Below are 72,089 nucleotides of genomic sequence, written 5' to 3' on the forward strand. Positions count from 1 at the left end.
TGGGTCGCCCACTCCATCATAGGGTATCAGCCTAGTCTCAGTGCAGGGTCAGTTTTCCCCCTTCTACCCTAGTTCTGTGTTGCAGTTTTGTAACAACTACATTCTCAGCAACAACTGTGGCCTTGGCCAGCACCAGTCGCAAGTCTGCAGTTTCCAGGGATGGCAAGGGTTGCCTAGCCTGCATCTTTTTTAAATTGAAAAGGATGAACCAATTCACAATATCTGCCAAATTTGCAAAAAACGACTCAGTAGAGCTAAAAAATGCAATTAATTGACTACTACATGCATGAGTCGGCACAAGCACGATCAGCATGCCTTAGTCTGGGAAGTTCACCCACTAAAATGCTGACTAGTGGACCTCACCAACCACTGTCCATCCCATTAACTACATCTGCTGCTTCTTCCTCTTCCATCACCGTGTCAAGTGTTCTCACACAGGGCTCCAGTCCCACAAACACCACTTGTTTACCCCTTGAGTGAGAGCCCGTCATCTGTTAGGGAAGTTGAGATGCCTGCTGTTTTTGTTTTCACAACTATAACACATCTTCCTCAATCCACCAAAACATCTAGTAACATAGTAACATAGTAACATAGTTAGTAAGGCCGAAAAAAGACATTTGTCCATCCAGTTCAGCCTATATTCCATCATAATAAATACCCAGATCTACGTCCTTCTACAGAACCTAATAATTGTATGATACAATATTGTTCTGCTCCAGGAAGACATCCAGGCCTCTCTTGAACCCCTCGACTGAGTTCGCCATCACCACCTCCTCAGGCAAGCAATTCCAGATTCTCACTGCCCTAACAGTAAAGAATCCTCTTCTATGTTGGTGGAACAACCTTCTCTCCTCCAGACGCAAAGAATGCCCCCTTGTGCCCGTCACCTTCCTTGGTATAAACAGATCCTCAGCGAGATATTTGTATTGTCCCCTTATATACTTATACATGGTTATTAGATCGCCCCTCAGTCGTCTTTTTTCTAGACTAAATAATCCTAATTTCGCTAATCTATCTGGGTATTGTAGTTCTCCCATCCCCTTTATTAATTTTGTTGCCCTCCTTTGTACTCTCTCTAGTTCCATTATATCCTTCCTGAGCACCGGTGCCCAAAACTGGACACAGTACTCCATGTGCGGTCTAACTAGGGATTTGTACAGAGGCAGTATAATGCTCTCATCATGTGTATCCAGACCTCTTTTAATGCACCCCATGATCCTGTTTGCCTTGGCAGCTGCTGCCTGGCACTGGCTGCTCCAGGTAAGTTTATCATTAACTAGGATCCCCAAGTCCTTCTCCCTGTCAGATTTACCCAGTGGTTTCCCATTCAGTGTGTAATGGTGATATTGATTCCTTCTTCCCATGTGTATAACCTTACATTTATCATTGTTAAACCTCATCTGCCACCTTTCAGCCCAAGTTTCCAACTTATCCAGATCCATCTGTAGCAGAATACTATCTTCTCTTGTATTAACTGCTTTACATAGTTTTGTATCATCTGCAAATATCGATATTTTACTGTGTAAACCTTCTACCAGATCATTAATGAATATGTTGAAGAGAACAGGTCCCAATACTGACCCCTGCGGTACCCCACTGGTCACAGCGACCCAGTTAGAGACTATACCATTTATAACCACCCTCTGCTTTCTATCACTTAGCCAGTTACTAACCCATTTACACACATTTTCCCCCAGACCAAGCATTCTCATTTTGTGTACCAACCTCTTGTGCGGCACGGTATCAAACGCTTTGGAAAAATCGAGATATACCACGTCCAATGACTCACCGTGGTCCAGCCTATAGCTTACCTCTTCATAAAAACTGATTAGATTGGTTTGACAGGAGCGATTTCTCATAAACCCATGCTGATATGGAGTTAAACAGTTATTCTCATTGAGATAATCCAGAATAACATCCCTCAGAAACCCTTCAAATATTTTACCAACAATAGAGGTTAGACTTACTGGCCTATAATTTCCAGGTTCACTTTTAGAGCCCTTTTTGAATATTGGCACCACATTTGCTATGCGCCAATCCTGCGGAACAGACCCTGTCTCTATAGAGTCACTAAAAATAAGAAATAATGGTTTATCTATTACATTACTTAGTTCTCTTAGTACTCGTGGGTGTATGCCATCCGGACCCGGAGATTTATCTATTTTAATCTTATTTAGCCGGTTTCGCACCTCTTCTTGGGTTAGATTGGTGACCCTTAATATAGGGTTTTCATTGTTTCTTGGGATTTCACCTAGCATTTCATTTTCCACCGTGAATACCGTGGAGAAGAAGGTGTTTAATATGTTAGCTTTTTCCTCGTCATCTACAACCATTCTTTCCTCACTATTTTTTAAGGGGCCTACATTTTCAGTTTTTATTCTTTTACTATTGATATAGTTGAAGAACAGTTTGGGATTAGTTTTACTCTCCTTAGCAATGTGCTTCTCTGTTTCCTTTTTGGCAGCTTTAATTAGTTTTTTAGATAAAGTATTTTTCTCCCTATAGTTTTTTAGAGCTTCAGCGGTGCCATCCTGCTTTAGTAGTGCAAATGCTTTCTTTTTACTGTTAATTGCCTGTCTTACTTCTTTGTTTAGCCACATTGGGTTTTTCATATTTCTAGTCCTTTTATTCCCACAAGGTATAAACCGCTTACACTGCCTATTTAGGATGTTCTTAAACATTTCCCATTTATTATCTGTATTCTTATTTCTGAGGATATTGTCCCAGTCTACCAGATTAAGGGCATCTCTAAGCTGTTCAAACTTTGCCTTCCTAAAGTTCAGTGTTTTTGTGACTCCCTGACAAGTCCCCCTAGTGAAAGACAGGTGAAACTGTACAATATTGTGGTCGCTATTTGCCCAACCACCTGCAGATTTGTTATTCTGTCAGGTCTATTAGATAGTATTAGGTCTAAAAGTGCTCCTCCTCTGGTTGGATTCTGCACCAATTGTGAAAGATAATTTTTCTTGGTTATTAGCAGAAACCTGTTGCCTTTATGGGTTTCACAGGTTTCTGTTTCCCAGTTAATATCCGGGTAGTTAAAGTCCCCCATAACCAGGACCTCATTATGGGTTGCAGCTTCATCTATCTGCTTTAGAAGTAGACTTTCCATGGTTTCTTTTATATTTGGGGGTTTGTAACAGACCCCAATGAGAATTTTGTTACAATTTTTCCCTCCATGAATTTCGACCCATATGGACTCGACATCTTCATTTCCTTCGCTAATATCCTCCCTTAAAGTGGACTTTAGACAAGACTTTACATAGAGACAAACCCCTCCTCCTCTCCGATTTTTACGATCCTTTCTAAACAGACTGTAACCCTGTAAGTTAACTGCCCAGTCATAGCTTTCATCTAACCATGTCTCGGTTATTCCCACTATGTCAAAGTTACCTGTAGATATTTCTGCTTCTAGTTCTTCCATCTTGTTTGTCAGGCTTCTGGCGTTTGCGAGCATGCAGTTTAGAGGATTTTGTTTTGTTCCAATCTCCTCGCTGTGGATTGTTTTAGAAATGTTCTTACCTCCCTTCTGAGTATGTTTTCCTGGGTCTTCTTTGTTCAAGTCTAATGTTTTTCTTCCCGTCCCCTCTTCTTCTAGTTTAACGCCCTCCTGATGAGTGTAGCGAGTCTTCTGGCGAATGTGTGTTTCCCAGGTTTGTTGAGGTGTAGTCCGTCTCTGGCGAGGAGTCCATCGTACAAGTAATTCACACCGTGGTCCAGGAATCCGAATCCTTGTTGTCTGCACCATCGTCTTAGCCAGTTGTTTGCATCAAGGATCCTGTTCCATCTCCTGGTGCCATGCCCGTCTACTGGAAGGATAGAAGAAAAAACTACCTGTGCATCCAGTTCCTTTACTTTCTTCCCCAACTCTTCAAAGTCCTTGCAGATTGTCGGTAGGTCCTTCCTTGCCGTGTCATTGGTGCCAACATGTATCAGAAGAAATGGGTGGACGTCCTTGGAGCTGAAGAGCTTTGGTATCCTATCGGTCACATCCTTGATCATCGCACCTGGAAGGCAGCATACTTCTCTTGCGGTTATGTCCGGTCTGCAGATGGTTGCTTCTGTGCCTCTCAGTAGTGAGTCTCCCACCACCACCACTCTTCGTTGCTTCTTGGCTGTACTTTTTGCTGTCACTTGTTGCTGTGTGCCCTTTTCTTTTTTGCTTGCTGGTATTGCTTCATCCTTAGGTGTGCCATCTTCATCCTCTACAAAGATTTGATATCGGTTCTTCAGTTGTGTGGTTGGTGATTTCTCCATGGTCTTCTTGCTTCTTTTGGTCACATGCTTCCACTCATCTGCTTTTGGAGGTTCTCTGAAACTTTTTTCACCTTCTGTGACCAGTAGAGATGCTTCTGTTCTGTCTAGAAAGTCTTCATTCTCTTTGATGAGTTTCAAAGTTGCTATTCTTTCTTCCAGACCCCGCACCTTTTCTTCTAAAAGGGCCACTAGTCTACACTTCTGACAGGTGAAATTTGATTCTTCTTCTGGTCGATCTGTGAACATGTAGCACATGCTGCAGCTCACCATGTAGGTTGTCACATCTGCCATGTTGCTCCTAGATCCTGCTGACTTGCTGTGTGTTTTCCTTCTTGTGTAATCTACTCAGCCAAGCTCTCTTGCAATAATGTCCTACAGGCAAAAATTCGCGCGCCGTAAGGCACGCGGTTTGGTGATGCTTTCCAAGCAGCTGGTCCCGGCTGTACCCAACGATCTTCTAGCTTAGGGAGACTCCTTGCTTTTCCCAGAAGGCTCCTGGAATATGCAAATTAGCCTCCTCTAGCTTGAATCCCTGGTTTCATCTCTGCCTGCACTTCACTCACAGTCCAACAGTTTTTCCTGTTCACCCTACTCCACCCTCTCTCAGCACAGAAGGCTGTCCTCGTTCACATCAAATAATATTTCCTCCTAAACATGCCAAGGCAAAGAGCTTCAACTCCACCATCTCCAATCTGTTGGCCAAAGAAATGCTGCAATTCTTCCTGGTGGATACAGACTGTTTCCGAAAGTTGATGGCCATCACAGTCCCCCAGTATCAGTTGCCTAATCGCAATTATTGCTCTAAGAAATCTGTGCTTGTACTACACCAGCATGTCACAGACAACATCACCTGTCTCTTGAAACAATCTCTGTCTGCCAGGGTGCATTTCACCACTGACACCTAGATGAGCAATCATGGGCAGGGGCATTATATTTCGCTGACTGGGCACTAGGTGACTGTAGTGGCTGTGGGGGAGGTGGTCAAGGGGCAGGTTTGTCCCATATAAGATAATACCACCACCTTTCAGCCTTAATATATAGCATTCTAATATGCTGTATATATGCCACCAATCTGGCCTGTAGGGCAAGAAAAAGACTTTCTATAATACTCACCTGTAGGGTGCTTGGGTCCAATGGGCATCACTGTCTTCGTCTAGTGCCCCCCTTGTTCTGGTGATGTCATTCTCCTTCTGTGATTCATGTGAATGATGTGCCCTTGATCAGCCACACAGTGTCCCTTGCATCACGCTCCTGTGCAGGCGTACTTCTCTGCCTTGCTCTTTGACTGCGGAGCATACGCACTGCAGTGCTTTGCGCTGCCCTCAATAGTTCATAGAAAAGTACGCCTGTGCAAGAATGCAATGCCAGAGACATTGTGTGGATGATATAGGACTCATAATCCACACAAAGCAAGAAGAGAGGATGCACCGGGCCAAGACAACAACGCCCTTTGGACCATATGAGAATGCTGTATATCAGATCTGAAAGGTGGTGGTCTTATGGGACAAACCCGGTGACAGGTTCCTTTTAAGCTGTTTATATTCAAATTTAAACACATTTTTTCTAGATGAGAACTAGTCATTTAGAGTCATGGTGTTTCAATTATAATGCAGACTCTAAACCACACTACATTACAACTTTCCAAAAAAGACCTCAATGTGACTCGCTATGTACATTCGCAAACTTTCATTTGTATAGGTTCAGCGTGATTTACTCAATTAATGCAGGACAAGTAAGAAAGTTGTGTTTGTAGTTGGCTGTTATCCATGAGTTCAGTTTATTATGCAGCAGTTTGTATAGTCATATTAATAATGTCACCATTATGCATCACTTCACAGTCACCTATGTCTACATGCATAATGGCTATTTCAGCAACATTAGTAGTGATTCACCACTGAATCACAGCTCATCAGCAACAACCGTTCTGGGATTAGTCAATTGAGCAATATTCTGTGCTGATTTGTTTTTTAATTGAAAGTGACATCATTCTGTGACACCTGTAAGCATTTAATCTGCTCATTTGCACAATCAATGAAGTTGATAAATGATGATCACATTTTCTCACAGCTAAATTATTTTACAACTTTTCCATGAGTAATGCTAAATGTATTGGAAGATTACATGGAAAGATTCGTAATATTTGGGAAGACAATTCTCATATTAATTAGTGGGAAAGGTTAAAAAATCAATAGAAAGAAGGAATTTAAACACTAAACTAAATATCCAAAGCTCTTGAAAGTCACAACTGATTGAAATCCTTTAAAATGAAGTAATTTGAGAAACTAAAAGTTTCCTTTACAATCAACAACAGTTTACCGTAAATTCAAGCTTAGGACTGAAGATTGTCTTGTAGCAGAACTACAGCATAAACTAAATAAACCATAATTAACTTCTATCATTTAAGTATCGGGACAAGAGTAGGGCAAATTAAAGTCAAACTGAATTCTACATAGTACGGATTTTTTGTAGTTTGTTCTACTTTAGCTAGTTGCCATTTTGCAAACTGAAGAGGGCTGGCAAAATGTAAAAAAATAAAATTGGCTCATCGCTCACTTCTCTGGGTGTCCCCACTGCTTGGAGTCTAGTTCTCGGTGCCTCTTCATAATGCTGGTGGGTGCTGACACCCTGGGACTCTTCATGCTATGATAGGACTTCATGCTGTGACCGGGCCTGGGATGTTCCTGAGCATATATGTCGCAAGCTGTTATGTGCAACGCTAGGCTGGGACCTCTGATAACCACCAGGACATTAATGTGCATGTGCCTCACAAGGTTGCGATGTTGTAACATCTGGACATGCATTGTAACCTAAAGATGCCCATATATGGGTCATCCCAAACCAGGTTGCAGCTGGAAGTCATGGCCTAGGGTAAAGAGGCCTCAGGGTTTCAGGGTCTGGTGGCAGTAAAAAGAAGCACAGAGGATCAGACAGCAGACATCAGGAGGTGGCTGGGCAGGGGGGAGAGGTGAGCAATGAGATATTAGTTATCTTTTTATTTCTACATCTTACAATTATTATGCTTTCAGGTCTGGAGAGACTCTGGAGCATAATAAGGCATTTTCAATTAGATAAGAATACATTTATTGCTAATTGAATTTCCTGGTAAAATCCATGTAATATCTAGTGCTTAGAAAGTTTTAAAATTAGGTAAATACAATGTAAAATGAACAATGCAAGACAGAATACACTGTGTCATTCAGGGCCCGGAAAAAGAGTAGGCAGTAAAGATGGGAGGACCGGCTGGTTGTTCTGGTCCGGCTGAACAGTTAAAAAAAAGTTTGCTTTTATGTGCCAGAACAGTACCCAGACCAGAACTAGGAGCCCATTCACTTGAATGGGGGTCCCGAACATCCAGTGTTAAAAGCGCAGCAAACACTGCTTCTCATAGGCAGTTCCCACGCTGTCAAATGCCCAAAGCAGTGATCGGAGGTATAACGTTTACCTCTGGTCACTGGCATCAGCTGATGGGACTACTGCTCCCATCAGATGATGCTTGCTGCTGCTAATAACAGTGAGAGCAGGAGCGACTAATGGGAGTATTCATCAGCTGGTGCCTGCTTTCTAATTAAATAGTAAACAAAAAAAACGGCGTGGGCTCCTCTGTATTTTTGATAGCCAGCCACGCAAAACTGACAGCTTGGGGCTGCAATCCTCAGCTGTCAGCTTTAGCAAGGTTCGTTATCAAGAATAGAGTGGTTCCCACATGTTTTTTTTTCTTTTCCAGTGATTTTTCATTTTAATTAAATTTTTTTAACACAAATCATATATGCAAGGTGGTGTTATTACCAAGTAAAACACAGAAAGAGATGCGTAACAGACAAACAAAATCATATAACGTTGTATAACATTTTGTAACATTGTATATGAAACAATGTCAATTGAGAAGTGTAAAGTCGAGGTATAAGATATGCATTAAACAAGATTTGAGGTACAAATAACTAATGGTTAAAGGTTAAGGATAGATATTGTCCCAGTGAGACCATTATTTTGTAAATTTAACTAGCTGGTTATTCGCCAAAGCAAAAGATAACTCATATGACCTATGAAGAGAAATCTTTTCTATTACATTTGAAAGAGAAGGGGGAGTGTGATTTTTTCCAAGTAAAAGCTATACTATTTTTGACCACAAGTGATATGTGTATAATCATATTTATTTTGTCCGGACTGAGACCCTCAAGGCCGAAACAGAGCAATCCCATTTGGGGGGGTAAAGGCCTGATATTTTATGGATAAGGGCAGATATCTGTGACCAAAGAGATTTGAATTTCAGGCAATGCCAAAACATGTGTAGGAGGTCACCCTTAAGGCCACAGTTCCTCCAGCATGTTGATCCTGGTTAAAATGTGCCAACCTTGTGGGGCCAAATAATGTTGCACACCCCACTTTTCAGTTTTTGAATTTCCATAAAAATTTAAAATAACCAATAAATTTTGTTCAACTTCACAATTGTGTTCCACTTGTTGATTCTTCACCAAAAATTTACATTTGGCATCTTTGTGTTTGAAGCATAATATGTGGGAAAAGGTTGAAAAGCTACAGGGGGCCGAATACTTTCGCAAGTCACTGTATACTCACCTAACACCCATTCCAATGAATCCCTTGTCTCCTGCAATAAAACAAAAAATAAAAAACAACAATATCCCTCAACTGTCCGACATTCTGTCCCACACCGTAATCCATGTCTGGCAATTAATAGTTTTTAACCTGGACAGTGCGAATATGCGACTGTCCAGGGTGAGAACCATTGATGAATGAGCTGCTGCGAGCGCAGCATCATTTAGCAGTGGTGACCTCATTGAAGTTACTGCAGGTCACTGAGGCTGTGTTCCCCCTAAATGGTTGTTATTAGTGGCAGCAGGCATTGGCTGATGGGAACAGTAGTCCCATCAGCTGACACCAGTGACCAGAACACAGCTGCAGGCTCACTCTGTCATTTGACAGTGTGGGACCGCAGTTCTCTAACCTGCAGTAATGGTTTTGCTGCCAATAAGAAGCAGTGTTTGCCGCACTGTCATGCACATGACAGCGCAACAAAAACATGCAATGTTCGGGGGGCCAGAACCCGAACAGTATCGCGGACTTCCTGGTGAAATCCATGTTTGGTGTCTGTGTCCAAACAGTAGGTGTTCTGTACGGATGCTGAACTTTACTGTTCGGCTTCACCCATTTCTAGTGGGCAGGGTAGGCACCCGTCTCAGGTTCTAGCTCTTGCCTACCCAAGGGAGGAGCACTTTAGAAAAAATTGCTGAATGTTAGGGGCCACCTGGCATTTCCCTCTTTCTGCCTATGCCCCTGTTGTCACTTCCTCCCTCCACTCAATTGTATTCACATCAATAGGACAACAGAGGAGCTGTAATCAGCCACCTGCTTCTCCGCAAACTCCAGCAGAATGCAGACCACTTCCGGCCTGCACCATTTTGGAGGCAGCGCATGCAGTGTACGTCAGATGGTGTGATGCAGTGGTGTCATTGCACTATCCAGCACCCACTGCTGTACAAGATAGAAGTGGAGTTGGTGGATGGGGAGCACAGATAACGAGAGTATGAGTATAAGAATTTTGTTTTTCTTTAAGTTATGTCATTTGGTCAGGAAATGAGTGGCTGTGTGGGGGCCATGAGATTAGATGCCCTGCAGGGGGCCAAGAAATAAGGGGCCATGCGGGGGCCATAAAATGTGAGGCTGTATGGGGTGGCCATGAAATGAGAGGCTGTGTGGGGGGGGGGGTCAGGAGACATGGAGCTGTTCAGGGAGGTCATGAAATAAGGGGATACTGTATGTGTGGGGCCATGAAATGAGGAGCTGTACAGTGGGCAAGATAATGAGGAGTTGTGTGGCGGGCAATTTAATGATGGGCTGTACAAGGGGCCAACAAATGATGGGCTCTGTAGGGGAGCCATTTAATAAGGGTCTGTACAGGGGGCCATGAAATGAGGGGCTGTGTGGGAGGACAATTTAATAAGGGCCTGTGTGAGAGGCCATGAAATTAGGGGCTGTGTGGAAGCGCCATGAAATAAAGGGCTTTGTGGGGGGCCATAAAATAAGAGACTGTATGAGGGGCTTTGGCATGAGAGGCTGTGCGGGAGCCATGAAATGAGAGTCTGTGCAGGAGGCAATGAAATGAGGAGCTCTGTGGGGGCAATGAAATGAGGAGTTGTGTTGGTGGGCCATATATTGAGGGGCTGTATGAGGTGGCCATGAAATGAGAGGATGTGCAAAGGACCATAAGGTGAGGGGCTGTGCAGGGTGACATTATTCATTGCATCCCACAAAGCCCCTCATTTCCTGAGCTCCCACACATCCTATCATTTCATGGTCCCATGCACAGTCCCTCATTTCAAGTACTATGCACAATCTCTCATTTCATGGTGCCCGACAAAAGCCCTTCATTTCATGGCCCTTTCACGCAGCCCCTCATTTCATTACCTCTCGCACAGCCCCTTTTTATGTTGCTCCCCAGACAGCCCATCATTTCATGGCTCCCTGTACAGCTCCTCATTAAATGGCTCCCCCACACAGCCCTTGATTTCTTGGCCCCCTGCACAGTTCCTCATTTCATTTCCCTCCATAGAGCCCCTCATTTCATGGTCTCCCACACAGCTCCTCATTTCATGGTTCAATGCACAGTCCCTCATTTCATGTACTATGCACAGCACCTCACTTCATGGCCCCCCACAAAGCCCTTCATTTCATGACCCTTCCACACAGCCCCTCATTTCATGGCTCCCTTGTACAGCCCCTCATTTTACAGCTCACTTATATAGCTGTTCATTTCATGGCTCCGTGCACAGCCTCTCATCTCATGGTCCTTCGCACAGACTCTCATTTCATGGCCTCCACATACAACCCCTCATTTCATGGCCCCTCTGCACAGCCCCTCATTCCATTGCCCCTCAAAGAGCATCTCATATCATGGCCTCCCACACATCTTTTCATTTCATAGTCCCATGCACAGTCCCTCTTTTCATGTACTATGCATAGTCTCTCATTTCATGAAGCCCAGCACAGCCCCTAATTTCATAGCCCTTTCACACAGCCACTCATTTTATGGCCTCTCACACAGCCCCTTATATTGCCCCACACAGTCCATCATTTCATGGCCTCCAGTACAGCCCCTCATTAAGTGGCTCCCCAACACATGGAATGAGGGGCTGTGCATGGGAGTCATGAAATGAATGACTGTAGTGGGCCATTTAATGAGGGGCTGTGTGGGTGGCCATGAAAAAAAGGGCTTTGCAGGGGGCCATGAAATGAGGGACTGTGTGTGGGGCCTTCAAATGAGGAGCTGTGTGGGAGCCATGAAATGAAGTGCTGTGCATAGTACATGAAATGAGGGGCTCTGCATGAGACCATGAAATGATATGATGTGCAGGAGGCCATAAAATGAGGGGTCATGCAGGGGCCAATGAAATGAGGGGGTGTGTGAGAGGCCATGAAAAAGGGGCTATGTGGGGGTGAAATGATGGTCTGTACAGACGATCCTGAGATGAGGGGCTGTGCAGGGGGGCATGAAATGAGTGGCTGCCCGTGAGCCATGAAATGAAGGGCTGTGAAAAAGGCTACAAAATAAGGGGCTGTGCTGGGTGCAATGAAATGAAGGGCTGTGTAAAGGGCCATGATATGAGAAGCTGTGCAGGGGGGCTTGAAACGAGCGGCTGTGAGGGGGCTATAAAATGATGGGCTATGCAGGGGGATCATAAAATGAGGGGCTGTGAATTGGGCCATGATATGAGGGGCTGAGCGTGAGCTATGAAATGAGGGGCTTTGTGGTGTTATAATGAAAATAGGGGCTGTTCATGGGGGCTATGAAATAAGGGGCTGTATGGATGGGCTATGAAATGATAGAATGTGGGGGCAATGATGCAAGGATATCTGTGGAGGGGCTGTAAAATAAGCAGATATGCATGAGGCCAAGAAATGAGGGCCTGTGTGGGGGCCATATAATGATGGACTGTGCAAGAGGCCATAAAATTAGGTGCTGGGGGTTGGCCTTTAAATGAAGGATTGTTCAAGGGTCTTGAATTGAGGGGCTGTGCGGAAGCCATGAAATGAGGTACTGTACATAGTACATGAAAAAGGGGCTGTGCATGGAACCATGAATTGAGGGGCTGTGCAGGGGGCAATGAAATGAGGAGCTGTGTGGACGCAATGAAATGAGTAGCTGTGCTAAGGAACATGAAATGATGGGCTGTGCAGGGGAGTTATGAAATAAGTGGCTGCACGAGAGCCATGAGAGAGAGTTATGGGAGAGTTATGAAGGTAGGCATGAAATGAATAGCTTGCATGGGACTGAGATGAGGTGTTGTGAATTCTGTGGCTGAGTTCACTTCTGTGGTCACAAGTGGTATTGCAGTCTCTGGGCTTCCTCCCTCAGGTGTTTTGGTGAGCTCGTTGGCTGCCTTGCTATTTAGCTCCACCTGAGTCTGTCTTCCTTGCTCCTTGTCAATGTTCCAGTGTTGGATCTGAGCTACTGCATCTTTCCTTGGGCCTGCTGCTCTGCTAGATAAGTGCTTCTAGTTTGTTTTCTGTTTTTTCTGTCCAGCTTGCTATTAACTTTTGCTGGAAGCTCTGAGAAGCAAAGGGGTGCACCGCCGTGCTGTTAGTTCGGCACGGTGGGTCTTTTTGCCCCTTTGCGTGGTTTTCGTTTTAGGGTTTTTTGTAGACTGCATAGTTCTCTTTGCTATCCTCGCTCTGTCTAGAATATCGGGCCTCACTTTGCTGAATCTATTTCATTCCTACGTTTGTCTTTTCATCTTGCTAACAGTTATTATATGTGGGGGCTGCCTATTCCTTTGGGGTATTTCTCTGAGGTAAGTCAGGCTTGTATTTCTATCTTCAGGCTAGTCAGCTCCTCAGGCAGTGCCGAGTTGCATAGGTAGTTGTTAGGCGCAATCCACTGCTGCTTATAGTTGTGTGAGGATAGATTAGGTACTGCAGTCTACAGAGATTCCACATCTCAGAGCTCGTCCTATTGTTTTTGGTTATTGCCAGATCTCTGTATGTGCGCTGATTACTGCACGCTGTGTTGCCTGATTGCCGGCCATAACAGTACAAGGAGCCACACCAATGATTCCCAATAGAGGGAAAAAAGAAATCCTGACATCATTTTTTTTTCTTAGCTCTGTTTTTCAGTCTTTTATGTTGCTGGCCATGAAGTGGGCATTCGAGGAGTGGCGTCATTGGCTTGAGGGTGCTAAGCATCGCGTGGTGGTTTTGACTGATCATAAGAACCTTACTTATCTTGAGTCTGCCAAGCGCTTGAATCCTAGACAGGCCCGTTGGTCGTTATTTTTTGCTCGTTTTGATTTTGTGATTTCATACCTTCCGGGCTCTAAAAATGTGAAGGCGGATGCTCTGTCTAGGAGTTTTGTGCCCGACTCTCCGGGGTTATCTGAGCCGGCGAGTATCCTCAAGGAGGGAGTCATTGTGTCTGCCATCTCCCCTGATTTGCGGAGAGTGTTGCAGAAATTTCAGGCTAATAAACCTGATCGTTGTCCGGCCGAGAAACTGTTCGTCCCTGTTAGGTGGACTAGTAAAGTTATCTCTGAACTTCATTGTTCGGTGCTGGCCGGTCATCCAGGAATCTTTGGTACCAGGGAGTTGGTTGCTAGATCCTTCTGGTGGCCATCTCTGTCACGGGATGTGCGTGCTTTTGTGCAGTCCTGTGGAATTTGTGCTAGGGCTAAGCCCTGCTGTTCACGTGCCAGTGGGTTGCTTTTGCCCTTGCCGGTCCCGAAGAGGCCTTGGACACATATTTCGATGGATTTCATTTCTGACCTTCCCGTTTCTCAAAAAATGTCGGTCATTTGGGTGGTCTGTGATCGCTTTTCTAAAATGGTCCATCTGGTGCCCTTGGTTAAATTGCCTTCCTCCTCTGATTTGGTGCCTTTGTTCTTCCAGCATGTGGTTCGTTTACATGGCATTCCTGAGAATATTGTTTCTGACAGAGGTTCCCAGTTTGTCTCGAGGTTCTGGCGAGCCTTTTGTGGTAGGATGGGCATTGACCTATCTTTCTCCTCGGCCTTCCATCCTCAGACTAATGGCCAGACCGAACGAACCAATCAGACCTTGGAAACATATCTGAGATGTTTTGTTTCCGCTGACCAGGATGATTGGGTGTCATTTTTGCCGTTGGCTGAGTTCGCCCTTAATAATCGGGCCAGCTCGGCTACCTTGGTCTCTCCATTTTTCTGCAATTCTGGGTTCCATCCTCGTTTCTCTTCAGGACAGGTTGAGTCTTCGGACTGTCCTGGTGTGGATTCTGTGGTGGACAGGTTGCAGCAGATCTGGACTCAGGTAGTGGACAATTTGACCTTGTCCCAGGAGAAGGCTCAGCTTTTCGCTAATCGCAGACGCCGTGTGGGACCCCGACTTCGTGTTGGGGATCTGGTTTGGTTATCTTCTCGTCATATTCCTATGAAGGTTTCCTCTCCTAAATTTAAACCTCGTTTTATTGGTCCGTATAGGATTTCTGAGATTCTCAATCCGGTGTCTTTTCGTCTGACCCTCCCAGACTCCTTTTCCATACATAATGTATTCCATAGGTCGTTGTTGAGGAGATACGTGGCACCTATGGTTCCATCTGTGGAGCCTCCTGCCCCTGTTTTGGTGGAGGGGGAATTGGAGTATATTGTGGAGAAGATTTTGGATTCTCGTGTCTCTAGACGGAAACTCCAGTATCTGGTCAAATGGAAGGGTTATGCTCAGGAAGATAATTCCTGGGTTTTTGCCTCTGATGTCCATGCCCCAGATCTTGTTCGTGCCTTTCATGTGGCTCATCCTGGTCGGCCTGGGGGTTCTGGTGAGGGTTCGGTGACCCCTCCTCAAGGGGGGGGTACTGTTGTGAATTCTGTGGCTGAGTTCACTTCTGTGGTCACAAGTGGTATTGCAGTCTCTGGGCTTCCTCCCTCAGGTGTTTTGGTGAGCTCGTTGGCTGCCTTGCTATTTAGCTCCACCTGAGTCTGTCTTCCTTGCTCCTTGTCAATGTTCCAGTGTTGGATCTGAGCTACTGCATCTTTCCTTGGGCCTGCTGCTCTGCTAGATAAGTGCTTCTAGTTTGTTTTCTGTTTTTTCTGTCCAGCTTGCTATTAACTTTTGCTGGAAGCTCTGAGAAGCAAAGGGGTGCACCGCCGTGCTGTTAGTTCGGCACGGTGGGTCTTTTTGCCCCTTTGCGTGGTTTTCGTTTTAGGGTTTTTTGTAGACTGCATAGTTCTCTTTGCTATCCTCGCTCTGTCTAGAATATCGGGCCTCACTTTGCTGAATCTATTTCATTCCTACGTTTGTCTTTTCATCTTGCTAACAGTTATTATATGTGGGGGCTGCCTATTCCTTTGGGGTATTTCTCTGAGGTAAGTCAGGCTTGTATTTCTATCTTCAGGCTAGTCAGCTCCTCAGGCAGTGCCGAGTTGCATAGGTAGTTGTTAGGCGCAATCCACTGCTGCTTATAGTTGTGTGAGGATAGATTAGGTACTGCAGTCTACAGAGATTCCACATCTCAGAGCTCGTCCTATTGTTTTTGGTTATTGCCAGATCTCTGTATGTGCGCTGATTACTGCACGCTGTGTTGCCTGATTGCCGGCCATAACAATGAGGGTCTGGTGCAGGGGAACATGAAATTATGTGCTGTGCATGGAATCATGAAATGAGTGGCTGTGCAGAGGGCCTTGAAATGAGGGGCTGTGCGATAGTTATGAAATGAGGGGCTTTGTGGAATGCCATAAAATGAGGCTCTGTTCAGGGGGCCATGAAAAGAGGAGCTGTGTGTGGGAGGCAATTAGATAACCAGCTGTGCAGTGGGGCCATGAAATGAGTGGCTGTACAGAGGGGCAAGAAATGAGAGGCTGTGCAGGAGAAATTTAATGAGGGGCTGTACAGAGGGCCATGAAAGGAGAAGCTGTGCATTGGGCCATGAAATGAGGGATTATGTAGGGGGCCATAAGATGAGGGCCTGTGTGGGATGTCATGAAATGAGGGGCTATGTGGGGGGCAATGAAATGAAAGGCTGTACAAAGGACCCTGAGATGAGGGTCTGTGCAGGAGGCCGGGAAATGAGAGGCTGTGCAAAGGGCCATGAGTTGAGATGTGCACAATGACATAAAATGATCGGCTATGTGGGGCTACGAACTTAAGGGCTGTGCAGAGGGGCCATGATAAGAGTGGCTTTGTGAGAAATGAGGGGCTTTGTGTGGTGTCATGAAATGAGATGTTGTTCGGGGGGGTCATTAAATGAGGGACTGTATGGGGGGCATGAAAAGAAGGGCTGTGTGAGGGGGCAATTAGACAAGTAGCTGTGCGGTAGGGCTACAAAATGATGGGCTGCACAAAGGTTGATAAAATGAGGGTCTGTTTGGGTGGGGCATTTAATGAGGGACTGTGCTAGAGGACATGAAATGAGTGGCTGTACGGGGGGCAAGAAATGAGGGGCTGTGTGTGGGTGACATTTAATGAGGGGCTGTGCGAAACACCAAGAAATGAGGGGTTGTACAACAGACTCCGAGATGAGGGGCTGTGCCGGAGACCATGAAATGAGTAGTTGTGCAAAGGGCCATGAGATGAGGAGCTGTAGAGAATGCAATGAAACAACAGGCATTGTTGGGGCTGTGAAATGAGGGGCTGTGCTGAGGGGCCATGAAAACAGTGACTGTGCAGATGCTGTAAAGGTAGGGACTGTGCTGGGAGACCTTGAAATGAGGGGCTGTGCACGGGACCATAATATGAGGTGCTCTGTGGGAGCTATGAAACTAAGGGCTGTGTGGGGGCAATGAAATATGAGGTTATGCAGGAAGCCATAAAATGAGGGGCAGTGTGGAGGGCAATGAAATGAGAGAATGTGCGAAGGGCCATGAGATGAGCTGTGCAGTGTGCCATGAAATGACCAGCAGCGTGGGGGCTATGAAAAGAGGGACTGTGCAGAGAGGCCATGAAATGAGTGGCATTGCAGTTGCTATAAAGGGAGGGACTGTGCGGGGTGACCATGAAATAAGGGGATGTGCAAGGGGCCATAAAATTTGGGGCTGTGGGGCAGCTATGAAACTAGGGGCATTGTGGGGGACCATGAAATGAGAGACTATGTGGAGGGGCAATGAGACAAGAAGCTGTGCCATAGGACCATGAAATAAAGGGATATGACTGAGGCAATTAAATGAGGGGCTGCACAGGGAGAGATAAAATGTGGGAGGGCCATGAAATAAAGGGCTTTGCAGTAGGCCTTCAAATGAGTAGCTGTGTGGGAGCGATGTAATGTGGTTCTGTGCTTACTACATTAAATGAGGTCCTGTGCATGGAACCATGAAATAATGGATTGCGCAGGAGGCCATAAAATGAGCGGCTGTGCTTAAGGCCACAAAATGAGGGGCTTTGTGGGGGTAATGAAATGAGGGGCTGTGCAAAGAACCATGAGATGATTGTTGTGAATTCTGTGGCAGAGCTCCCTCCTGTGGTCACAAGTGGTACTTCGGCTGATTCTCTCTGTGAGCTTCCGTTGGTGGAGGAGAGTGGTACTGCGGCTTCTGAGTTTCCTTCCTCAGGTGATGTGGTGAAGCCGTTAGGTGCTGCTCTATTTAACTCCACCTAGTGCTTTGATCCTGGCCTCCAGTCAATGTTCTAGTATTGGACCTGTTTCCTCCTGGATCGTTCCTGTGGCCTGCTGCTCTACATAGCTAAGTTCCGCTTTGCTATTTTGTTTGCTGTTTTTTTCTATCCAGCTTGTCTATTTGTTTTTTCTTGCTTGCTGGAAGCTCTGGGACGCAGACGGTGTACCTCCGTGCCGTTAGTTCGGTACGGAGGGTCTTTTTGCCCCCTTTGCGTGGTTTTTGTAGGGTTTTGTGTTGACCGCAAAGTTACCTTTCCTATCCTCGCTCTGTTCAGAAAGTCGGGCCTCACTTTGCTAAATCTATTTCATCTCTACGTTTGTCTTTTCATCTTAACTCACAGTCATTATATGTGGGGGCTGCCTTTTCCTTTGGGGTATTTCTCTGAGGCAAGGTAGGCTTATTTTCTATCTTCAGGCTAGCTAGTTTCTCAGGCTGTGCCGAGTTGCATAGGGAGCGTTAGGCGCAATCCACGGCTGCCTCTAGTGTGGTTGGAGAGGATTAGGGATTGCGGTCAGCAGAGTTCCCACGTCTCAGAGCTCGTTCTTTGTTTTTGGATTATTGTCAGGTCACTGTATGTGCTCTGACCTCTATGTCCATTGTGGTACTGAATTACCTTATCACAACAGTACTGGAGGCCCAAAGTACTAGTGATTCTCAATAGAGGGAAAAAAGAAGTTCTGAGACCATTTTTTTTTCTCTGCACTGTGTTTTGCCTTTTTTTTTCCCTAGACATTTGGGTGGTTCAGGACACAGGTGTAGCGATGGACATTAAAGGTCTGTCTTCATGTGTGGATCAGCTCACGGCAAGAGTACAAAATATTCAAGACTTTGTGGTTCAGAATTCTATGTTAGAACCGAGAATTCCTATTCCTGATTTGTTTTTTGGAGATAGAACTAAATTTCTGAGTTTCAAAAAAAATTGTAAACTATTTCTGGCTTTGAAACCTCGCTCCTCTGGTGACCCAGTTCAACAAGTTAGGATCATTATTTCTTTTTCACGTGGCGACCCTCAGGACTGGGCATTTTCTCTTGCGTCAGGAGATCCTGCATTAAGTAATATCGATGCTTAATATCGATGCTTACCAGGGATTCAAGCTTCAGGAGGCTAATTTGCATATTCCAGGTGCCTTCTGGGAGAAGCGAAGTCTCCCTAAGCTAGAAGATCGTTGGGTACAGCCGGGACCAGCTGCTTCGAAAGCATCACCAAACCAGGGATTCAAGCTTCAGGAGGCTAATTTGCATATTCCAGGTGCCTTCTGGGAGAAGCGAAGTCTCCCTAAGCTAGAAGATCGTTGGGTACAGCCGGGACCAGCTGCTTCGAAAGCATCACCAAACCAGGGATTCAAGCTTCAGGAGGCTAATTTGCATATTCCAGGTGCCTTCTGGGAGAAGCGAAGTCTCCCTAAGCTAGAAGATCGTTGGGTACAGCCGGGACCAGCTGCTTCGAAAGCATCACCAAACTAGGGATTCAAGCTTCAGGAGGCTAATTTGCATATTCCAGGTGCCTTCTGGGAGAAGCGAAGTCTCCCTAAGCTAGAAGATCGTTGGGTACAGCCGGGACCAGCTGCTTCGAAAGCATCACCAAACCGCGCGCCTTACGGCACGCGAATTTTTGCCTGTAGGACATTATTGCAAGAGAGCTTGGCTGAGTAGATTACACAAGAAGGAAAACACACAGCAAGTCAGCAGGATCTAGGAGCAACATGGCAGATGTGACAACCTACATGGTGAGCTGCAGCATGTGCTACATGTTCACAGATCGACCAGAAGAAGAATTAAATTTCACCTGTCAGAAGTGTAGACTAGTGGCCCTTTTAGAAGAAAAGGTGCGGGGTCTGGAAGAAAGAATAGCAACTTTGAAACTCATCAAAGAGAATGAAGACTTTCTAGACAGAACAGAAGCATCTCTACTGGTCACAGAAGGTGCAAAAAGTGTCGGAGAACCTCCAAAAGCAGATGAGTGGAAGCTTGTGACCAAAAGAAGCAAGAAGACCATGGAGAAATCACCAACCACACAACTGAAGAACCGATATCAAATCTTTGTAGAGGATGAAGATGGCACACCTAAGAATGAAGCAATACCAGCAAGCAAAAAAGAAAAGGGCACACAGCAACAAGTGACAGCAAAAAGTACAGCCAAGAAGCAACGAAGAGTGGTGGTGGTGGGAGACTCACTACTGAGAGGCACCGAAGCAGCCATCTGCAGACCGGACATAACTGCAAGAGAAGTATGCTGCCTTCCAGGTGCGATGATCAAGGATGTGACCGATAGGATACCAAAGCTCTTCAGCTCCAAGGACGTCCACCCATTTCTTCTGATACATGTTGGCACCAATGACACGGCAAGAAAGGACCTACCGACAATCTGCAAGGACTTTGAAGAGTTGGGGAAGAAAGTAAAGGAACTGGATGCACAGGTAGTTTTTTCTTCTATCCTTCCAGTAGACGGGCATGGCACCAGGAGATGGAACAGGATCCTTGATGCAAACAACTGGCTAAGACGATGGTGCAGACAACAAGGATTTGGATTCCTGGACCACGGTGTGAATTACTGGTATGATGGACTCCTCGCCAGAGACGGACTACACCTCAACAAACCTGGGAAACACACATTCGCCAGAAGACTCGCTACACTCATCAGGAGGGCGTTAAACTAGAAGAAGAGGGGACGGGAAGAAAAACATTAGACTCGAACAAAGACGACCCAGGAAAACATACTCAGAAGGGAGGTAAGAACATTTCTAAAACAATCCACAGTGAGGAGATTGGAACAAAACAAAATCCTCTAAACTGCATGCTCGCAAACGCCAGAAGCCTGACAAACAAGATGGAAGAACTAGAAGCAGAAATATCTACAGGTAACTTTGACATAGTGGGAATAACCGAGACATGGTTAGATGAAAGCTATGACTGGGCAGTTAACTTACAGGGTTACAGTCTGTTTAGAAAGGATCGTGAAAATCGGAGAGAAGGAGGGGTTTGTCTCTATGTAAAGTCTTGTCTAAAGTCCACTTTAAGGGAGGATATTAGCGAAGGGAATGAGGATGTCGAGTCCATATGGGTTGAAATTCATGGAGGGAAAAATGGTAACAAAATTCTCATTGGGGTCTGTTACAAACCCCCAAATATAACAGAAAGCATGGAAAGTCTACTTCTAAAGCAGATAGATGAAGCTGCAACCCATAATGAGGTCCTGGTTATGGGGGACTTTAACTACCCGGATATTAACTGGGAAACAGAAACCTGTGAAACCCATAAAGGCAACAGGTTTCTGCTAATAACCAAGAAAAATTATCTTTCACAATTGGTGCAGAATCCAACCAGAGGAGCAGCACTTTTAGACCTAATACTATCTAATAGACCTGACAGAATAACAAATCTGCAGGTGGTTGGGCATTTAGGAAATAGCGACCACAATATTGTGCAGTTTCACCTGTCTTTCACTAGGGGGACTTGTCAGGGAGTCACAAAAACATTGAACTTTAGGAAGGCAAAGTTTGAACAGCTTAGAGATGCCCTTAATCTGGTAGACTGGGACAATATCCTCAGAAATGACAATACAGATAATAAATGGGAAATGTTTAAGAACATCCTAAATAGGCAGTGTAAGCGGTTTATACCTTGTGGGAATAAAAGGACTAGAAATAGGAAAAACCCAATGTGGCTAAACAAAGAAGTAAGACAGGCAATTAACAGTAAAAAGAAAGCATTTGCACTACTAAAGCAGGATGGCACCATTGAAGCTCTAAAAAACTATAGGGAGAAAAATACTTTATCTAAAAAACTAATTAAAGCTGCCAAAAAGGAAACAGAGAAGCACATTGCTAAGGAGAGTAAAACTAATCCCAAACTGTTCTTCAACTATATCAATAGTAAACGAATAAAAACTGAAAATGTAGGCCCCTTAAAAAATAGTGAGGAAAGAATGGTTGTAGATGACGAGGAAAAAGCTAACATATTAAACACCTTCTTCTCCACGGTATTCACGGTGGAAAATGAAATGCTAGGTGAAATCCCAAGAAACAATGAAAACCCTATATTAAGGGTCACCAATCTAACCCAAGAAGAGGTGCGAAACCGGCTAAATAAGATTAAAATAGATAAATCTCCGGGTCCGGATGGCATACACCCACGAGTACTAAGAGAACTAAGTAATGTAATAGATAAACCATTATTTCTTATTTTTAGGGACTCTATAGAGACAGGGTCTGTTCCGCAGGATTGGCGCATAGCAAATGTGGTGCCAATATTCAAAAAGGGCTCTAAAAGTGAACCTGGAAATTATAGGCCAGTAAGTCTAACCTCTATTGTTGGTAAAATATTTGAAGGGTTTCTGAGGGATGTTATTCTGGATTATCTCAATGAGAATAACTGTTTAACTCCATATCAGCATGGGTTTATGAGAAATCGCTCCTGTCAAACCAATCTAATCAGTTTTTATGAAGAGGTAAGCTATAGACTGGACCACGGTGAGTCATTGGACGTGGTATATCTCGATTTTTCCAAAGCGTTTGATACCGTGCCGCACAAGAGGTTGGTACACAAAATGAGAATGCTTGGTCTGGGGGAAAATGTGTGTAAATGGGTTAGTAACTGGCTTAGTGATAGAAAGCAGAGGGTGGTTATAAATGGTATAGTCTCTAACTGGGTCGCTGTGACCAGTGGGGTACGGCAGGGGTCAGTATTGGGACCTGTTCTCTTCAACATATTCATTAATGATCTGGTAGAAGGTTTACACAGTAAAATATCGATATTTGCAGATGATACAAAACTATGTAAAGCAGTTAATACAAGAGAAGATAGTATTCTGCTACAGATGGATCTGGATAAGTTGGAAACTTGGGCTGAAAGGTGGCAGATGAGGTTTAACAATGATAAATGTAAGGTTATACACATGGGAAGAGGGAATCAATATCACCATTACACACTGAACGGGAAACCACTGGGTAAATCTGACAGGGAGAAGGACTTGGGGATCCTAGTTAATGATAAACTTACCTGGAGCAGCCAGTGCCAGGCAGCAGCTGCCAAGGCAAACAGGATCATGGGGTGCATTAAAAGAGGTCTGGATACACATGATGAGAGCATTATACTGCCTCTGTACAAATCCCTAGTTAGACCGCACATGGAGTACTGTGTCCAGTTTTGGGCACCGGTGCTCAGGAAGGATATAATGGAACTAGAGAGAGTACAAAGGAGGGCAACAAAATTAATAAAGGGGATGGAAGAACTACAATACCCAGATAGATTAGCGAAATTAGGATTAGTTAGTCTAGAAAAAAGACGACTGAGGGGCGATCTAATAACCATGTATAAGTATATAAGGGGACAATACAAATATCTCGCTGAGGATCTGTTTATACCAAGGAAGGTGACGGGCACAAGGGGGCATTCTTTGCGTCTGGAGGAGAGAAGGTTTTTCCACCAACATAGAAGAGGATTCTTTACTGTTAGGGCAGTGAGAATCTGGAATTGCTTGCCTGAGGAGGTGGTGATGGCGAACTCAGTCGAGGGGTTCAAGAGAGGCCTGGATGTCTTCCTGGAGCAGAACAATATTGTATCATACAATTATTAGGTTCTGTAGAAGGACGTAGATCTGGGTATTTATTATGATGGAATATAGGCTGAACTGGATGGACAAATGTCTTTTTTCGGCTTTACTAACTATGTTACTATGTTACTATGATGCGTTTTTCCTGGCGCTCGGATTGCTGTACGATGAACCTAATTCAGTGGATCAGGCAGAGAAAAATTTGCTGGCTCTGTGTCAGGGTCAGGATGAGATAGAGGTATATTGTCAGAAATGTAGAAAGTGGTCCGTACTCACTCAATGGAATGAAGGTGCGCTCGCAGCTATTTTCAGAAAGGGTCTCTCTGAAGCCCTTAAGGATGTCATGGTGGGATTTCCTATGCCTGCTGGTCTGAATGAGTCTATGTCTTTGGCCATTCAGATCGGTCGAAGCTTGCGTGAGCGTAAATCTGTGCACCATTTGGCGGTATTACCTGAGCTTAAACCTGAGCATATGCAGTGCGATAGGACTTTGACCAGAGTTGAACGGCAAGAACACAGACGTCTGAATGGGCTGTGTTTCTACTGTGGTGATTCCACTCATGCTATCTCTGATTGTCCTAAGCGCACTAAGCGGTTCGCTAGGTCTGCCACCATTGGTACGGTACAGTCAAAATTTCTTCTGTCCGTTACCTTGATCTGCTCTTTGTAATTGTATTCTGTCATGGCATTTGTGGATTCAGGCGCTGCCCTGAATTTGATGGACTTGGAGTATGCTAGGCGTTGTGGGTTTTTCTTGGAGCCCTTGCAGTGTCCTATTCCATTGAGAGGAATTGATGCTACGCCTTTGGCCAAGAATAAGCCTCAGTACTGGACCCAGCTGACCATGTGCATGGCTCCTGCACATCAGGAGGTTATTCGCTTTCTGGTGTTGCATAATCTGCATGATGTGGTCGTGTTGGGGTTGCCATGGCTACAAGTCCATAATCCAGTATTAGATTGGAAATCCATGTCTGTGTCCAGCTGTGGTAGTCAGGGGGTACATGCTGATGTCCCATTTCTGTCAATTTCGTCATCCACCCCTTCTGAGGTTCCAGAGTTCTTGTCTGATTACCGGGATGTATTTGATGAGCCCAAGTCCGATACCCTACCTCCGCATAGGGATTGTGATTGTGCTATTGATTTGATTCCTGGTAGTAAATTCTCAAAAGGTCGACTGTTTAATTTATCTGTGCCTGAGTACGCCGCTATGCGGAGTTATGTGAAGGAGTCCTTGGAGAAGGGGCATATTCGCCCGTCATCGTCGCCAGGGTTCTTTTTTGTAGCCAAGAAGGATGGTTCGCTGAGTCCTTGTATAGATTACCGCCTTCTAAATAAGATCACGGTTAAATTTCAGTACCTCTTGCCGTTATTATCTGATTTGTTTGCTCGGATTAAGGGGGCTAGTTGGTTCACCAAGATAGATCTTCGTGGTGCGTATAATCTTGTGCGTATTAAGCGAGGCGATGAATGGAAAACTGCATTTAATACGCCCGAGGGCCATTTTGAGTATCTAGTAATGCCATTCGGACTTGCCAATGCTCCATCAGTGTTTCAGTCCTTTATGCATGACATCTTCCGAGAGTACCTGGATAAATTCCTGATTGTGTACTTGGATGACATTTTGATCTTCTCGGATGATTGGGAGTCTCATGTGAAGCAGGTCAGAACGGTGTTTCAGGTCCTGCGTGCTAATTCTTTGTTTGTGAAGGGATCAAAGTGTCTCTTTGGTGTTCAGAAGGTTTCATTTTTGGGGTTCATCTTTTCCCCTTCTACTATCGAGATGGACCCTGTTAAGGTCCAAGCCATCCATGATTGGACTCAGCCGACATCTCTGAAAAGTCTGCAAAAGTTCCTGGGCTTTGCTAATTTTTATCGTCGCTTCATCTGCAATTTTTCTAGTATTGCTAAACCATTGACCGATTTGACCAAGAAGGGTGCTGATGTGGTCAATTGGTCTTCTGCTGCTGTGGAAGCTTTTCAAGAGTTGAAGCGTCGTTTTTCTTCTGCCCCTGTGTTGTGTCAACCAGATGTTTCGCTTCCATTCCAGGTCGAGGTTGATGCTTCTGAGATTGGAGCAGGGGCTGTTTTGTCGCAGAGAAGTTCTGATTGCTCGGTGATGAAACCATGCGCCTTCTTTTCCAGGAAGTTTTCGCCTGCTGAGCGAAATTATGATGTGGGCAATCGAGAGTTGCTGGCCATGAAGTGGGCATTCGAGGAGTGGCGTCATTGGCTTGAAGGAGCTAAGCATCGCGTGGTGGTCTTGACTGATCATAAGAACTTGACTTATCTCGAGTCTGCCAAGCGGTTGAATCCTAGACAGGCTCGTTGGTCGTTGTTTTTTGCCCATTTTGACTTTGTGATTTCGTACCTTCCGGGCTCTAAAAATGTGAAGGCGGATGCTCTGTCTAGGAGTTTTGTGCCCGACTCTCCGGGTTTATCTGAGCCGGCGGGTATCCTCAAAGAGGGAGTAATTGTGTCTGCCATCTCCCCTGATTTGCGGCGGGTGCTGCAAAAATTTCAGGCTAATAAACCTGATCGTTGCCCAGCGGAGAAACTGTTTGTCCCTGATAGGTGGACGAATAAAGTTATCTCTGAGGTTCATTGTTCGGTGTTGGCTGGTCATCCTGGAATCTTTGGTACCAGAGAGTTAGTGGCTAGATCCTTTTGGTGGCCATCTCTGTCGCGGGATGTGCGTTCTTTTGTGCAGTCCTGTGGGATTTGTGCTCGGGCTAAGCCCTGCTGTTCTCGTGCCAGTGGGTTGCTTTTGCCCTTGCCGGTCCCGAAGAGGCCTTGGACACATATCTCTATGGATTTTATTTCAGATCTTCCCGTCTCTCAAAAGATGTCAGTCATTTGGGTGGTCTGTGATCGCTTCTCTAAGATGGTCCATTTGGTACCCTTGTCTAAATTACCTTTCTCCTCTGATTTGGTGCCATTGTTCTTCCAGCATGTGGTTCGTTTACATGGCATTCCAGAGAATATAGCGTTTCTGACAGAGGTTCCCAGTTTGTTTCGAGGTTTTGGCGAGCCTTTTGTGCTAGGATGGGCATTGACTTGTCTTTTTCCTCGGCTTTCCATCCTCAGACTAATGGCCAGACCGAACGAACCAATCAGACCTTGGAAACATATCTGAGATGCTTTGTTTCTGCTGATCAGGATGACTGGGTGTCCTTTTTGCCTTTGGCTGAGTTCGCCCTTAATAATCGGGCCAGCTCGGCTACCTTGGTTTCGCCGTTTTTCTGCAACTCTGGGTTCCATCCTCGTTTCTCTTCAGGGCAGGTTGAGTTTTCGGACTGTCCTGGTGTGGATACTGTGGTGGACAGGTTGCAGCAGATTTGGACTCATGTAGTGGACAATTTGACCTTGTCCCAGGAGAAGGCTCAACATTTCGCTAATCGCAGACACTGTGTGGGTCCCCGACTTCGTGTTGGGGATTTGGTTTGGTTATCTTCTCGTCATATTCCTATGAAGATTTCCTCTCCTAAGTTTAAACCTCGTTTCATTGGTCCGTATAGGATTTATGAGGTTCTTAATCCTGTGTCTTTTCGTCTGACCCTTCCAGATTCTTTTTCCATACATAACGTATTCCATAGGTCATTGTTGCGGAGATACGTGGCACCTATGGTTCCATCTGTTGATCCTCCTGCCCCGGTTTTGGTGGAGGGGGAGTTGGAGTATATTGTGGAGAAGATTTTGGATTCTCGTGTTTCAAGACGGAAACTCCAGTATCTGGTTAAGTGGAAGGGTTATGCTCAGGAAGATAATTCCTGGGTCTTTGCTTCTGATGTCCATGCTCCCGATCTTGTACGTGCCTTTCATATGGCTCATCCTGGTCGTCCTGGGGGCTCTGGTGAGGGTTCGGTGACCCCTCCTCAAGGGGGGGTACTGTTGTGAATTCTGTGGCAGAGCTCCCTCCTGTGGTCACAAGTGGTACTTCGGCTGATTCTCTCTGTGAGCTTCCGTTGGTGGAGGAGAGTGATACTGCGGCTTCTGAGTTTCCTTCCTCAGGTGATGTGGTGAAGTCGTTAGGTGCTGCTCTATTTAACTCCACCTAGTGCCTTGATCCTGGCCTCCAGTCAATGTTCTAGTATTGGACCTGTTTCCTCCTGGATCGTTCCTGTGGCCTGCTGCTCTGCATAGCTAAGTTCCGCTTTGCTATTTTGTTTGCTGTTTTTTTCTGTCCAGCTTGTCTATTTGTTTTTTCTTGCTTGCTGGAAGCTCTGGGACGCAGAGGGTGTACCTTCGTGCCGTTAGTTCGGTACGGAGGGTCTTTTTGCCCCCTTTGCGTGGTTTTTGTAGGGTTTTGTGTTGACCGCAAAGTTACCTTTCCTATCCTCGCTCTGTTCAGAAAGTCGGGCCTCACTTTGCTAAATCTATTTCATCTCTACGTTTGTCTTTTCATCTTAACTCACAGTCATTATATGTGGGGGCTGCCTTTTCCTTTGGGGTATTTCTCTGAGGCAAGGTAGGCTTATTTTCTATCTTCAGGCTAGCTAGTTTCTCAGGCTGTGTCGAGTTGCATAGGGAGCATTAGGCGCAATCCACGGTTGCCTCTAATGTGGTTGGAGAGGATTAGGGATTGCAGTCAGCAGAGTTCCCATGTCTCAGAGCTCGTTCTTTGTTTTTGGATTATTGTCAGGTCACTGTATGTGCTCTGACCTCTATGTCCATTGTGGTACTGAATTACCTTATCACAACAGATGATGGGCTGTGCATAGGGCAATGAAATGAGCAGCTGTGTAGGGGCTAGGGAATGAGGGGCTGGGCAGGGAGATATGAAATTAATAGCTTTGTATGAGACTGTGAAATGACAGGCTGGGTGGGGGGAATATGAAATGAGGTTCTGTGCATGGGATCATGAAATGAGAGGCTATGAATGGGCCCATGATATGAGGGGATGTGCGCAGGGCCATGAAACGAGTGGTTGGGCGGGTGTCATGAAATAAGTAGCTGCGTGGGGTGGCAATTTGATGAGGGACTGTGTGATAGACCATCAAAGAGGGGCTGTGTATGAGGGCTATGAAATGAAGGGTTATGCGGGGGACCATGAAACAAAAGACTGTGTGGGAGCCATGAATTGAGGTGCGGTGTGGTTGACATCTTATGATATGTAAGTGGCTGTGGTGACCATACTAAATATTGGGGGGTTGTTGCCGATATCATACCATATGGGTGGCTGGGGTGGTGACCATTATAATGTGTAGGGTGACAGTTTGAGGAGTGGTTACAGTTTAAAAAGGGTAGCATGGTGTGCAATATGAGGAGATAGTGAGCGTGAAATGGGCACACAATATGGAGAGGTTAGCGTGACAGTGGCACAGTGTGAAGATGAACAGTAGAAAATGTAATGGAAAAATAGAGAGAGGACAGCCATGGTACAGGCCATGATTTATAATGTGAGACGGTGTGTCGTTTATAGGTGGTTTTGATTACATATTTGCACTGATGAGCAAAAGGATAACAATGTTAGGCAGTGTTGAAAGCTTGGATTTGCAAAATACTAACAAAATAATAATAATTAAAATTTAGATTTTTTGTGAGCAAATCAGTAACAATGCAGTGACATGATAAGAATCTGCATAACTTGTCATGCACAAAATAGTTGCCAGTCAAATTTATGTATGAGATAGCCAAGATGATTGTCTATGAAATGATGGACTTTTGACAGAGCATCAGCATGCGTGTTCTTAGATTTGGACCGGTAGGAGATCTTATACTGATGTACGCCATCCCTGCCAAATGGTGGCCAAAGTGAGAACAACCAATAGTCCGGAGATTGCTTCTTCTCCATCTATAGGCTCAAATTGGACCTCCACCCCTTCTAAGTTAACTGGTTGATGTTAACTGGTTGATGTGTATATTGTACAGATGTAGTTTATCGCGTCCACTTGTTTTATATTTAGGTGGTTATGTCTAACATCAATTATATGGATGTGACATCTCTTTATACAGTTAAAGACAAAACACACGGCACTCAAGGATCCTGTGTGGTGCCCAAGTCAGGTTTCCAGCCCGTCAATCCAATAGTAATAAATCACTTGGCACTCAAATGGTTTCTTTCAGATGAAAAATATCAAAATATATAAAAAAAAAAAAAAATATATATATATATATATATATATATAAAGGCAGGGTTGGATTGGCCAACTAGAGAATCGGAGAATCCTCTGGTGGGCCCTGGCTTCTCCTTCAGAAGAGCTCATAGTGGAAACCATGCAGTTCCTATGGGGCTCTTCATTGGGGGAGAAATGTGGGCCCTCAGAATCAAATCCTCCGGTGGGCCCAATGTCCTCCAGGCTGACACTGTATAAAGGGATAGTAATAAATCACTTGGCACTCAAATGGTTTCTTTCAGATGAAAAAGTGAACATCCCATTTATTTGTGCATCCAGTTCAAAGATTATTTAAACGTTTTAGGTCAAATCACAAGACCTTCATCAGAAATATCTTTAACAAAACTGAAATACAGACAAAAATCAAATACAGATTAGCGACAATCCTTCATAAGATGCACAAAGGAGAATAACGGATTCATGGTGTATGTAATGACGAATACATCCATCACGTGATGCAGAGAAAGTGAACAACCGTGGCGGTCAAAGTAAATCCAGGATGGTGTTCCGTGAGTCGTGAAGGTATCTGAATCAAAGGCTGACACTGTGAAAATTGGTAAGGAAAAATGGCTAGAGAAAGACAAAACATGGTGACAAATAGCTTGAGCCCTGTAGAAGGACTCCAGATGTGGCCGTGGCCAATATGGCCTGAAGGATACTGGGTACAATAGTGATCCGGGTGCTGGAGTACAGTGCTGTACACAAAGGTACCTAATAGCGACCTATAATGAAGATGTGATATATAGGTTAATACCGTGTCCATAAGTAGCACTGGAAAACATGTGTGAGCCCCGGATGCTTATAGAGAGCCAAAAGACAGGTATCTCTTACACCCCCTAATGCAACTATCATGGATACTGGAGAATGTGAACATAAAAGACCAACATAGAACAAGTTCAGAAAAGGTAGAAAACTAGAGGCAGAAAAATGAGAGGAAAATGCCTATTTTTAACCACCGAGCCAGCTGTCCAGTCACTCCCAAGAGTTTTGATAAAGCGCTGTGTACCATCTAACTATGGCTGAACTATAATACGGACATGAGTCAATAAACAGGGATAAAATGAGAAAAGACGGACAATACCTGGAAGCATAGGACAATGGGGTATATGAGCCTAGGCAACCCGGGATGGAAAGCGCACCTGGAACGTCTGCGGAAAATTATACAGGTGTGTTGGACCATAAAAAAAAAAAACAACCCTAAGCTAGTGACGCACTGGGTCTGGGCAAAACAAATTACCTCACAGATCCTGAAGGGAGAAGGAGGGCGTGTATCCGCCGCTGCATATGGCGCTGAGGAGAGAAGCATAAAGGCTCCCATTAGTATCCTGCTGGCGGTGTGCAGGCTGGGGCCAGAGATAAAAGGTGCTGCCATTACCTCATAGACGTCCGGTCCGTCGCGCTGTGTGGAGTAGTCCCGGGGGCCGCTGTCTAATGCCAGTACTTCCGGGTTTATGAAGCCCTGTGAGAGGGTCATGTGACCCTGAGCACTGGAGCTTGGACGAGCTCAAAGGAAAGTAACTCAGAGGGGGAGACTAGATAATGGAACGCTCCAGAGGAGGAAAGAGCTGTTCATACAGAGCTCACCGAGCAAAGCCAGATAAGAAGCTAACTGTGGCTGTAACTGGTAGAGGGAATATGAATGAATTAACCCCTTAAATGGAGGGAGGTGTAAGGAGGAAAAAAGGGGATAGCCCCACAGGTAAAGAAAGTGAAAGCAAGAAAAGAACAATAGACATAGATGCCAATAGAGCTTTAATGTAATGGTCCTATAGAAGTGCATCTATACTACATAGTAACATAGTAACATAGTTAGTAAGGCCGAAAAAAGACATTTGTCCATCCAGTTCAGCCTATATTCCATCATAATAAATACCCAGATCTACGTCCTTCTACAGAACCTAATAATTGTATGATACAATATTGTTCTGCTCCAGGAAGACATCCAGGCCTCTCTTGAACCCCTCGACTGAGTTCGCCATCACCACCTCCTCAGGCAAGCAATTCCAGATTCTCACTGCCCTAACAGTAAAGAATCCTCTTCTATGTTGGTGGAAAAACCTTCTCTCCTCCAGACGCAAAGAATGCCCCCTTGTGCCCGTCACCTTCCTTGGTATAAACAGATCCTCAGCCAGATATTTGTATTGTCCCCTTATATACTTATACATGGTTATTAGATCGCCCCTCAGTCGTCTTTTTTCTAGACTAAATAATCCTAATTTCGCTAATCTATCTGGGTATTGTAGTTCTCCCATCCCCTTTATTAATTTTGTTGCCCTCCTTTGTACTCTCTCTAGTTCCATTATATCCTTCCTGAGCACCGGTGCCCAAAACTGGACACAGTACTCCATGTGCGGTCTAACTAGGGATTTGTACAGAGGCAGTATAATGCTCTCATCATGTGTATCCAGACCTCTTTTAATGCACCCCATGATCCTGTTTGCCTTGGCAGCTGCTGCCTGGCACTGGCTGCTCCAGGTAAGTTTATCATTAACTAGGATCCCCAAGTCCTTCTCCCTGTCAGATTTACCCAGTGGTTTCCCGTTCAGTGTGTAATGGTGATATTGATTCCCTCTTCCCATGTGTATAACCTTACATTTATCATTGTTAAATCATTGTTAAACCTGTACCAGAAAATAGTTCTCTTTTAGTACCATGTCAAGAAGGTCAACGCAAAAATGTCGGATTTTAATATCAACCCCGGCTTCACTCAGAAGCCTATCTGTGGCCTGCAACCCTTTCTCATGCGTTATGGACGTATGCAAACTGTTGACATCCCAAGTGATCAACAGGCATGTTGGAGATAGCGGACCCAGAGATCTGATGATTCTAATGAAGTCATTAGTATCAAGAAGAAATGATTGGATGTTTTTTACCAAGGGTGTGAGCATTTTCTCTAAAACAATAGCCAATGGTGAAAGGACCGAGTCTGTCAGGGACACAATAGGCCGGCCTCAATAGGGATTTTGATGTAGCAGCTTTTCTATAATATGTACCAATATGCGTCTTTAGATTATATAGGGTTACATGTATGAATATGTAATATTTTCAAAACTGTAATTATGTTGTTCTTTCTCATAGAATCGTTAGCTTCATGGCACGCACGTGACACGGGTGACGTAGCATGGCACTTTTTTATGGTACAGTATAGATGCACTTCTATAGGACCATTACCATGTTTTATTGCTCTATTGGCATCTATGTCTATTGTTCTTTTCTTGCTTTCACTTTCTTTACCTGTGGGGCTATCCCCTTTTTTCCTCCTTACACCTCCCTCCATTTAAGGGGTTAATTCATTCATATTCCCTCTACCAGTTACAGCCACAGTTAGCTTCTTATCTGGCTTTGCTCGGTGAGCTCTGTATGAACAGCTCTTTCCTCCTCTGGAGCGTTCCATTATCTAGTCTCCCCCTCTGAGTTACTTTCCTTTGAGCTCGTCCAAGCTCCAGTGCTCAGGGTCACATGACCCTCTCACAGGGCTTCATAAACCCGGAAGTACTGGCATTAGACAGCGGCCCCCGGGACTACTCCACACAGCACGACGGACCGGACGTCTATGAGGTAATGGCAGCACCTTTTATCTCTGGCCCCAGCCTGCACACCGCCAGCAGGATACTAATGGGAGCCTTTATGCTTCTCTCCTCAGCGCCATATGCAGCGGCGGATACACGCCCTCCTTCTCCCTTCAGGATCTGTGAGGTAATTTGTTTTGCCCAGACCCAGTGCGTCACTAGCTTAGGGTTGTTTTTTTTTTTTTTTTTATGGTCCAACACACCTGTATAATTTTCCGCAGACGTTCCAGGTGCGCTTTCCATCCCAGGTTGCCTAGGCTCATATACCCCATTGTCCTATGCTTCCAGGTATTGTCCGTCTTTTCTCATTTTATCCCTGCTTATTGACTCATGTCCGTATTATAGTTCAGCCATAGTTAGATGGTACACAGCGCTTTATCAAGACTCTTGGGAGTGACTGGACAGCTGGCTCGGTGGTTAAAAATAGGCATTTTCCTCTCATTTTTCTGCCTCTAGTTTTCTACCTTTTCTGAACTTGTTCTATGTTGGTCTTTTATGTTCACATTCTCCAGTGTCTGTTAGGGCTAGCGGAACGCACCGAGTAAATAGAGATGTTTATTGATATTGGTGCGTTCACAGCCCGGGGTCCACCGTGCAGGAGTACCTGCTGCTAGCAAACGGCGGAGCTATATGGCGGTATAAACTAACTCAGTTAATTCACTGAGTAGCCGTGAAAGGAAAGCACTGTGCCCTGTTAGACTTCACAGAGGCACAGGCTAACTGCCCAAACAGAGAGCAGTCAGTGGTCACACAAACACACAAAACTCCTCGCCGGAGGAGCCAGCATTCTAGCGGCTTATTTCAGCCAGGTCCCTGAATACACTCAGACTCAATCTCCTCGCCGGAGGAGCCAGCATTCTAGGGGCTTATTTCAGCCGGGTCCCTGAACACACATACATGTGACCACACTGGCGCAAAGCACATAACATAAGACAATACTAGCGCATGGCCGTGCGGTCATGCACAGTTTATATAGTTGCAGCACAGGAAACTGCTACTGAAGCTTTTGCCCTTTCAGGACCTTCCAGAAGGACCAATGGAAAGTGCTGCAGTACCTGAGCATGTTTTGCCCTTTCAGGACCTTCCAGAAGGACCAATGGAATGTACTGCAGCACCTGAGCATGTGACCGAACATGTGGCCCTCGACCTCCAATGGGAGACCCTGCCCTGGGCATGCTCAGTGTGAGTAAACAAGGACTTAGTCCCAGAGAGGCTCGCTCGCCGCAGATCAGTGCAGGGTACCATAGGAAAGCCAGAAAAGGCAGTAGTTACCCTATGCACCGAATCAGCCCCAGCGAGACGCTGGGAGCGACGTCTCTGCTGAGCAGAGCCCACTGCGGCCGATACCGAATGGGAAACCGCAGCAGACACGGATCGAGATTCCCGCTGTGCAGCAGAGGAAACTCGACTCCTAATATTACCCCCCCTCCTAGGGCCCCCCCTCCTTGAGCCTCACTACGCTCAAAAGCTGCGATAAGCAGCGGAGCCCGAATGTGCTCCACAGGCTCCCAGGTTCTATCCTCTGGGCCGTGACCCTTCCAGTCCACCAGATAAAATTTCTTGCCACGTACCACCTTGCACCCCACAATAGCATTCACCTCAAACTCATCCGTGGATGAACCAGATGTCCCAGCAGATGACTCGGAAAACCGGGACAAATGAACGGGCTTTAAGAGGGAAACGTGGAAAGTATCGGTGATATCAAGGCGTGGAGGAATAGCCAAACGGTAGACCACAGGGTTGACCTGTTCCAGAACCTTAAACGGGCCAATGTAGCGAGGAGCAAACTTAGTGGACTCAACTCGCAGCCTGATGTTACGGGCGGAGAGCCACACTAAGTCGCCAGGAGCAAAGACCGGAGCGGGGCGCCGGTATGTATCAGCCGAAACCCTCATTCTCTCCTTGGAGGCCCGGATGGCATCCTGTGTGCGGTCCCAGATGTCACGTGCCTTCACCGCCCAGTCTGCCACCCTAGAATCGGTGGATGACACGGGCATGGGCACAGGGACACGCGGATGCTGGCCGTAATTAAGGAGAAAAGGAGTTTGACCAGTGGAATCGGCTACGGCGTTGTTCAGGGCAAATTCCGCCCAAGGTAGCAAAGATGCCCAGTCATCCTGCCTAGCAGAGACAAAATGTCGCAAATATGTCACCAGAGTCTGGTTGGTTCTCTCCACCAACCCATTCGTCTCGGGATGATATGCAGAGGAGAGGTTTAACTCTATGCTGAGTAAACGGCAGAGCTCTCTCCAAAACCGAGATGCGAACTGGGGACCCCGATCGCTGACAATCTTATCAGGCATACCATGCAAACGGAAAACGTGTTTAATGAACAACACCGCCAAGGCCCGTGCTGAGGGTAACCGAGGAAGTGGCACCAAATGCACCATCTTGGAGAAATGGTCGGTGACAACCCAAATAATGGAGCAGCCACGCGACTTGGGTAGACCCACCACAAAGTCCATCCCGACCATCTCCCAGGGCCTGTCTGCCACCGGTAGAGGGTAAAGCAACCCAGCAGGCCGTTGCCGAGGAGACCAATTCTGGGCGCAAGAAACGCACGCCTGAATATAGTCCTTGACATCTCGGGCCATATGCGGCCATAAGTATGTTCTCGCCAGAAGCTCAGATGTCCTCTTGGTCCCAAAATGCCCACCCACTCTGGAGGAGTGAGCCCAAGAGAGAACCTCAGGTCGCAAGTTACCTGGTACGAAAGTCTTGCCCGGGGGCACAGACTCTAGCGAAACCGGAGCTACAGTTCTCAGGCTCTCAGAAGGGACAATAAGCCGAGGCTCCTCCTCCTCCTCCGATGACACCACGGAGCGGGAGAGAGCATCAGCACGAACGTTCTTCTCCCCGGAGAGGAAATGGAGAGTAAAATGGAAGCGGGAGAAGAACAGGGACCATCTAGCCTGGCGAGAATTCAGCTGTATCCAAGCATATTAATGGAAAGTTGAGTAGAAGGAAAAAGTGTGGTAGAAAAAGGTGCAGAGGCAACCGGGATAACCACAGTCTTGATAGGATTGTTAAGAACAGGCCATTCACAAATTTGAGAGGGATTCACAAGGAGTGGACTGCTGCCGGAGTCATTGTTTAAAGAACTATCATACACAAACGTATCCAGGACATGGCTACAAGTGTAGCATTACTTGTGTCAAACCACTCATGACCAATAGACAATGCCAGAAGCATCTTACTTGGGCCAATGAGAAAAAGAACTGGATTGATGCTCAGTGATCCAAGGTGTTGTTTTCAGATGAAAGAAAAATTTTGCATTTCATTTGGAAATCAAGGTCCCAGAGTCTGGAGGAAGAGGGAAGATGAACACAATCCAAGCTGGTTGCGGTCTACTGTGAAGTTTCCACAATCAGTGATGGTTTGGGGAGCCATGTCATCTGCTGGTGTAGGTCCACTGTGTTTTATCAAGACCAAAGTGAGCTCAGCCATCTACCAAGATGGCAGAAAGGGGAGATGGCAAAAAGAATCACCCCTTCCTTCAAAATGCCGACCGGCTCAAGAACCCCAGGGGAATCAGGAAAAAAACTCCTAGAGAGGGCATCCGCCTTAACATTCTTAGTACCAGGAATGTACGAGACCACAAAATCAAAACGGGAGAAAAACAGGGACCATCGAGCCTGTCTAGGATTTAACCGTTTGGCAGACTCGAGGTAAATCAGATTCTTATGATCGGTTAGGACCACAATACGGTGCTTGGCCCCCTCAAGCCAATGTCGCCACTCCTCAAATGCCCACTTCATAGCCAACAACTCCCTATTGCCGACATCATAATTGTGTTCCGCAGGCGAAAACTTCCGAGAAAAGAAGGCACACGGTTTCATCAAGGAACCATCAGAATTCCTCTGAGACAAAACGGCCCCTGCCCCAATCTCAGACACGTCAACCTCAACCTGAAATGGAAGAGAAACATCTGGCTGATGCAACACAGGGGCAGAAGTAAATCGGCGTTTAAGCTCCTGAAAGGCAGAAACAGCCGCGGAGGACCAATTCGTCACATCAGCGCCTTTCTTGGTCAAATCGGTTAGAGGTTTAACCACACTGGAGAAGTTGGCAATGAAACGACGATAAAAATTAGCAAAGCCCAAGAATTTCTGAAGGCTCTTCACAGATGTGGGCTGAATCCAATCATGAATGGCCTGAACCTTAACCGGATCCATTTATATAGATGAGGGAGAAAAAATGAAACCCAAAAAAGAAACCTTCTGCACTCCAAAGAGGCACTTTGACCCCTTCACAAACAAAGCATTATTACGGAGGATCTGAAATACCATCCTGACCTGTTTCACATGAGACTCCCAATCATTGGAAAAAATCAAAATATCATCCAAATATACAACCATGAATTTATCAAGATAACTCCGGAAGATATCATGCAGGAAGGATTGGAACACAGATGGGGCATTAGAGAGTCCGAATGGCATCACAAGGTATTCAAAATGGCCTTTGGGCGTATTAAATGCAGTTTTCCATTCGTCACCCTTCTTGATACGAATAAGATTATATGCCCCTCGAAGGTCAATCTTAGTAAACCAGCTAGACCCCTTAATCCTAGCAAACAAATCAGTAAGCAAAGGCAAGGGATATTGAAATTTAACCGTGATCTTATTCAAGAGCCGATAATCAATACAGGGTCTCAAGGATCCATCCTTCTTGACAACAAAAAAGAACCCCGCTCCCAACGGTGGAGAAGATGGCCGAATATGCCCTTTCTCCAAAGACTCCTTAATATAGCTCCGCATGGCGGCATGTTCAGGCACAGACAGGTTGAAAAGTCGACCCTTAGGGAACTTACAACCTGGAATCAAGTCAATAGCACAATCACAGTCCCTATGCGGTGGAAGGGAACTGGACTTGGGCTCATCGAATACATCCTGAAAGTCTGACAAAAACTCAGGAACTTCAGCAGAGGGGGAAGAGGAAATTGATATCAAAGGAACCTGATCATGAACCCCCTGACAACCCCAACTAGTCACAGACATGGATTTCCAGTCTAACACCGGATTATGTAGCTGTAACCATGGAAAACCCAGCACAATATCATTATGCAAATTATGCAACACCAGAAAACGACAATCTTCCTGATGGGCTGGTGCCATGCGCATGGTCAGCTGCGTCCAAAACTGAGTTTTATTTTTAGCCAACGGTGTAGCATCAATGCCCCTCAAAGGAATAGGGTTCTGCAAAGGCTGCAAGGGAAAACCACAACGTCTGGCAAATTCTAAGTCCATTAAGTTCAGAGCGGCGCCTGAATCCACAAATGCCATGACAGAAAATGATGATAATGAGCAGATCAAGGTCACAGATAACATAAATTTTGGATGCATAGTACTGATGGCAACAGAACTAGCGATTCTCTTAGTACGCTTAGGGCAATCAGAAATAACATGAGCAGAATCGCCGTAGTAAAAACACAACCTATTCTGACGCCGGAATGTTTGACGTTCAGCTCTAGACAAAATCCTGTCACACTGCATAGGCTCAGGGCTCCGCTCAGAGGGCAACGCCACAGTGTGCACAATTCTGCGCTTGCGCAAGCGCCGATCAGTCTGAATGGCCAGAGACATAGAATCACTCAGACCAGCAGGCGTGGGGAACCCCACCATAACGTCTTTAACGGATTCCGAAAGACCCTTTCTGAAAATTGCTGTCAAGGCATCCTCATTCCATTTAGTCAGTACAGACCATTTTCTAAATTTCTGGCAATACGATTCTGCCGCTTCTTGACCTTGACACAGGGCTAACAAAATGTTCTCAGCCTGATCCGCAGAATTAGGCTCATCATACAACAACCCCAATGCCTGAAAGAACGAATCAACATCAAGCAAAGCAGGATTGCCAGTTTTCAGGGAAAATGCCCAATCCTGTGGGTCACCACGCAGCAGAGATATGATGATTTTAACCTGCTGAATAGGATCACCAGAAGACCGGGGTCTTAATGCAAAAAACAGTTTACAGTTATTTTTGAAACTCAAAAATTTGGCCCTGTCACCAAAGAATGAATCAGGAGTGGGAATCTTAGGTTCTAAGGTAGGAGTTTGAACAAGCTGAGCCACCCAAGAAACCAATTCCCGAACATTCATCTTAATACAAGACTCCGTAGCCACCCAGAGGTAAAGAGGGAGGAACAGACCAAACAGGCTAAGGAAAAAAAATGGCTCAAAATCTTTCCACCCTTCTTCTGAGATGCAATTACCTCATTGTTGGCCAGTTGTACTGTTATGATCTGGTGGCCTTGGAGCAGCATGAGATGTACTCTGGAGAAGGTGGTCCCTGTACTGACCGCAAACCCTGAACCTAGCAGCGCAACTAAAAGCATCCGTGGGGGGTACCTAACTCAGCACAGCCTAAGATCTAACTACCCCTAAAGACAGAAACAGGAAACCTATCTTGCCTCAGAGAAAATCCCCAAAGGATAGATAGCCCCCCACAAATATTGACTGTGAGAGGAGAGGGAAAAAACATACGCAGATATGAAATCAGATTTTAGCATAGGAGGCCATACTAGCTAAAAAGAAAGAATAGAACAGAGTACTATGCGGTCAGTACAAAAACACTAGAAAATATCCACCGCAGAAAATACGGATCACCACATCTGACTAAAGACATGGGAGGTATATCTGCATCTCCAGAGTAATAGCTAAGCTGCAAAAAATCCTTCACAGACCAAGCTGGACAAGACAAAAACATGAAAATGCACAGAACTGTAAGGTCCACTGCAGGTGGACAGAAAAAACAAAGCCAGGACTTATCTTTGTAGAAAAACACAGCAAACTGGAGAGACCAGCAGGGAAGTGACTCCTTCAAGAACAATGGACAACTGGCACTGATTAAAGGATCCTGCAAAGCTATATACCCCAGTCCGTCCTGCAATTAGTAGATACACATGTCTACTCCTGCAATCCAGACACAACTGCATTACCCTCTACAACCATCGGAGGGAGCCCAAAAGCTGAATTCACAACAAGCCACATAGTATATAGCTCAGCCCACGTAGTATATATCACAGCCACATAGTATATAGCACAGCCACATAGTATATAACACAGTACACGTAGTGTATAGCACAGCCACATAGTATATAGCACAGCCAATTAGCATATAGCACAGCCACAAAGTATATTACACAGCCCACGTAGCATATAGCCAGCCATGTAGTATAAAGCATAAGAGAAGAAAATGTCCAGCTTCATCGAATCCATAAAAAAAAGTTTTCTTTATTCACAAACTTAAACATGGAGGATACAAACTTCAGCACAAACCATATGGGTAAGAATCTCAACACGTTTCTCCCTTAATCAAGCTTAGTCTCCAGAAACGCGTTGAGATTCTTACCCATATGGTTTGTGCTGAATTTTGTATCCTCCATGTTTAAGTTTGTGAATTAAGAAAACTTTTTTTTTTACGGATTCGGTGAAGCTGGACATTTTCTTCTCTTGGATTCTACACGCCTGGACACAGCGGGTCCGTGCCTCCGAAACTCAGCTTATGCATCACGGGTGAGCTGGTTTATATTCCTTCTTTTCAAAGTATATAGCACAGCCACGTAACACAGCCCACATAGCATATAGCACAGCCATGTAGTATAAAGCACAGCCTGCATCTCCGCCACCTCCGAGAATCGCCCCACAGTCCAGTACTTACTGTTATAGTAAAAGGAAAAAAAATACATACACTCCTCATCTCTCCTCATGCCCGCACTGCTCCCTGCTCCTGTCTCAGTGGTTGCACTGCCTGGCACACAGTAAGTGTGCGATGACGTCATCGCGCACCCGCAGTGTTAGAGGCAGAGCGGATAATGATGGGAGATGGAGCATTAGTTGACATTTTCTCCTCCATCATTGCTTTGAACTGTACCGGCAGACGCCAGTATAGTTAATTGCGGCGGTTGTGGAGGAGTCGGCGCTGGCGTCAGGTGGGCCCCCTTCCTCACCTGGACCCCTTAGCGGCTGCATGATGTGCCACTAGCTGAGGGCCCCTGGGGGTGCCGGGGCCCTAGGCAGCTGCCTGCCCTTAACACCGACCGTGCATGCAGGGGCCCCTTGGAGCCTCAGTGTACCATACCGTGAATGGGCCCCCCGTCTTGCCAGGGCCCCGGCACTTGCCCGGGTGCATCGGGTGCTGATGCCGGCCCTGCTCCTCTAACATCATTGCTCGTGCTGAAGGGCGGAGTGTGGGCGCTGACACCAGGCCCTCCCGCTCATGGGCCCCATAGCAGTTGAGAGGTCTGCCGCAATTGGTGGTAAAAAACTGCCTTAGGCCATGTTCACACAGTGTGTTTTTTACTGCGGAACCGCAGCGGTTTTGCCGCTGCGGTTCCGCAGCTGTTTTCCATGCAGGGTACATAACAATGTAACCCTATGGAAAACAGTCACTGCTGTGCACATGATCCGGAATTTCGTTTAAAAAGCCGCGCAGAATAGCTGCGGCAAAAAAGAAGGAGCATGTCACTTCTTTTTCCTGAACCGCAGCGGTTCTGCACCCATAGACCTCCATTGTGAGGTCAAAACCGCAGTAAAACCCGCAGATCAAAAATATATCTGCGGGTTTTACTGCGATTTGATGTGCAGAACCGCTGCAGCAGGAAGTGCGGGGGAGCGGGCGGAAGTGCGTGGGCGGAGTGTGGCTGCCCCCCCGTGCTCCGATCCCGCCCCCCGTGCTCCGATGCCCCCCCCGTGCTCCGATGCCCCCCCCCGTGCTCCGATGCCCCCCCCAGTGCTCCGATGCCCCCCCCGTGCCCTAATCTCCCCCCCTTATACTTACCCGGCGTCCCGGTGTCCGTCCGGCCGTCTTCTCCCTGGGCGCCGCCATCTTGCAAAATGGCGGGCGCATGCGCAGTGCGCCCGCCGAATCTGCCGGCCGGCAGATTCGCTCCAAAGTGCATTTTGATCACTGAGATATAACCAATCTGAGTGATCAAAATAAAAAAATAGTAAATGACACCCCCCCCACTTTGTCACCCCCATTGATAGGGACAATAAAAAAATTAAGAATTTTTTTTTTTTTTTTCACAAAAGGTACCTTCACACATAACGATATCGTTAACGATATCGTTGCTATTTGTGACGTAGCAACGATATCGTTAATGAAATCGTTATGTGTGACAGCGACCAACGATCAGGCCCCTGCTGGGAGATCGTTGGTCGCTGAATAAAGTCCAGAACTTTATTTCGTCGCTGGACTCCTGCTGACATCGCTGGATCGGCGTGTGTGACACCGATCCAGCGAGGTCTTCACTGGTAACCAGGGTAAACATCGGGTAACTAAGCGCAGGGCCGCGCTTAGTAACCCGATGTTTACCCTGGTTACCATGCTAAAAGTAAAAAAAAAAACAAACACTACATACTTACCTACAGCTGTCTGTCCTCCAGCGCTGTGCTCTGCTCTCCTCCTGCTCTGGCTGTGAGCCGGAAAGCAGAGCGGTGACGTCACCGCTCTGCTTTCCGGCTCACAGACAGTACAGGAGGAGAGCAGAGAAGCAGAGCGCAGCGCCGGAGGACAGACGGCTGTAGGTAAGTATGTAGTGTTTGTTTTTTTTTACTTTTAGCATGGTAACCAGGGTAAACATCGGGTTACTAAGCGCGGCCCTGCGCTTAGTTACCCGATGTTTACCCTGGTTACCGGCATCGTTGGTCGCTGGAGAGCGGTCTGTGTGACAGCTCTCCAGCGACCAAACAGCAACGCTGCAGCGATCCGGATCGTTGTCGGTATCGCTGCAGCGTCGCTTAATGTGAAGGGGCCTTAAGGTTAGAATAGGGGTAGGGGTAGGGTTAGGGTTAGGGGTAGGGTTAGGGTTAGGGTTAGAAAACTGCATTAAAAAAAAGGATCAAAAAACGCATCAAAAGACGCATCAAAAAAGGACAAAAAAGGACCAAAAAAAGGACCTGCGTTTTCTGCCAAGAGCTGCAGTTTTTTAAAAAAACAGTCCTGAAAAAAAAAGGATGGAAATCCTGAACGTGTGAACATACCCTTACAGTAAAGTGAGTCAAGTGACTCCATGGAATGGTAATTAATGATTTTGTGAGTTAATTTTCTATATCATATTGGGGTTGCTAGTTTAACAAGGGGAATGTTAAGAGGAAATTGTCAGTAACATTACATTCCCCCTTTTAAATCACATATATGGGCATGGAGCCCTTTAAAATGTGAATTCATTGACACCTTTATATCTTCCACCTGTTGCTATATTCCTGAGGAAATAGCATTTTCACTCACATGAAAATGAGATAGTAAGTGCTCTAGGTATGAAAGAGCACTTCCCGAGTCTCTGCCTGCCAAGATTGGTGTATCAAATCACTGAAACAGTGAGCTAACAATCAAGCTATAGAGTTTGGTTCCGATCAGAGTAAGCAAGCTCAGGAGGCTGAGGCTTGGAAAGTGCTCTTTCACTCCCAAAGCACTTAGCACTGAATTTGCATATTAATTAAAATGCTAATTACTTGAGAAAGTAGCAACATATAACAGATATAAAGATTTTGATGGATTACTCTCCAAAAATCTGCATGCCAATGCATGCAGTTAACCCATTACTTGCCAAATTAGAAATTTTCATTTTACAGATTTTTCAGAAAATGGCGTCCCAATATTCAATTAAAAATGACAATGACATAATTTCCTATTTTAAAAACGTTCATTTTACAAACACAACACAAAAAATTGGACCTAATTATAAAAATGATACAATCTTAGTTGCTAGAAGCAAAAGATTAGGCGTCCCAAAAAAAGGACATTGGTAGATAATGTGGTAAAGAGGGGGAAGGTTGATCTTGCTGACAGATTCCTTTTGAGCACTCTATTAACATATTGGCATGCCCTTGGCTTAGATTGTTACATTGGACTGACAGGTTACCTTTAATGGATAGGTGCTACTTTACATCTGATACTACCACGGGGCTAATGATTAGCAAAACCATTGCATGTATGGATTTATCCACTAGTAGTCAGAATGCCACCCAATAAATCCATTCTTACAAACCATCCTGAAACATCTACAAGGCCTCCACATAAACAGAGAGACCTCTAGGAATTCTTGGACATGATGCTTGGACACTATCATTTAATGGAGCCTCAGCATCCAATCTCACATATGTAACGCATTTCCAGTCAGTGCTACTAAATATTTATGTGTGTGATTTATTGTTTGCTGAAGAGAAGTTTGGTCAGGGTAAGGGGGCAAAATTTTCACCAATTTTCATTTCAAGCAGGATTTGTCACTGAGTATTCATCCAACTAAGCATGCACAACAGTTCACAAAGGTTGTATGGCTCTGTACAGTACTAAGGATATGTGTATAAAGTATAAAAGGTATGTAATTCAGCTTTCTAAATAGCTCTCAAGTACTTCTCAGAGCAAGAACCTTGCAAGTTCGATAAAGATGTGACATTCCGCTCTCAATAATACAACATCACTTTGTTATTCCTGCATTAAGGAGGATCAGAGTTATAATAAGGGATTTGTTTCAATCAGCAAGCAGGACATGTATATTCAAAGTGACCCTATTATCCAAAGTTAAACAATTCACTGGAAATCCTATGAATGGCCAATCTTTTGAATATTTATTAGGAGTCGTGGGGTTTCTGGCTGACCTAGAGGTCAGAATTAGTTTGTCACTTTTAGAAGGTTGGAATTAAATTTCGACATGGGATATATGACTATCAGTCTGAGCTGCTGCACAAGAGTCCCTTTGCAATTAAAGGTTCTGCTTTGAAATGTCATAACCCTCTTGAACCCTTGAAATGAACTGTTTGTTCCGAAATGTTATTTACCTAAATCTATGTAATGAAAACGACAAAACGACTGCAGCATGTAATACCTGATCTGCACATGCCATAGCGGCGGTGTAAGCTAAGCTGGCTCTCCTTAATCAATCCGCAGCTCTGCTTTATCAAAAGAAAATGTTATTAGTGTAATAAAATGTTGCACAGACATCAAAACAAAATAATTGTTGAGCGTTCGGCAAATGATGTCCCTGTGTTTTATTTGCTATTTATCCCATATCTAGCATGATAATATCCAAGCTTAAAGAGTTACCGTTGTTTTAATTTCCTAGATCAATAGTACACATGAAAATAAGAAACTTTGTAATATACTTTATCAGAGAAATCTTCTTCTTTCACATCCTGAATTGATCTTTCGCTGTCAGATCATGAGTATAAGCGGTATAATCTGTACTCAGTGAAGACAGATTTTCTCATTTCTGAGATAGGACATAACTGGAGATGATTTGCTATTCATGGGTGGGAGGAGGAAGGAGGTAGACACAGGCATTCTACTGGACGTTTCCCAGAAATTACAGTTTCAGTTCTGCATAGAAACCTATGAGCACAAGCAGTGCGACGCAATCTGATTTAGGACTTTTTCTGTCCCTATACAGAAGAGCTGTGTGCTGCTCTATCTCTATCCCTACACTGTAAAAGCAAAAAATGCTGCTTGGCCCACCTACATCTTTCATACTGGCAGTGACAGTCCACCCTGATTACTGGTTGTACTAGACCATGTGATCTGATACCTGCAGGGCATTATGGGACAGCCCAACTGGCCATATGTCATTAGTTTGCTCTGCGAGTTCAGCACTATGTGAAATGGCGCCGTGCATTTTTTGTAGAAAGCGACCCATGCAAATCGAAAAGGCAAACTGTTCAAATTCGTAGGAACTTGCAAATTTCCGGAGGTTCGACTAGAATTCAACTGTCCATGGATCCATTAGATCGTCATCAAAATCAGATCTGTTGAGTTCTAACACTGAGACCCCGACAGTTTTCGCTTCACAGGTGGCCAGAAATAAACACTATAAGGCCACATTCACATGTTCAGTATTTGGTCAGTTTTTTACCTCAGTAGCCAAAACCAGGAGTGGAACAATCAGAGGAAAAGTATAATAGAAACATAGCACAACTTCTGCATTTATCACCCACTCCTGGTTTTGGCTACAAATACTGAGGTACAATACTGACCAAATACTGATAGTGTGATCTTAGCCTAAAGAGCTGAACAGCACAGCTACATTCACTATGTAATGGATGCTCCCTTACAGCTCAACTCACATTGAAGTAAATAGGAGCTCAGCTGCAGTACACAAGAATCACCACTATACAGTGTACAAGGCTGTGCTCTTTCAGCTCTCTACACTGTTTACATCTAGACAATGTGGGATCTGATAACAGCAGATCTCTGGTGGTGGAGGCTGTAAAACCCATACTGACATGATATAATATAAACAGTTCATCTATCCATCTGGATAAGATGACTGAATGAGCAAATATTTGGCAAACAATGTTTAATGTAGATAAATGTAAAGTAATGCACCTAGGATGGAGTAATCCTATAGAGCAGGAGAAGGACTTGGGTATTCTGGTTACAAGTAAGCTGAGCAGCAGTACTCAATGTCAAGCAGCAGCCCCTAAAGCAAACAAGATATTAGGATGTATAAAAAGAGATAAAATCCCGAGATCCCAACGTATTGTTACCCCTTTATAAATCACTTGTAAGGACACATTTAGAATTTGGGATCCAGTTTAGGGCTCCACATTTTAAAAAGGATATTCAGAAGTTATAGTCAGTTCAAAGGCAGACAACTAGATTATTATAATGGATATAAGGCCTCTCATATGAGGGGTTGGAAAAGTTGGGCTTGTTTAGCTTAGAAAAAAGACATCTCAGAGGGAATCTCATTTTCATGCATAAATATATGTGTGACCAATAGAAAGGACTGGCGCATAACTTATTCCTTCCAAACACCATACTGAGGAGTAGGGTTGAGCGAAACGGGTCGGCCATTCTCAGAAGTCACCGACTTTTGGCAAAGTCGGGTTTCATGAAACCCGACCCCTGTGTGGGGTCGGCCATGAGGTCGGCGATCTTCTGAATCTGGTATCGGAATTCCGATACCGAGTTCCGATATGTTTGCAATATTGGAAATCGGTATCAGAATCCATATTTAAGTGTAAAATAAAGAATTAAAATAAAAAATATTGCTATACTCACCCTCTGACGCGCCCTGGTACTAACCGGCAGCCTTCCTTCCTTAGAATCAGCGCGTGAAGGGCCTTAGATGACGTCGCGGCTTGTGATTGGTCGCGTGACCGCCCATGTGACCGCTCGCGCGACCAATCAGAAGCCGCGACATCACCGATGGTCCTTCAAGCGCTGATTCTTAGGAAGGAAGGCTGCCGGAAAGAAGCAGGGTGCGTCCGAGGGTGAATATATACCTAATAGGAATATACTCACCCTCGGACGCGCCCTGCTTCTTTCCGGCAGCCTTCCTTCCTAAGAATCAGCGCTTGAAGGCCCTTCGGTGACGTTGCGGCTTCTGATTGGTCGCGTGAGCGGTCACATGGGCGGTCGCGCGACCAATCACAAGCCGCGACGTCATCTAAGGCCCTTCTCGCGCTGATTCTAAGGAAGGAAGGCTGCCGGTTAGTACCAGGGCGCGTCAGAGGGTGAGTATAGCAATATTTTTTATTTTAATTCTTTATTTTACTCTTAAATATGGATCCCAGGGCATGAAGGAGAGTTTCCTCTCCTTCAGACCCTGGGAACCATTGGAAACCCAATGCACTGCATTGGTTTCGTGTTTCGGCCGACCCCGACTTTTTTATAGGATCGGCCGATTTCACCCGACCCGACTTTTGAAAAAGTCGGGTTTCGTGAAACCCGACCCGATCCTATAAAAGTAAAAGTTGCTCAACCCTACTGAGGAGTAGGAGGCACTCATTACGGGTGGAAGAAAGGCGATTCCGGCAGCTGAATAGGAAAGGGTTCTTTACAGTTAGAGCAGTCAGACTGTGGAATGCCCTACCACAAGAGGTAGTAATGGCAGACACAATAATAAAATTTAAAAAAGGGCTGGACGATTTCCTCAGTACACATAACATTATAAGTTATAGTTAATTTAATTAGAAAATGTACAATTGTTGGAGAAAGGTGGAACTCGATGGACCTTGGTCTTTTTTCAACCTGTGTAACTATGTAATTCCTGGATAATGCCTTTAAGATACAGTATGTTGCTTGTTCAGCTTACATTATGAATGGCAAACACTTAGGTCTCATTCAGATGTCTTTTTTTCACGTACAAGAAAAGCAGTCGTAGTTTCATGACTGATTTTGTTCAGAATTTCATCAGACTTTCATTAGAGTTTCATCTGAGTTTGGTCTGAGTTTCAACAGTTTTTCTCAGATGGGAAATAAAAAAAAGTTTATCTACCTTCTCTTATCTAGCATTCCACGAAAAATGGACAGCAATTAGATGACATCCGGGGGCAGTCTGATTTTTTTCATGGACCCATAGATTTGCATTGATGATTTTGATCCTACACTCGGATCAATATCGGACATGTCATCACGAGTTTGTGCAAAAAAAATCAGACATATAAACAACCCCATAGACTGTACTGGACACAATTTCTATCCATGAAAAACGTGGATGTCTGAATGAGCCCTTATAGGATAGCATTTGAGAGATTAATTTATTTTTTTTCTGAAAGATATTTTCAAACTTTTTCCCACTTGGAGCATAAAATCTCATAGTCCTACGGTCTCATTAGGCCAAGCTCAGATGGGCCCATTTCATTGTCCATGTATAGACTGCAATGCCCAGTCTTCCAACATGAATTTATACCTTCATATGTCTATGAGGCTGTACGATCAGGTCAGGAGAAGTACAGTTCACACACAACATATACTGACCTTCAAATACACACATCGAAATTTGACCTTGAGGAGAGTCAGTGCCCCCCATTTCATTAATTATTTCAAGATTTATAACATTTAAGGTAATTTAAACTGAACAACAGTTTTAGGTCTGAAACAGTAAAAGGACATGGGTCCTGTTGTGTTAAATTCTGTATGAGCAGTCCTAACACTGAAGGAATCGGTACCATTAATGGTACCATTAACGAACATGACACAAACGCTGAGTAGTATGAATGTTACAATTTTTCAATTAAACTTTACAAGTCCCTCACTAATGGTATAATATATTTCTATAAGTATTTAAAAACAAATTAATATTCATGTAATTATTTCATACTACATACATACATGTAAATGAGCTCAAACATAATATTAAAATTTGCAAGTGTGGAAGTTCAAGCATTCAGTAATGTTCTCAGCTTTTTTCACAATTAACATGGAAATTGACCTATAATTCATTCCACAGTCATAATTCTAAACAAGAAATGACTGGGACAAAAGACTCTGATTTTCTGTGTCCTTCCCCTGGGTAATCGTTGTAATGTTTATTGGTCATGCAGTGATATGAAAGATAATCAGCAGTATTACTTGTTGATTTTGTTCTACATTTTAACATGAAAAATGATAACTTGATATTGTATATGGTTACTTAATCAACCCTTTTCTTCTAAAGTAATTTTATATATTATTCACTAATTCCTAGTTTGTCATCTTTATCCAAAGCACAGAAAATAAATGAAGAAGATTGGGTGCTTTATTCTGTTTATTAAATTTGGAATACTTTAGCAGGTTGTTAGTCTACGGGAGACAAAACAGATTTAATATACAATTGGTGGATATACATCAAGCTTTGTTAGGCATTATGCTCTCTGATTTCCAAGGGCTTTTTGTTTCCAGAAAACTGTTTAATATATTGTTACATATAAAGGATTTTCTGGAAAGAAAAGCTCTGGAATGTTACATTTTTTTTTACCATGAGCTAAATTTATGCCTATCCAACAAAAATGCCATAAATGTCATCTGGATGGCAGCCAAACTTCTGGTCTCCAAAAAGGGGCTTCATAGCACCACAAGGAAATTGCAGCAAGGCAATTTTTGGAACTTCTGTACAAATGACAAGATAAAATTCCTTTTATAATTTGGGCCTAGTTATGTCATCTATACCATTGACTTATCTGATATTGTGAATCTAAGGGTACCGTCACACAGTGCCATTTTGATCGCTACGACGGTACAATTCGTGACGTTCCAGCGATATCCATACGATATCGCTGTGTCTGACACGCAGCAGCGATCAGGGATCCTGCTGAGAATCGTATGTCGTAGCAGATCGTTTGGAACATTCTTTCGTTGCTGGATCTCCCGCTGTTATCGCTGAATCGGCGTGTGTGACACCGATCTAGCGATGCGTTCACTTGTAACCAGGGTAAACATCGGGTTACTAAGCGCAGGGCCGCGCTTAGTAACCCGATTTTTACCCTGGTTACCAGCGTAAATGTAAAAAAAACCAAACAGTACATACTTACATTCCGGTGTCCATCAGGTCCCTTGCCGTCTGCTTCCCGCACTCACTGACTGCCGGCCGTAAAGTGAAAGCAGAGCACAGCGGTGACGTCACTGCTGTGCTGTGCTTTCACTTTACGGCCGGCGCTCAGTCAGTGCGGGAAGCAGACGGCAAGGGACAGACCCCGGAATGTAAGTATGTACTGTTTGTTTTTTTAACGCTGGTAACCAGGGTAAACATCGGGTTACTAAGCGCGGTCCTGCGCTTAGTAACCCGATGTTTACCCTGGTTACCCGGGGACCTCAGCATCGTTGGTCGCTGGAGAGCTGTCTGTGTGACAGCTCTCCAGTGACCACACTACGACTTACCAACGATCACGGCCAGGTCGTATCGCTGGTGGTGATCGTTGGTAAATCGTATAGTGTGATGGTACCCTTAGAAGTAAAGTCTATTTTATGCACATAATGAACTTTGATTTTTACTACACTGTCAAAGAGATCAACCTAAATTTAAGACAGCTCATCTACAAATGGAAATTAGCTCTACATATAAATATTTCATAGATTATCTGGAAACAAGACATATAAAAAAATGAAAGGTGTTTTCCCACCAACAAAACCTGACCTTTCATTCACCCCCCACATTCGATCACTGGCTCGCTCTTCTTACCTGCATCTCAAAAACATTTCTAGAATTCGCCCTTTTCTTACTTTCGACTCGGCAAAAACTCTTACTGTTTCACTTATTCATTCTCGTCTGGACTATTGTAACTCTCTACTAATCGGCCTCCCTCTTACCAAACTTTCCCCGCACCAATCTGTCCTGAATGCTGCTGCCAGGATCATATTCCTCACCAACCGTTACACCGATGCCTCTACCTTGTGCCAGTCATTACACTGGCTACCCATCCACTCCAGAATCCAGTACAAAACTACTACCCTCATCCACAAAGCACTCCATGGCTCTGCACCACCCTACATCTCCTCTCTGGTCTCAGTCTACCACTTTACCCGTGCCCTCTGCTCCGCTAATGACCTCAGGTTAGCATCCTCAATAATCAGAACCTCCCACTCCCGTCTCCAAGACTTTACACGTGCTGCGCCGATTCTTTGGAATGCACTACCCAGGTTAATACGATTAATCCCCAATCCCCACAGTTTTAAGCGTACCCTAAAAACTCACTTGTTCAGACTGGCCTACCGCCTCAATGCATTAACCTAACGATCCCTGTGTGGCCTATTTATATATAAAAAAAAAAAAAAAACAGGTTCCTCGCATCATGTTCTCATTCACTTTATGCAGTTAATAGCCCTCTGTGTCTGTACTGCTACATACTTAGGCAGTTAACTGGTTCATGCAGCTTTACATGAACACCCGAGCCTTACACTATGGCCGGTCTGAATAACTAAAGCAATTGTTACCATCCACCTCTCGTGTCTCCCATTTTCCTCATAGTCTGTAAGCTTGCGAGCAGGGCCCTTATTCCTCCTGGTATCTGTTTTGAACTGTATTTCTGTTATGCTGTAATGTCTATTGTCTGTACAAGTCCCCTCTATAATTTGTAAAGCGCTGCGGAATATGTTGGCGCTATATAAATAAAAAAATTATTATTATATTATTATTATAGTATGCACTTCTGGTCAAAACGCGTTGGTTTTGCTGACTGATCTATTCTGCCATATATTTACTCATTAGTTCAGCCATTGGTCAGATGTGAGGCATGATTTCTAATGAGGGAGGAGCTTAACATTGAAGGTCAAGGGAATTTTGATGCTCACTAAATCATAATGGCAGAGTCTGAGTGCAGATGCAGATGGCTCTGGAGCAAGGTTACTATGTTGTTTTGAATTTCACATAATTTTGGCCTCGTTATTTATTTAACATCATTCAACATTATTATTAGAGGGTTCCATGCTCGTTTTTTCTTTTACAGATTTCCAAACTTCCTCCTTTCCCTTACACAGCCATATGGTTAAATAAAAAATTCAGATAGCCTACAATCATCACTAGGGACAGCTTACTTAAGATGGATTCGTTCAAGTACCATTGGTTGCATTAGTGGATTTGTCTCCTTGCTCTTCTCTTGGTGGTGGCTGCCAGCAGCTACAGTTTTATTATTTAACTTTATGGCTCTAAGAAGTAAAGACGTGTTATGAAAAGAATCAGCAGAAACAATTTTTTATTAGGAATTTACCAAATCTATAGGCGCAAACTTAATAAAATAAATCTCTTTAGATACATATTCAAAACTTTACTGGCAGAGAACTTTATAATCACCTTGTATGCCTCAACCACTCACAAACCTTTATGTTCTTGTATTTTCAGTACTATCGCTATCAATACTTCTTCACTGTTTCTTTCTGAAAAATGCACTGAAAATGCAGGTTGCCTAGGAGAGCAGATAACAAGTTTCAGCACAAGCTGAGCTCTCCATTCACATCAGCAGTAACCCAGCTCCAACCAGCAGCTAAATAGCCTTCCAGATAGATCCGTGCAGTGTTAAAATGACAAAATAAGGACTGACGGTAGATGCTGCTAATAAATCTATGACGAGGATTTGGTTCATGTTCTTTTTGCTTGAAACATTCAGCAAATGCACAGATTTCTGTTTCCAAGATACACACGGCGTCCTTGTACCTGTCGTACCTGCCTTGCCTCCATCATACAAGCATTGTGCGAATGCAATATTTTCAAGGTGAACTTCATAGGAAATATGCTGTCGTAAATTTGCTTATTGGTAAGTATGTAAAACAACAAGAGCCCTCAGCAAAGATTATGGCTGCAAACATTGGTACAAACTTTATTCAAGCAATGCAAAATACAACATAATAATAATCTTTATTTGTATAGCGCTAACATATTCAGCAGAATTTTACAATATATCCAATGTTGAAGAAACAAAGGAGGACTAGGAGTACATGATGTTATCCAATTAAATCAATATTCAGTTTAATTAATCAATATATAGAGTTAAAACTTAGTAATACAATATAACAGGAAAGTGGCAATCCAATGCAGATGAAATGAATTCCCTGCACCTCCCTCCAAAAAAAAACAACCCCAAAAAACACCTCCGGTAAGTCCCATGTACAAATCAAATGGTACATAGGGGGGTAATAATAAGCTCCAAATTAGTTCATGGGAGGCAATGTAAGCTGGATATGTGACCATAAGTATTCCTCAATGGAGACTCAAAATGAAAAAAAAAAACAGGGATACTACCAGAGCAAGTAGCATTGATAAGCGGAGCTCACCTGTAGATATATGGGGAGGAGAGGGGCCAGACCAGGTACCCTCAATGTGCATTTCGCGGCGACACGAGGCCACTTTCTCAAAGGAAAGGGATATATCCTACGTAGTAATAAATGTTTAGATATCCAGTCAAGGTAGCAAATAGATTTTTTTTTCTCATACTAGGAAACTCAAGTAAGTTAAAAAAATTTCTTAAATTCAGTTGGTAAGTCTTAATACAGTCCCAGACTTGTTCACATCTCAGTATTTTTGATTAGTGTTTAATCAGTATTTGTATTTTAAAACTTGTATTTTCTTCAGGAGTCAATCTTTCAATTAGAATTTTTTTCTGTAAGATCCTCTCCTGGTGTTAGCATACAAACACTGATGTCAAATACAGATGTGTGAATAAACCCTAAGAGACTATCCACACTCTGATTTTCAGTGTCTTCACATGGGGTTCACATAGTGTACAATATTCTTATGAAGGAAGTAATCCAGCTCATCGTTGCGTGTAAGTGCTGTGGTCCAGAGTACAAAGAGTGTATCGGCTTGTATGACATAATCAGAGGAGGAAATGAGGTAGTCCAGTTTCATGGTAAAGCCAATCTTTAATTAGGTGTGCTCTCAGCACCAGAAACACATAGATGTTCGCATTTTAATATGTCACCAGTTTGTATGCAGGTATGTATTTGTATATGCATTCTAAAAAAAGAAAATGTATCCTTTCTTCCTACAATATTCTTATCCCTGTCTGAAAAAAAGAACACTACTCAAAAGAAGTGTGAATGGAGCCAAAAGTTTCATAACTTATATTCTGTTTACCATGCTCAATATAATGGCTCCATCAGAGGCACATCCAAATCCCATTTATCAGCGATTCAGACAGAAGCCACAGAGCGAGACATAAACACATTGATGTGTGAACTGTTCATGTTCTAGATCTCAATGACAGGGATTAGCTGAAGTTTGTGTCACTCAAAATTTGACTAAAATATATATATAATAGCTGAAGAGCCCGGTGTTGCCTGGACATAGTAAATATCTGTGGTTAGTTATAGCACCTCACTACTCTTATTTTCCCATCACGCCTCTCATATTCCCCCTCACATCTTTAATTTCCCCCCTCACATCTCTCATTTTCTCCCTCACACCTCTCTTTATCCCCCTCACTTCTCTTATTATCCCCCTCACTCCTCTCATTCCCCCCTAACACTTGTCATTTCAACCTCACATCTGTCATTTTCCAATCACTCCACTAATTTCCCTCACTCCTCTCATTTTGCACTCACACCTTTTCATTTTCACCTCACACCTCACATTTTCACCTCACACGTCTCATTTTCCCCTCAGTATATACATGTTTGTCATCTCCCTTATATATAGTATACACCTGTATGTCATCTCTTGTATATAGTATATACCTGTATGTCATCTCCCCTGTAAATATTATATACCTGCTGTATGTCATCTCCTCCTGTATATTGTATATATCTATGTGTCATCTCCTCCTATATATAGTATATACCTGTATGTGTGGCGACATGCGTGTAGCAACTTTTTGTGTGTCGAGTTGAATGTGACAGGTTAGTGTAGCAAGTTGTGTGCAGCAAGATTTGCGCATGGCGAGTTTTGCACGTGGCGAGTTTTATATGTGGTGCGTTTTGAGTATGTGCAAATTTTGTGTGAGGCAACTTTTGCATGTGTTGCAACTTTTGCGCATGTGGCAATTTTTCCGCGTGTGCAAGTTTTGCATGTGGCGAGTTTTCCATGACGTGAGTTTTGCACGTGTGGTGAGTTTTGCATGAGCCTAGTTTTGCATGTGGCGAATTTTGCGCGTTGCGAGTTTTGAGCGGTGACTTTTGTGTTTCGACTTTTATGTGGCGAGGTTGGTGTATGTGTGGTGAAATGTGTGCTGAGGGTAGTATATGTGTTCAAGCACTTGGTAGTGTGTGGCGCATTGTGTGTGTGTGTTCTTATAATAATAATAATAATAATCTTTATTTTTATATAGCACTAACATATTCCGCAGCGCTTTACAGTTTGCACACATTAACATCACTGTCCCTGATGGGGCTCACAATCTAAATTCCCTAACAGTATGTCTTTGGAATGTGGGAGGAAACCGGAGAACCCAGAGGAAACCCACGCAAACACAGAGAGAACATACAAACTCTTTGCAGATGTTGTCTTTCGTGGGGTTTGAACACAGGACTCCAGTGCTGCAAGGCTGCTGTGCTAACCACTGCGCCACCGTTCTTATCCCCGTGTGTGGTGAGTATCCCATGTCGGGGCCCTACCTTAGCAAATATACGGTATATACTCTTTGGCGCCATCGCTCTCATTCTTTAAGTCCCTCTTGTTCACATCTGGCAGCTGTCAATTTGCCTCCAACACTTTTCCTTTCACTTTTTCCCCATTATGTAGATAGGGGCAAAATTATTTGGTGAATTGGAAAGCGCAGGGTTAAAATTTCACCTCACAACATAACCTATGACACTTTCGGGGTCCAGACGTGTAGCTGTTAAAAAATTTTGTGGCTCTAGCTGCGATGATGCAGATGCCAATCCCGGACATACACACATACATACACACACACACACACACACACACACATTCAGCTTTATATATTAGATATATAGATATATCAGTATGCTGATATGTATACCGTTATAGATAAATCGAGAGGGCATGCGGATAGTTTGTATGTCAAGCAATGGCGTCCTACCAGATTTGTACAACATGCTATACCAACTACAATCTTGCTTCTGTATATGTATTTCAGCAGTGCAAACATAAGTCTGATCTAGACTATAAAAACAAGTACCACAAAGGCAGAGCATTTTGCTACCAGTAGAGTAGGTCATATGTACTAAGGGCACTTACTATAAATGGGTTGTTCCAAAATCAGTAATGAAAAGCAACCAATTCATGTAGATTTTAAGTATTTTTTTCTTTATTGCATAAGATTCAACTTGTCTTTTCCACATGCATACTTTTTCACCTATTCACATGATATGGAATGAGTTGTTGATCTATGGAGGTCCCACCAATCATGAGAATGGGGGTACTGTGATCAGTAGCAGTCCCAGAGACCACAAAGATCACACATTGTTATAAAAAGTTTTGACAAATTAAATGAAAATTACATAAAAGTTTATGGAAGAAAAGGTTTATCCCTTTCAACTAGAAGATACTTTTGGCAAAAGAGCAGAGATTGAGAATCTACCATCTTGGAAGTATCATCATCTTAAGGAAGGCCTCGGAAGCCATCACATTTGCTAATTACTACAACTTACTTATATCAGTGCATTTCTTGAGTTACTTTCCTTCTAGCTTACCTTTCTGGAAATTATACTCTATGCATATTGCTAAATAACGAGTTTTTTTGTGTTAGATCTATAGTTGGAGGCTTATTTTTGACTCTTTTATTCTTCTTTCCCACAAGCTGCTTACAAGCACCTTTAGCTGTAAATCCTCTTGTTACAAAGGTCGATGAATCTCACTTCTGCGATTAATCTTGCATGAAATGCACAAAATTGAAGCTTAGAAGAAAACATTGTACAACACTCACTGGTAAAAATGTATTCATAATTAGTTATTATTTTCAGCAGAAGACCCAGATTACAGCTGCTACAAGTGTATGTTGGGCATCAAACAAATGCATGAGGTTTTAGGCATTATTGTCATCAACATGAAACAGAAAGCATTGTGGAATTATTACATCTTTCAGCAGAAAATTAAATTTAATGTTGTATTTACGAATTTGCTTGTCCTAAATAGTGTAATCCACAACCAGAATAATTTCAAGTACAGTAATTTATAATTACATAAATAGCATTCAATAGTTAGTTTTGTGTTTTCCTACAAAACAAGCCAATAGAAAAGAAAACAGAGGGAATATGGACGATCTTTAATTTTATTAAAATATCTTGGACATAATTTTTTGACCTACGGTTAAAAAAATAGATATCCTTATTGAAAAAAAAATATTTTAGGGCCAATTTAATTTACAAAAATGCAGTATAAATAAAAAATGTGTCCACAGTGGGAAGTTTATTAATACAGATTTAAAAGATAAGTACAGCTTCCCGCTGTGATTTTTTTTTTAGAAACTCTTTTAATCTGCAGCTTAACTTTTCTATTGCACCAATCTTGAAAATTTGCTAGCACAGTACCTGAGGGCATGCTCACTGACTCTGGAGGGAAGAGGGAAATGGAAGTATTTAATTGATCCTACAGACATTCCAGCAGATATACAAGCAAACACATCTTATAGAAGGTAGTAATCTAAAACGACCAGCCTTCTGACTCAAATATGACTAACACATTGTATGGAAAAAGGGCTGGTCTTCACAAGACGTCCATTAAAGCTATAGGATCTTTTCAACTCCCATTTAGAAAAATAGTTTGAAAAAAAGATACAACTGGCTGAATAAAATTTTTGAAAACTTGGAAAAGATATTTAAAGTGTGGAATGTTGTTGACAATTTCGGAGTTTCGTATAATATAGTGGGTACGGAAAGTATTCAGACCCCTTTAATTTTTTCACTCTTTGTTTCATTGCAGCCATTTGGCAAACTCAAAAAAGTTTATTTTGCTTCTCATTGATGTACACTCTGCACCCTATCTTGACTGAAAAAAAACAGAAATGTAGAAATTTTTGCAAATTTATTACAAAAGAAAAACAGAAATGTTACATGGTCATAAGTATTCAGACCCTTTGCTCAGTATTGAGTAGAAGCACCCTTTTGAGCTAGTACAGCCATGAGTCTTCTTGGGAATGATGCAACAGGTTTTTCACAGCTGCATTTGGGGATCCTCTGCCATTCTTTCTTGCAGATCCTCTCCAGTTCCATCAGGTTGAATGGTGATCGCTGGTGGACAGCCATTTTCAGGTCTCTCCAGAGATGCTCAATTGGTTTCAGGTCAGGGCTCTGGCTGGGCCAGTCAAGAATGGTCACAGAGTTGTTCAGAAGTCAATCCTCTTTTAGCTGTGTTCTTAGGGTCATTGCCTAGTTGGAAGGTGAACATTGGGCCAAATCTGAAGTCCAGAGAACTCTGGAAGAGGTTTTCATCCATGATATCTCTATTCTTGGCCGCATTCATCTTTCCTTCAATGGCAACAACTCGTCCTGTCCCTGCAGCTGAAAACACCCCCATAGCATGATGCTTCCACCACCATGTTTCACTGTTGGGATTGTATTGGCAGGTGATGAGCAGTGCCCGGTTTTCTCCACACATACTGCTTAGAATTATCACCAAAAAGGTATATATTTGTCTCATCAGACCAGAGAATCTTATTTCTCATAGTCTGGGAGTCCTTAATGTGTTTTTAGCAAACTCTATGCAGGCTTTCATATGAGGAGAGGCTTCAGTCGGGCCACTCTGTCATAAAGGCCCAACTGGTGGAGGGCTGCAGTGATAGTTGACTTTGTGGAACTTCCTCCCATCTCCCTACTGCATCTCTGGAGGTTCTGATCTTGGGGTTCTTCTTTACCTCTCTCACCAAGGCTCTTCTCCTACGATTGCTCAGTTTGGCTGGATGGCCAGGTATAAGAAGACTTCTGGTGGTCCCAAACTTCTTCCATTTAAGGATTATGGAGGCCACTGTGATCTTAGGAACCTTGAGTACTGCAGAAATTCTGTTGTAACCTTGGCCAGATCTGTACCTTACCACAATTCTGTCTCTGAGTTCCTTGGCCAGTTCCTTTGACCACATGATTCTCATTTGGTTTGACATGCACTATGAGCTGTGAGGTTTATATAGACAGGTAAGTGCATTTCCAAATCAAGTCCTATCAGTTTAATTAAGCACAGCTGAACTCTAATGAAGCAATAGAACCATCTCAAGGAGGATCACAAGGAAATGGACAGCATGTGACTTAAATATGAGCGTCTGAGCAAAGGGCCTGGATATTTATGACCATGTGATATTTCAGTTTTTCTCTTTTAATAAATATGCAAACATATATACTTTTCTGTTTTTTTTGTCAGTCAAGATGGGGTGCAGCATGTACATTAATGAGAAAAAAATGAACTTTTTGAATTTACCAAATGGCTGCAATGAAACAAAGAGTGAAAAATTTAAAGGAGTCTGAATACTTTCCACACTCTCTCTCTCTCTCTCTCTCTCTCTCTATATATATATATATATACAGTGGGGCAAAAAAGTATTTAGTCAGTCAGCAATAGTGCAAGTTCCACCACTTAAAAAGATGAGAGGCGTCTGTAATTTACATCATAGGTAGACCTCAACTATGGGAGACAAACTGAGAAAAAAAATCCAGAAAATCACATTGTCTGTTTTTTTAACATTTTATTTGCATATTATGGTGGAAAATAAGTATTTGGTCAGAAACAAAATTTCATCTCAATACTTTGTAATATATCCTTTGTTGGCAATGACAGAGGTCAAACGTTTTCTGTAAGTCTTCACAAGGTTGCCACACACTGTTGATGGTATGTTGGCCCATTCCTCCATGCAGATCTCCTCTAGAGCAGTGATGTTTTTGGCTTTTCGCTTGGCAACACGGACTTTGAACTCCCTCCAAAGGTTTTCTATAGGGTTGAGATCTGGAGACTGGCTATGCCACTCCAGGACCTTGAAATGCTTCTTACAAAGCCACTCCTTCGTTGCCCTGGCGGTGTGCTTTGGATCATTGTCATGTTGAAAGACCCAGCCACGTTTCATCTTCAATGCCATTGCTGATGGAAGGAGGTTTGCACTCAAAATCTCACGATACATGGCCCCATTCATTCTTTCATGTACCCGGATCAGTCGTCCTGGCCCCTTTGCAGAGAAACAGCCCCAAAGCATGATGTTTCCACCACCATGCTTTACAGTAGGTATGGTGTTTGATGGATGCAACTCAGTATTCTTTTTCCTCCAAACACGACAAGTTGTGTTTCTACCAAACAGTTCCAGGTTGGTTTCATCAGACCATAGGACATTCTCCCAAAACTACTCTGGATCATCCAAATGCTCTCTAGCAAACTTCAGACGGGCCCGGACATGTACTGGCTTAAGCAGTGGGAGACGTCTGGCACTGCAGGATCTGAGTCCATGGTGGCGTAGTGTGTTACTTATGGTAGGCCTTGTTACATTGGTCCCAGCTCTCTGCAGTTCATTCACTAGGTCCCCCCGCGTGGTTCTGGGATTTTTGCTCACCGTTCTTGTGATCATTCTGACCCAACGGGGTGGGATTTTGCGGGGAGCCCCAGATCGAGGGAGATTATCAGTGGTCTTGTATGTCTTCCATTTTCTAATTATTGCTCCCACTGTTGATTTCTTCACTCCAAGCTGGTTGGCTATTGCAGATTCAGTCTTCCCAGACTGGTGCAGGGCTACCATTTTGTTTCTGGTGTCCTTTGACAGCTCTTTGGTCTTCACCATAGTGGAGTTTGGAGTCAGACTGTTTGAGGGTGTGCACAGGTGTCTTTTTATACTGATAACAAGTTTAAACAGGTGCCATTACTACAGGTAATGAGTGGAGGAAAGAGGAGACTCTTAAAGAAGTTACAGGTCTGTGAGAGCCAGAAATCTTGATTGTTTGTTTCTGACCAAATACTTATTTTCCACCATAATATGCAAAGAAAATGATAAAAAAACAGACAATGTGATTTTCTGGATTTTTTTTCTCAGTTTGTCTCCCATAGTTGAGGTCTACCTATGATGTAAATTACAGACGCATCTCATCTTTTTAAGTGGTGGAACTTGCACTATTGCTGACTGACTAAATACTTTTTTGCCCCACTGTATATATATATATATATATATATCCCAACATTTTTTAAATACAATCTAGATCTGTGGCATTTCCGTAATAATTATTACACCAAAAATAAGAAAAAGGAAGCAGAAAATGCCATAAAATTGAATTGTAAAGTTTATTAATTAAAAGTAATATAGGAACACAAATGCAAAGAAAGCCTCTTTTTACAGGAATACACCAATTGTAGTAACAGTATTAAGAATTCACCTAAGGTGCTAAATCCATTCAATCTCTATTAAATCATTATTAAAACACCAGAAGAAAAAGAGTATAAGTACCATAGAAAATTTTATGAAATATACAATTAAAAATACCATAAGAATAAAATTAAATTTCAGAGTCTGCAATAACCGTAACCAGAGAAAGGGAGGCCAACAGATTGCATATATTATGTCCTGAATAAGGCTCATTTACATGTCCACAAGTAAGAATAGTGCACTAAAGTGCTGCCTCAAAAAAGTGCATATAGTGCAAAAAAAGCTGCCAAATATAGCGTGCAAAATAAGGGCAGAAAATAATATAAAGAACTTACATTAGTGGACAGAGTGTAGTAAAGACGCTCCCATCGCCCCAACTATATGCACTTTTTGCTATAAATAATAGACCCTGTATGTGTATGTGTATAGACTATCCTGAGGAAGTGGTGTGATCACCACGAAATGCGTAGAAGTAAAGTCTATTCTCTACTACAACTACTTGGACTTCTCTGGTACATTATCCTGACAGGCGAGCAGCACAGTCTGATGCTCCATTCTCTTCATCTAGCCAAGGGTCATCACATCGGGGCTTGCAGCAGCTGCCAATGCTAAGTCCAGTGGTTGTGTCTCACATAACCATAATAGGTGAGTGAATTTGTATTATCTCTCCCGAATATTCCCTTTATCTCGGATAAGACCCTATGTGTGTTCTATACTCCTTCAAGCTACCTCGAAGCCGGTGACAGTCAGGGGTCTGTCAGCCGCTCCCAGGTAATACAGCAGGCTTATTTGAATCATCTGCATCTTTTTAACGTCCACTTCTTTGGTTTCTTGTAATTATTATTGGAACTTCCACATGTTACTTTAAAGCTGCCTGCTTGATTCACAGGTCTGCAAAAAAAAATTTTCTAGAGCTGTTTTGGTTATTCCACGTAATCTTTATGTTTTTAAGTGCGCTGAATCCGAAAATGACCTCCGTTTTTTCATAGGACATCACATTTTCTGACAATTTAAGTAACTATGTTAAATAAGACAATACCTCAAACTAAATGAAAATAGACTCATAAAATTAATTTTTTATTACAAATGTTTCCTGAAAATCATTTTGAACTGCAATGAGCTCACTAACACACGCTAAAATCGATTCTTATTCCCAGTGAGTCTTCTCTTGGTACATTTACGCTTCTGAGTAGCATCTGGAATGTCTCTCTGAAGCGCCCAACAGTAGTCTGCCATCATTGTAAAGGTACCTTCACACATAACGATATCGCTAACGATATCGTTGCTTTTTGTGACGTAGCAACGATATCGTTAAGGAAATTGTTATGTGTGACAGCGACCAACGATCAGGCCCCTGCTGGGAGATCGTTGGTCGCTGAACAAAGTCCAGAACTTTATTTCGTCGCTGGATCTCCCGTGGACATCGCTGGATCGGCGTGTGTGACACCGATCCAGCGATGTCTTCACTGGTAACCAGGGTAAACATCGGGTTACTAAGCGCAGGGCCGTGCTTAGTAACCCGATGTTTACCCTGGTTACCAGCGTAAAAGTAAAAAAAAAAAAAACACTACATACTTACCTACCGCTGTCTGTCCCCGGCTCTGCACTCCTCCTGTACTGGCTGTGAGCGTCGGTCAGCCGGAAAGCAGAGCGGTGACGTCACCGCTCTGCTTTCCGGCCGCTGTGCTCACAGTCAGTGCAGGAGGAGTGCAGAGAAGCAGAGCGCCGTGGACAGACAGCGGTAGGTAAGTATGTAGTGTTTTTTTTTTTTTACTTTTACGCTGGTAACCAGGGTAAACATCGGGTTACTAAGCGTGGCCCTGCGCTTAGTAACCCGATGTTTACCCTGGTTACCGGCATCGTTGGTCGCTGGAGAGCGGTCTGTGTGACAGCTCTCCAGTGACCAACAGCGACGCTGCAGCGATCCGGATCGTTGTCGGTATCGCTGCAGCGTCGCTTAATGTGAAGGGGCCTTTATGCTCCATCTTCCCTGGTATCTTCTTTCCATCTCTTTAATGTCCTGGTGGAATTGTTCACCTTGCTCTTCACTCATAGCTCCCAAATTTTCAGGAAAGTTGTCAAGGTGGGAATGGAGGAAAAGCAGTTTCAAACTCATCAGGCAACCTAAAGCTTGAAATGCTTTCAGCATTCGCCCGACGATTTTTTTGTAGTCAGGGTCTTGTATATCTTCAATGCATTGATGTGATTTAATTAATAGTAATTTTTACTTTCAAAACCCTAAGATAAAAAAAATACCAAAAATTGAGAAAAATATACTAAATTTGAAGAGAATTTAGCATTTTGTGACAAATCCTGATGCCCAGGATTTTTTTCAATATTTTTTTAGTTTTCAGCACACCAAAATACATGGAAATTAGATGAAAATAATCAAACAGCTTTTTAGTCGCAGACCTGTGTTATTTGTGATGTATACACTCTAAATATTACTTCATTTACTGGGTCATTTGATTATGACATTTAAAGGAGACTTACCCTAATAATAATAATAATAATAATAATAATCTTTATTTATATATCTCGACAACATATTCCGCAGCGCTTTACAGTTTAATAGTTTTAAACACAACAGTCATAAGTAACAACGTTAACAATACAATAATTAAAGCACAATAAGACGACCCTGCTCGTGAGAGCTTACAATCTACAATGCGGTGGGGGAGATACAAAGTACAGGTGTGTATTTACAATGATGTATTTACAATGATGGTCCAGCCATCTTCATGGGGTGGGCGATAGATGGAGATAGTGAATGGGTTACACACACAAACATAAAATGACTTTGATTAGTGAACGTGGTAGGCCGCTCTGAACAAATGTGTTTTGAGGGAGCGCCGAAAACTATGCAAATTGTGGATGGTCCTAATATCTTGGGGTAGAGCATTCCAGAGGATTGGCGCAGCACGGGAGAAGTCTTGTAGTCGGGAGTGGGAGGTACGGATTAGGGGAGAGGTTAGTCGAAAGTCATTTGCAGAGGTTGGTTAGGCTGATAGACCGAAATGAGGGAGTAGATGTAAGGGGGTGCTGCACTGTGAAGAGCTTTGTGGGTGAGATCAAGTACTTTGAATTGTATCCTGTAATTGACACACGTATGGAAATATGGGACTTCATTGAATTGTGATTTTTTTTGTGTATTTTTGAGTGTGGTTCTTTACATGATATACCAGTGAAACCTGTCACTTGAGTGTAGGGTAATGCAGTATATGCTGTTTATTTACTTAAAAGTGCAGATTGTACATATCTTTTTTCTTGTTTTTTTTCCTGTGGGTGGAACCGCATTTGTATGCTTTTCATTGGTTAAAGTTGTATGTCAACTCCATATATGCCTGAATATTTTTGTGTTTATATACAATAATCTAATAGAGCCTGAATGGATTTAGCACCTTAGGTGAATTCTTAATAGTGTTACTACAATTGTTGTATTCCTGTAAAAAGTGGTGACTTTCTTTGCATTTGTGTCCCCTTACAATTTTATGGCATTTTTTTGCTTCCTTTTTCTAATTTTGGTTTAAATTTTGTATATAGATATAGATATATATATATATATATATATATATATATATATATATATATATATATATATATATATATATATATATATATATATATAGTGGAAAGTCAGTTTGCTTAGCTGTTCCTTGAGGTAGACACAGGTCTCTGGGTGGTTTATGGTATCCTAAACCAAAAATGCAAAAAGGTAACAGAAAAACACCCTGTCCAGCTCAAAAGAAAATAAACAGTTCATACACAGTCCTGCCCAGTACTGTTGGAACAACACATATGGCAGCTCTCACATGAGCTTCAGTATGGAAATCTCTTTGCCTTCACACAACACAGACAGAGGAAAAAAAAAGTGGCTGGACATTTATTTCCCCAGCAATACCATTGAGGTGGAGATATGGTGATTAAGCATTCCGTCCATCTCTTTACCTACTCACCTAAAAACCCGCCCATAACATGGCCTCTTAAATCCTTCAGCACATAGCGTCATGGAGGAAAGCAATCTCCATGACACATATCTCCCTCCATTGCGGCCACTCTTGAATCGCCTGAATCTTGTTTATATGCAGCTTAATGTTGTCTCTCCCAAAGACATAGCCTAGGTACTTGGCCTCTTCCTTCCCTATGGCACATTTCTTTGGATTTATCGTGAACCCCCCATTTCTTAAGGCATCCAGAACTGCCTGTACCTTAGCCAGATGACTAGCCCAGTCGGAGCTAAATTCATCCACATGAGGCAACGGGTAAGCATCAAAACTAGAAACTTAATTCAGCTTGTGGTAGTTGTTGCAGAACCGCCACTCACCATCAGTCTTCGGTATGAGGACGATGGGACTCGATCATCCACTTTTTTACTTCTCTATCACCCCGAGGTCTAGCATCCTCTTCACCTCATTGGATATCACCAGTCAAAGTGCTTCCAGAAATCTATAGGGCTTGAGATTTACCCTTACGTGCAGTTCTGTCAACATGTCATGCTCGACCAGCTGCGTATGCCCTGGCAACTCTGAATATATGTCCCAGTTCCTCTGCAACAGCTCCTGACACTGTTGTCTCTGGGCAAGCATCAAAGTCTCTGCAAAGGTGACATCATCCACAGTAACTTTGGGATTGACTCCCAGGCAAGGGGTGTCCAGCAATTCTCGGTCTTGCCAGGGTTTGAGCAACTTCACATGATAGAAGTTCATTCTCCTTCCTTCTCCCCAGCAGGAGTACCTTGTAATTAACATCAGTGAAAAAATTAGAAAGAAAAGTCAGCTCACCTTGTTGTAGGAATACAGATGAGAATCCACACGGATGGCCTGGAGCAAGGCAAAATCTTCTGCATTCAATATGAAAGGGATTAGAAAACCAGCAAGGCATATGTGGTAAAATTCAGAAAAAACTTTATTATCAAAAATGAATACAATTCGAAAACAGAGATGGAATCACCAGCGGCCCATTGACCAATGCGTTTCGGCTAAGGAGCCCTTATTCATTTTATTGTGGTGAGTAGGCGTGCCGCACATCTCTTTACCTACTCACTTAAAAACCCTCCTATAATATGGTCGCTTAACTACTTCAGCACATAGCATGCTAAAAAGAAATTTATGGGTTTCTAGATCAAGGAGGAAAGCAATCTCTGTGACACATATCTTCCCTCACATACAGTACCAGTGACCCTGTCACAATATATATACAGGGTGGGCCATTTATATGGATACACCTAACTAAAATGAGAATGGTTGGTGATATCAACTTCTTATTTCTGGCACATTAGTATATCGGAGGGGAAAACTTTTCAAGATGGGTGATGAACATGGCGGCCTTTTTGAAGTCGGCCATTTTGGATCCAACTTTATTTTTTCCAATGTGACACAAACTTATTGAGAATTTCACAAGAAAAACAATGGTGCACTTGGTTTTAACGTAACTTTATTCTTTCATGAGTTATTTACAAGTTTATGACCACTTATAAAATGTGTTCAAAGTGCTGCAAATTGTGTTGGATTGTCAATGCAACCCTTTTCTCCTACTCTTGACACACTGATATCAACACCACAGAAGAAATGCTAGCACAGGCTTCCAATATCTGTTGTTTCAGATGCTGCACATCTCGTATCTTCATAGCATAGACAATTGCCTTCAGATAACTCCAAAGATAAAAGTCTAAGGGCGTCAGATCGGGGGAACTTGGTGGTCATTCAACTGGTCCATGATGACTATCAGGATAATGTGTTGCCCCCTTTATGCACTGAAGATGGCACGTTCCCTGAGTTTTTCCATCAAGACGGTGCACCATCACATTATGGGTGTCAGGTCTCAGCAATCCTACATGAACAGTTTCCTGGAAAGTGAATTGGTTGTTGTGGGCCAGTTGAATGGCCACCAAGGTCCCCCAATCTGACCCCCTTAGACTTTTATCTTTGGGGTCATCTGAAGGCAATTGTCTATGCTGTAAAGATATGAGATGTTCAGCATCTGAAACAATGGATACTGGAAGTCTGTGCTAGCATTTCTTCTACGGTGTTGCTATCAGTGTCTTAAGAGTATGAGAACAGGGTTGCATTGACAATCCAACACAATGGGCAGCACTTTGAACACATTTCATAAGTGGTCATAAACTTGTAAATAACTCATCAAAGAATAAAGTTATGTTACAACAAAGCACACCATTGTTTTTTTTGTGAAATTCTCAAAAAGTTTGATGAGTCACATGACCCTCTTCCCATTGGAAAAAATAAAGTTGGATCCAAAATGGCCGACTTCAAAATGACTGCCATGGTTACTACCCATCTTGAAACGTTTTTCCCCTCCCATAAACTAATGTGCCACAAATAGGAATTTGATATCACCAACCATTCTCATTTTATTTAGGTGTATTAATAAAAATGGCCCACCTTGTATATTTGAAACCAGAAGTTTGCATACACTATATATATACACTATATAAAAATACACATATGCCTGTTTTTCTCTATATCTGACATGTAATTGGTATAAACTTTTCCCGTTTTAGGTCAATTAGGATTACCATAATTATTAATATTTGCCAAATGTCAGAATGATGAGAGAGAATGTTTTAATATATTTTTATTACTTACTTCAAAGTCAAAAGTTAACATACAGTAAGATTACTATGCCTTTAAACAATTGTGGACTGCCCATATGATGATGTCATGTGTTTGGAAGCTTCTGATGTTTTTTGACAGCATTTGAGTAAATTAGAGACACAGCTGTGGATGTATTTTAATGCACCCCTGAAAAACACTGCTTCTTGTGTGACATCATGGGAAAGTCTCAAGAAATCAACCAAGATATCAGGAAGAGAATTATTGATTTGCACAAGTCTGGCTCATCTATGGGTACAATTTCAAAATACCTGAAGGTGCCTCGTTATTCTGTACAAGCAATTATACGCAAGTACAAACAAGATGGGAATATTCAGCCATCATCCCGCTCAGGAAGGAGACAGGTTCTGTGTGCGAGAGATGAATGTGCTTTGGTCCGACATGTGCATATCAACCCAAGGACAAAAGCAAAATACCTTGTGAAGATGATGGCAGAAGCTCGTAAGATTGTATCAATATCCACAGTGAAACGAGTACTGTATCCACATGGGCTGAAAGGCTACTCTGCCAGGAATAAGCCATTACTCCAAAAGAAACATAAAGCCAGATTAATGTTTTCAAATGCACACAGGAGCAAAGACATTAATTTTTTGGAGACATGTCTTGTGGTCTGATGAAACTAAAATTGAACTTTTTGGATATAATGACAATCCTTACGTTTGGAGGGAAAAGGGAGAAGCTTGGAAGCCTAAGAACACCATCTGAACTGTGAAACAAGGGAGTGGCAGCATCATATTGTACGATTGTTTTGCTGCCGGAGGGACTGGTGCACTTCACAAAATAGATGGCATCATGAGAAATGAAGATTATGTGGCAATACTGAAGCAACATCTCAAGACATCAGCCAGGAAGTTGGCTGAAATAGGTCTTCCAAATAGACAATGACCCAAGCATGCTGCCAAAATGGTAACAAAGTGGCCTAAGGAGAGCACAGTCAATGTTTTAGAGTGGCTATCGCAAAGCCCTGATCTCAATCCAATTGAAAATTTATGGGCAAAGCTGATAAGGCAGGTGCGAGCAAGGCATCCTGCAAACCTGGGTAAGTTACACTAGTTTTGTCAGGAGGAATGGGTCCAAATTCCAACCAACTATTGTGAGAAGCTTGTGGAAGGATATCCCAAATGTTTGACCCAAGTCGTTCAATTTAAGGGTATGGTACCAAATACTAATGAAATGTATGTAATCTTATGACTTTGCAGTAAGTAATACAAAATGCCTTTAAACATTCTCTCTCTCTCTCTCTCTCTCTCACTCATTATTCTGGCATTTGGCAAATATTAATAGTTATGGCAATCCTAATAGACCTAAAACAGGAAAGGTTTATTCTGATTTCATGTCATATATTGAGGAAAACATGCATATGTGTCTTTTTATAAAGTGTATATAGCATATTTTACTTGCAGCTCTATAATACTATCAACTGGTAAACTAAAGAAGTGTCTATTCAACCTGCTTTTCACTAGCCACAGATTTCACAAAATGAAGAGGTTGTGGAGGATCCTAAACTATTTTCTATTCTACCACCTGTGTATAAAGAATCAGATTATGCATGTGGCAAGAAAAATGCTGACAAATAGTGGTGAGCGAGTATACTCGTTGCTCGGGTTTGTAACTGCTCGGAGATTTAGTTTTCAGCGCCGCAGCTGAATGATTTACAGCTATTAGCCAGGCTGAGTACATGTGGGAGTTGCCTGGTTGCTAGGGAATCCCCACATGTAATCAAGCTGGCTAACAGATGTAAATCATTCAGCTGCTGCAAGAAAAACTAAATCTCTGAGCACTAGTGTTGAGCGATACCGTCCGATACTTGAAAGTATCGGTATCGGATAGTATCGGCCGATACCCGAAAAATATCGGATATCGCCGATACCGATATCCGATACCAATACAAGTCAATGGGACATCAAGTATCGGAAGGTATTCTCATGGTTCCCAGGGTCTGAAGGAGAGGAAACTCTCCTTCAGGCCCTGGGATCCATAGGGATGTGTAAAATAAAGACTTAAAATAAAAATATTGATATATTTACCTCTCCGGCGGCCCCTGAACTCAGCGCGGGTAACCGGCAGGCTTCTTTGTTCAAAATCAGCGCTTATAGGACCTGAGAATCACGTCCTGGCTTCTGATTGGTCGCGGGCCGCCCATGTGACCGCCACGCGACCAATCACAAGCCGTGACGTCATTCGCAGGTCCTTAACGCGCTCATTTTTCAAAGACGTAGCGGCTTGTGATTGGTCGCGGCCACGCGACCAATCACAAGCCGCTACGTCTTTGAAAGTCATTAACGCGCTCATTTTTAAAAATGAGCGCGTTAATAGCTTGCGGTGACGTCGCGGCTTGTGATTGGTCGCGTGGCCGCGACCAATCACAAGCCGCTACGTCTTTGAAAGTCATTAACTTGCTCATTTTTAAAAATGAGCGCGTTAATAGCTTGCGGTGACGTCGCGGCTTGCGATTGGTCGCGTGGCGGTCACATGGGCGGCCCGCGACTAATCAGAAGCCGGGACGTGATTCTCAGGTCCTAAAAGCGCTGATTTTGAACAACGAAGCCTGCCGGTTACCCGCGCTGAGTCCAGGGGCCGCCGGAGAGGTAAATATATCAATATTTTTTATTTTAATTCTTTATTTTACACATCTCTATGTATCCGATACCGATACCCGATACCACAAAAGTATCGGATCTCGGTATCGGAATTCCGATACCGCAAGTATCGGCCGATACCCGATACTTGCGGTATCGGAATGCTCAACACTACTTAGCACTAAAAAATGCTCGGAGGACACCCGAGCGTGCTCGGGAAATCTCGAGTAACGAGTATATTCGCTCATCACTACTGACAAACTCCTTCCTCATCCGCCATATGACTGTCCAACTGATCTATTGCCTGTATTAGCTATAGCCTTTGAAAGAAATTACCCAAAGGCAGAGAATTAAAAACCTTCAAAAGATGCATCAATGAAAATTTAGCCTAAGGCTTTATTCGTCCATCCTCATCACCAGCAGGTACGCCTATTTTTTCGTAAAATAAAAGATGTTTCCTTGAGACTCTGCATTCATTACAGAGAATGAGATAACATTACTATAAAGAATCATTCCTTTGTTCCCTGTGTTGCTGGACAGAGTTCGTCATGCAAAGATGTTCAGGAAACTTTGTGAAACGATCTTCGAGGGCATAAAACTTGGTTCATTTTAGACCAGGTGATGAATAAAAGACAGCACTCAGATTACTTTATGGATGTTATGAGTAAGGCTATGTGCCCACAGTGTGTTTTTGACACATTTTCGCAGAATATTTTTCCACGCGGAAATTATCAAAAAACGCAATGGAATCCTTATGCAAGGTAATTCAATGACAATCCTGAAGTGTAGTGCACATGATCAGAAAATTTCCATGCACATTTGCAATGTGCTTTTTTTTCTGCAGCATGTCAATTCTTTTTGCATATCTGCAGCGTTTCTGTACCCATTGACTTCAATTGAGTCAGTTAAATTCGCAGCAAAAGCACAGGTATAAAAATGTTTGGGGATTTGCTGAGTATCTGTTTGCATGTTACCAGCTTCCTATGGTGTTTCCCATGCTGTCATCTTTGTGACAGCGTGGGAAACACTGGCGCGGTAGTTCTTTTTGGCGGTAACACTACCGCTGGTAAGACCGTTGGTCACAGTGCTGTGGGATCATGCTGTCAGATATCAGCGGGACCCCAGAGCTGTGACCGCGACTCGCGGTAATGCTGTTTTCGGTACTATCAGTCATGGCGCTGTGGGATCATGTTGGCAGACGTCAGCATGATCCCGCAGCTGTGACTGTCACCCGTGGTAAAGCTAACATAGAACGTCGGTCAGAGCGCTGCGGGATCATGCTGTGAGATGTCAGCGTGACCCCAGAGCTGTGACTGTGACCCGCAGGCGTAGGCTGATGAGACTACTGCTCTCAACGGACTACGTCTGCTGTCACTGAAAACAGCCGCGG

The 72,089-nt window shown here is 43.5% G+C and overlaps 1 long non-coding RNA gene across 1 annotated transcript; it reads right to left on the minus strand.

The window, feature by feature from the left end:
• Positions 1 to 30,169: 30,169 nt before the first annotated feature.
• LOC138672113 (uncharacterized) lies at positions 30,170 to 30,801 on the minus strand. The gene is made up of 3 exons (XR_011319585.1): positions 30,748 to 30,801; positions 30,592 to 30,658; positions 30,170 to 30,232 (listed from the first exon to the last, which is right to left on the minus strand). It is a non-coding gene; the product is annotated as an uncharacterized lncRNA (long non-coding RNA).
• Between the last annotated feature and the right edge of the window lie 41,288 nt (positions 30,802 to 72,089).

The sequence above is a fragment of the Ranitomeya imitator genome, chromosome 3 (assembly GCF_032444005.1).
Source record: "Ranitomeya imitator isolate aRanImi1 chromosome 3, aRanImi1.pri, whole genome shotgun sequence".
NCBI lineage: Eukaryota > Metazoa > Chordata > Amphibia > Anura > Dendrobatidae > Ranitomeya > Ranitomeya imitator.